The 72,089-nt window shown below is 34.8% G+C and overlaps 6 protein-coding genes across 6 annotated transcripts in view; 4 read left to right on the top strand and 2 right to left on the bottom strand.

Moving 5' to 3' along the window:
- Positions 1 to 20,186: 20,186 nt before the first annotated feature.
- On the top strand, positions 20,187 to 21,308 carry LOC133794258 (oxygen-evolving enhancer protein 3-2, chloroplastic-like). The gene is made up of 3 exons (XM_062231464.1): positions 20,187 to 20,612; positions 20,731 to 21,026; positions 21,140 to 21,308. Exons 1-3 carry the CDS (start codon positions 20,306 to 20,308, stop codon positions 21,236 to 21,238), a joined length of 702 nt encoding a protein of 233 aa, XP_062087448.1. The 5' UTR covers positions 20,187 to 20,305; the 3' UTR covers positions 21,239 to 21,308.
- A 17,366-nt stretch (positions 21,309 to 38,674) lies between these two features.
- Positions 38,675 to 39,854, bottom strand: LOC133793446 (protein DESIGUAL 2). Its single transcript, XM_062230805.1, has 3 exons — positions 39,602 to 39,854; positions 39,273 to 39,478; positions 38,675 to 39,188 (listed from the first exon to the last, which is right to left on the bottom strand). Exons 1-3 carry the CDS (start codon positions 39,698 to 39,700, stop codon positions 38,963 to 38,965), a joined length of 531 nt encoding a protein of 176 aa, XP_062086789.1. The 5' UTR covers positions 39,701 to 39,854; the 3' UTR covers positions 38,675 to 38,962.
- A 5,324-nt stretch (positions 39,855 to 45,178) lies between these two features.
- LOC133794257 (uncharacterized) lies at positions 45,179 to 50,641 on the top strand. The gene is made up of 8 exons (XM_062231463.1): positions 45,179 to 45,844; positions 46,708 to 47,547; positions 47,639 to 48,271; positions 48,744 to 48,881; positions 48,979 to 49,268; positions 49,363 to 49,486; positions 49,572 to 50,098; positions 50,195 to 50,641. The coding sequence occupies exons 1-8, from the start codon at positions 45,425 to 45,427 to the stop codon at positions 50,412 to 50,414; spliced, it is 3,192 nt and encodes a 1,063-aa protein (XP_062087447.1). The 5' UTR covers positions 45,179 to 45,424; the 3' UTR covers positions 50,415 to 50,641.
- Positions 50,642 to 51,614: 973 nt separating this feature from the next.
- On the bottom strand, positions 51,615 to 53,548 carry LOC133794906 (uncharacterized). The gene is made up of 2 exons (XM_062232349.1): positions 51,722 to 53,548; positions 51,615 to 51,641 (listed from the first exon to the last, which is right to left on the bottom strand). Exons 1-2 carry the CDS (start codon positions 53,546 to 53,548, stop codon positions 51,615 to 51,617), a joined length of 1,854 nt encoding a protein of 617 aa, XP_062088333.1.
- A 1,038-nt stretch (positions 53,549 to 54,586) lies between these two features.
- On the top strand, positions 54,587 to 57,458 carry LOC133794256 (protein HEAT-STRESS-ASSOCIATED 32). The gene is made up of 5 exons (XM_062231462.1): positions 54,587 to 54,901; positions 55,210 to 55,401; positions 55,495 to 55,705; positions 56,822 to 57,045; positions 57,141 to 57,458. Exons 1-5 carry the CDS (start codon positions 54,779 to 54,781, stop codon positions 57,249 to 57,251), a joined length of 861 nt encoding a protein of 286 aa, XP_062087446.1. The 5' UTR covers positions 54,587 to 54,778; the 3' UTR covers positions 57,252 to 57,458.
- Positions 57,459 to 71,219: 13,761 nt separating this feature from the next.
- Positions 71,220 to 72,089, top strand: part of LOC133794905 (uncharacterized) — a 1,499-nt gene continuing 629 nt past the window's right edge. The window contains exon 1 of the mRNA XM_062232348.1: positions 71,220 to 71,703. Within this exon, the coding sequence (XP_062088332.1) occupies positions 71,220 to 71,703 (484 nt within the window). The remainder of the gene's footprint in view (positions 71,704 to 72,089) is intronic.

The following is a 72,089-nucleotide window of genomic DNA, read 5'->3' as shown; positions in this document are numbered from 1 at the left end:
AATATTCATTATTGATATTCATGCATGACTGTCTGAGGTGGAGAATAATTCTTAACTGTCTTTAAAATCGTTGTTAATCTCTTCTTGCTATCAATTGTTTTCTTAATTCTTGCTTTTACTTTTACTTTTCAGAAACCCCTATTTCCAATTTAGTTTTGTTAAGCTTTTGTGAATAATAAACTGAATATAGTTCCCTTGGGTTCGACCTCTATTTGCCGTTATACTAAATAATTGGTTTTAGAGTAAATAAAATATTTGTTAAATTTGGTACGCAATACGACATGCATCAATCCCCGTCTATGCTAGGATTCTCCAAGAACTCAACTGGCACCAACCGTAGGGTTTCTGTCTCGCCCGAGGTGGCGAGCTTGGCGAGAGCATCTGCGTTGGCGTTCTGCTCCCGAGGTATCTGTTCGATTGACCCTCGAACAAACGCAGACAGTTCGGACTTTACTTTTGCCAAATAGGCGGCCATCTTGGGTCCCCGTGCCTGATATTCGCCTAGAACCTGGTTCACCACGAGCTGGGAATCGCTGAAGCATTGGACAGAGCTCGCCTTTAGCTCACTAGCTATCCTAAGTCCAGCCAACAAAGCCTCGTACTCTGCCTCGTTGTTAGACGCCTTGAACCCGAACCTTAGCGCCGAGTGGAATCTATGTCCCTCTGGGGATATCAGAATGATTCCGGCCCCGGAGCCGTTCTCGTTAGATGAGCCATCAACGAAGATCTTCCACGACGAATGAGGAGAGGCGACCTGAGGTGAGTCTTCTGATGGAATCTCCTGGAATCCCGTGCATTCCGCCACGAAGTCGGCCAAGGCCTGACTTTTTATGGTAGTTCGGGGAGTATAGAAAATCTCGAACTGACTGAGTTCGACCGCCCACTTTAGCAAGCGTCCCGATGCTTCAGGCTTTTGCAAAACCTGCCTTAAAGGCTGATCGGTCATGACGTGTATAGAGTGGGACTGGAAGTATGACCTGAGCTTTCGCGAGGCCGTGATTAGGCAGAACGCCATTTTCTCCATCATTGGATATCTTGATTCAGCTCCGAGGAGTCTCTTGCTGATGCAATAGACCGGTTTCTGAGCCTGGTCCTCTTCTCGCACCAGAACGGCACTAGCTGCGTCCTCAGTGACGGCCATGTAGAGGAAAAGAGGTTCTCCTACCTTGGGTTTTGATAGCACAGGCGGTTCAGGCAAATGCGCTTTCAGGTCGAGGAATGCGCTTTCGCACTCCACTGTCCATTCGAATTTCTTGTTTCCCCGGAGCAGGTTGTAGAAGGGTAGACACTTATCGGTCGACTTGGAGACGAACCGGTTCAGTGCTGCCACTCTTCCTATGAGGCCTTGGACGTCTTTCCGCGGCCTGGGGGAAGGAAGCTCGAGTAGTGACCTGATCTTGTCGGGGTTTGCCTTGATTCCTCGGGTATTGACTATGAAACCCAAGAATTTCCCCGATGCAACACCGAAAGTGCACTTCTGAGGATTGAGCCTCATGCCATATTCACGCAGTATGTTAAAACATTCTTCCAAGTCGGCAACGTGGTTGCTGGCAGTTTTTGACTTGACAAGCATATCATCGACGTACACTTCCATGTTTTTCCCGATCTGGTCCGCGAACATTCTGTTCACTAGCCTTTGGTAGGTAGCTCCGGCATTCTTCAGACCAAACGGCATGACCTTATAACAATAGACATTAGTTGGGGTCATGAAGCTGGTATGCTCCTGGTCTGCCGGATTCATCGCGATCTGATTGTAGCCTGAGTACGCGTCCATGAAGGACATGAGCTCGTACCCCGCCGTGGCATCCACCAATTGATCGATCCTTGGCAATGGAAAGCAATCCTTGGGGCAGGCTTTATTCAGGTCGGAGAAGTCAATACAGGTCCGCCACTTCCCGTTGGGCTTTGGAACTAGCACGGGATTGGCGACTCAAATTGGAAACTTGGCTTCACGAATAAAGCCACACTTTTTGAGCCGGGCCACCTCTTCTTCGAGGGCTTCGGCTCGGGTTGTTCCCAGACGCCTCTGTTTTTGAGACTTGGCAGGGACGCTTTTATCCAGGTGGAGCGTGTGCATGATGATGCTCGGGCTGATTCCTATCATGTCCTCATGCGACCATACGAATACGTCTAGGTTCTTCTGCAGAAACGTAGTCAGCTCCGCCTTTCTTTTATCGCAGAGGTTCTTTCCGAGCTTAACCATCCGTGATGGGTTTTTTTTATCGACGCTCACCTCCTCGAGCTCCTCAATAGCTTGTAGCTCGGACCTGTCCTCGCCTACACGGGGGTCAATATCCTCACTCAGGGCGGGCTTTTCGTCTTCGGAAATCTGAGGTTTTTCAATCTCAGGAGCCGCCTTGGGTCCCTGAGATTCCTCTTCATCCTGAACGACCATCGTCACTTGCCCGGGTTTAGATTTTCCCTTCATGGAAATGCTGTAGCATTCCCTGGCAGCGAGCTGATCGCCCTTGATAGTACAGACCCCTGTTGAAGTAGGGAACTTCATGGCGAGGTGCCGGATGGAAGTGATAGCCTCGAAGGCTATGAGCGTAGGTCGGCCCAAAATGGCATTGTAGGCAGCGGAGCAGTCAATGACCACGAATTCGAGTAGTTTGGACACTGTCCGGGACTCCTCTCCTAGGGTGATCACCAGCTCGATTGTCCCTATCGCTGCTGATCCTTCTCCTGAAAAACCATATAGCATCATCGAGGTTGCCTTAAGCTCGGCAACAGTCAGACCCATTTTTTCTAAGGTGGATCGGAACAGGAGGTTCACCGAGCTCCCATTGTCCACCAACACTCTCCTTACTTTCCGGTTGGCGAGCTGGACTGCTACGACCAAGGGATCGTTATGAGGGAATTGGACATGGCCTGCGTCTTCCTCCGTGAAAGTTATCGGTTGTTTCTCTAATCGTTGCTGTTTTGATTGACGCTGTTCCGGGATGAAATCCGCTCCGTTGTGGGCCTTTAATTCATTCACATACCTCTTCTGGGTGCCCCTACTCGTGCCGGCCATGTGTGGTCCTCCAGAGATGGTGGATATCTCTCCCTCGACCACGGGGGGAAGGACGTCCTGATCTGCCTGACGCCCGGTGTAGAGTCCAAGAACTTTACTTAGCTAAGATAGATAATAGTATGATAGTATTTATAGCATTATCTTTGTTACTTTGGATTTTTGGTTCAGACCGGGAGTTATTTGGACACTCATAATAGTACTTATAGATTTTCTAAGTTTAACCTATAGTTTAAGAATATTAAGTATAACCTAAGGTTTGATTAATGTGACTGATATTAAGGATTTTATTATTATATTATAAGGTTTAGACATCAACCAATAGGATTTTAAGCACATGTTTTGAATGGTAATTAAGGATTAAGATTTTTGAGGATTAAATATAATAAGGAGTAAAGTTTGAATGTTATAGGGTCAGTCAGCAGCTTTGAGTACGTTGAGGGCTTAGTCAAGGCTGTTTACTCCATTCAAACTTAGCTAAAAATGTGTAATTTCGTGTTTAAATATTCAGCGTGTGCCGATATATCGCAGCTATAGGGGGCGATATGTCGCAGCACGTAGATACGGAAAACACGAAACGATGCACGGTCGCCTCGGGCATACTGGCCCAGGCGATATATCGCCTACAGGGGGCGATATATCGCCTCCTTCAGCATGGATTCAAACTCTTTTGAATTCATTTCCTTTCAGCCATTCAAACTCCTTCAACAGTCCAGCATCTTGTGAACGAGTCTTCAGCCTCTGCTGAACGATTATTCAAATGATTTTCACCTAAAAAGCCATTATTTTTATTCAAGTAAAATCAAGATATTTTCATTCCCAAACTCTATAAATAGGACCTAGTACCCAGCCATTATTCACCATTTGCTCTAAGTTCAGAAGCTGCTAGTGTTAAGTGAGTATGAGAGTGTAAACACCTGGTTTGGGGAAAAACTATAAGCTTAAACATCATAAGCTTATCAAACACTTTGGGAAGTGAGTTCTATAGTATTTCGGTGAAGGTTAGATTGATCTTGCAATCTTTGAGGTAAACCCAAAACTCTAGTTCCTTTCTGTATTTTATGTTATTTCTTTTCTCAAAACCTTCTACTCAGTCCCCTAACCTTATTCTTATTTTGGTTAGGGAATCCAAGCTCTTAAGCATATAAGTTGGTAAGTATGTTTTTATGGTTTAGTCTTTCCATCTCTTTCATTTCATCTCCTTTCTTTAGACTCACTCTTTCTTATGGTTTTAGGAGTGTTCCAAAAGTCCCAACTCAGTCCATAATCCCGGTAACTTTGGTAAGGAAAATAGGCTAGAATATATATGTTTATGTTTATGTTATCTTTTGTGTTATGATATGATATGGGTATGTTATGAATATGTTGTGTATGTATGTATGTTTGTAGGCTTGGGCATATGACCCATATGGCTAACAAGACCCCAAATGGGTTATGGGCATATGACCTACTTAGCTAGTAGGACCCCACTAATTCCATGGGCATATGCTTGTTTAGTCTATGGGACCCCAAGTAATAATGGCCATTTTAATAAGTGAATTATGTGTTATGATATGTCTTTACGTTATTATGAAATTATGTTTATGTTTATGATAATGTGTTAGATTTTTCCTTGCTGGGCATTAGGCTCATTCCTTTCTGTTTATGTGCAGGAAATAAGCTTTAGAGGTGGAAAGATTCGTGACGCTTAGAGGATGTGTATCGATGGTGAATGGAGTCAAGGGGCCGAGCGTTATTCGATTCGAGGATGTAGTCTTATTTATGTTTTTATGGTTTTTAAATGTATTTTCCGCATTTTCTATGTAACTCTTTTTAGTTTTTAAGTTATTTTTGTTTTAAAGACAATGGGTACCCATATCCTACTTATTTTATGAAAGTAACCTTTGTTTTCACAAGTTTCAATAAAATTATGGTATTTCCGCAAAAATGTAAGTTTTATGTATAGATTCGTTAATGGTCCAAGTAGTCTAGATTAGTGGGTCGTTACACCCGGGCTGACTGGCTGGGACCTCCGGAACGGGTCGACTTACCGGGACCCGGTTCCGCGAGTACTGCGCCAATGGTCTTGCTGGGATGAGAGTCTCGATTTCATCTTTGAGGTGCCTGCAGTCGTCGGTATTATGCCCGACGTCGTTATGAAAACGACAGAACTTCGAAGCGTCTCTCCTTCCCTTAGGGTGCTTCAATGGCTCAGGCCTCTTCCAGGGGACCCGAGTAGCGTTGGCCAGGAAAATATTTTCCCTGGTCTGGGTGAGCTCGGCATAGGTTGTGAACACGGGCTTGAACTTATCCACATACTTATTCTTCTTCTGGCCGTGCTGGTTGTTTTCACCATGTCCTTTTCTTTTGCTACCACCGGGCTGGTTATTCTGCGCGACGTCGGGAGTCGCCACTACGATCTCCGTCTCCGTCCCAGCGGTCTCCTCGGGGACCTGGCTGGTCCCGGCGGCCGAAGCTTCAGCTTCTTCCAAGTTTATCCACTCTTGGGCTTTGTTAAGGAATTCGCTAACCGAGTTGACTCCCCTCCTTTGAATATCTTTCCACAGGTCTCCGCCGACTAGGATCCCGGTCCTCATGGCCATTAGTTTGGAGCTATCGTCAGCATCCCTTGCTCGAGCAGCGACATTTGCAAATCTGCTCAAGTAGGCTTTCAACGTCTCACCGGGCTTCTGCCTCACGTTAGCTAAAGAATCGGCCTGGACCCGGGCGGCCTGAGAGGCGCGGAATGCCCTCTTGAAGTCCGCCGAGAAGGTCTTCCAGGAGCTGATTGACTGCCTTTTACTCTGCTTGAACCACTGCCTGGCAGGTCCAATCAGGGTGGAGGGAAAGATCAAGCAACGCAGCTCCGGGCCGATGTTATGGGCCATCATTAGGGTGTTGAACATCCCTAAGTGGTCAGACGGGTCTCCATCCCCGTTGAACTTTGACAGGTGGGGCATACAAAAACCAGAAGGGTATGCCGTTGCTGCTATATTGGGGGCGAAGAGTTCCATCTCGTCCCCTGAATCATATTCGTCTTTTTCTTTTTCCGATAGGAGCTTCTTCATCAGCTCCTCCATCTGAGTTAGGCGCTCTAGGGTTTTGTCCTGAGATCCTAGGTTATTCCGGGGCTGTTCAACAGCTCCGGTCCCGTTGTACATATTAGGTGGGTTGTTGCCCCTCCTATCTTGAGATAGGTTATTTGGGACATTTCCACCGTTACGTACTTCGGATCGGACCCCCACCGAGCGGGCCTGGTTACCATCCCTAACTCGATCCTCTCTGTGAGAATTGAGGCGATCTCGAAGGTCGCCTCCCTGGGTAGTATGGTGACTTTGTGCTGAACTTAGTCGCTGGCGCAGGTCTCCTCCCGAGAGATCACTCCGTCCACTACCGGTCCAGTGACTCCTATTGGACAGGCTCGGGGTGCGTCTTTGGCGGCTATGACCTGATCCTTCCTCCGACATCCTGCCGCGCCAGGAGGGTCCAGCTGACGGCGGGCCTCTCCTGCTATTTCCGTAGGTCGGGATGTCTCGGACGGGCTGAGGAGACGGATATCTGATGGGAGAAGGAGGATGCCTAACTGGGGAGGCGATCCTAGTGCCATCCGGACGGACTAAATTTGGTGGGGGCCTCTCGGCCCTGCCAGCTTGCTGGTCCCGCGCTGGGCGAGCTGGACGAGGAACTGGACGTCCTTCGGGGACGGCCCGACGTCTCTGGCCTTCCTCGGCCCTTCTTCGGGAATTTCCTCGATCTCTTCTGGGCGTTCTCGAGGAAGGCTGAGAGCTAGGGGTCGACGTCCTAACCGAACGGCTGTACTGCTGCTGTCCGGTCCGAGGCATTTCCCTGAGGTTTGCCTCCTGATGGTGTGATGAAGGGGTGGAGTTGGCTGCAGGAAGTCTACCCGAACGGCTATGCCTGGACCGATTACTCCGGCGAGACTTAGGAGCCTCGCCTTGCCTCTCTCCAACGTTACCGTTGGTTGTGAGAGGGGGTAGTCGGCTCAGAATATCCTGGATTTGCTGACCAGCTGCTGCTAACTGGCTCCTCAGCTGAACATTCTCCATCTCCACCGCAGAATAATAACATGGATTCGGATTAGGCGGCCGGGGCGTTGAACTACCAGTGTCGTCTTGGCCCGCCGGCTGCTTTCCCGGCCTCTGCTGGACTTCAGGAGCTTGCTCATCAGGGATGGCAACCTGGTGGGCCTCCTGCCCATCATGCTGTTCTGTCTCCTTACCATGCCTGGATCGAGTGGTCACCATAGTTGGATGTCTGCGGTAGTACTAATCGAACTTGCTCTCAATGAAAGCACCAAACTGTTGACGCGGTTCTTCGGCAACAGGTAATTTAGAGAAGAAGAGAAAGAGATTAGCACTCAAGGTAGAACCGTCACAGATATGAAATCTTATATAATGAACTAGGTGACTCAAGACACGTTTTTAAGTGGTTCAAAGGTTAAAATCCTTCTACTCCACTAGTCAATATTATTCATCCTCTCTGGGTATTTGGTTTACAAAGTATATAGTCCTTTAAAGACTATTTTTTCCAACCCCTATCAACTCCCACGGTCTCCATATTTATAGGAGAAGGCACCTGGAAGTTGGTAGGGAGGTCATCCCGTGACCTTACCATTTGTCATATCCACTCTGTGGCATTCATGATTAATTCCTAAACCTGACACATAAGTGTGGTCTAATCAGCATGGAAGGATATAATGGGCCGCACGGCCCAACCCATCCGTGGGTGTCTGACACGCACGTTCCTACTGCGTGTCCGAGAAGTCAAGGGGATATCAGACACGTGATGTCAGATATATGCACGTTTATCTTGCGTGCGTTGATTTCATAAAGGCTCAGAGCTTCCTGGGCTCCTCGCGACACGAACAGCTCGTATTCCGAGCTATTCTCCTGGCGTGGCCTTCAGATGCCCCTCTCGAGCTGAGAAGATCCGCCCTGGAAATAGGATCTTCGTCCTGTGGGCACCTCGGACTAAACCTGATTAGTCCGAGGCTCGTCCTGCTAATCAGCCCGTGGGAAAATCAGGGCGTACAAATCATATAACAATTTTCTAATTCCTAATATCATTTTTACTATTACTTATTTTGAAAACCTAAAAATAAATACATTCTATCTAATATAATAATTTTAGATTTTTATTAAAATTAATATTATATTATTTATATAAAAAAACATAAATTATTCAAAAATTGAATTTTTTTTTATAAAAATACAGAAAAATTAAAAAAAACTTACCAATGCCTTCAATATCTTGCTAGGAATCTCTGTAGTCCAACAAAAACCGAATACCCAACCTTCAAACAAAAATTACAAAATATTATTATACAATTTCATAAATATATATAAAATGAATAAATAAACCATACCTTCAACAAATACACAGAAATTCCTTCACCCTTGGCAATTTTGGGGCTAAAAACCGAGCTTTTTGGGAGGAAAATGGCGATATTTGGCGGAGGGAGGCGGAGGGTTCGGAGAAAACCGAGAGAAACCAGAGAGGAAGGAGAAGGGGCTTCGCGGCTGAGGGAGATATTTATAAACCCTAACCGAGAACAAGTTCTCGGTATAGGTTCTCGGTATAGCAACTAAACATATTCAGAACCGCGAAAATGGCCCGCACATATGAAATGTCTATACCGAGGACATGTTGTCGGTATAATGTTCTCGGTATTGAACCTTTTTTTTTGTAGTGATTTCCAATAAAAAAAAAATTTGAGAAATTTACATATATTACCAATTCTATAAAAAGTAATATTAATTTTTTAGTGATTTTTTACAAAAAAAAATATATATTGTTTTGAGTTTTTTTAATTTATATTATTAGAGTTTTAATATATATAGGGCATATTTGGTATAGCTTTTACTTTTATTTTTAGACATATGGAAAAAGAGAAGTAAAGTTTAAATTTTCTCATTCCTGTTTGAATTTATATTTTGAAAGAGTTTTTTTCTTTGTTGAAGAGTTTTTCAGAGTGTTTGATATATACTGCATAAAAGCTCTTATAAAATAAATATCAAATTTAACTATAAATATATGTTTATAATAATAATAATAATAATATACGTTATGTCTGAACTCATTTGAATATGTAAATAGAAATTGAGAAGAGGATTACAAACTCAATACACTAATAATACAAGAAGAACAACAGAATGAAAAGATTAATGGAAAACATAAACCTCACTCAACCAAAGTGTAGAGTAGTGGGGATCACCAACTTGAACAAGGTTCAAAACTTTTATCCAAAAGCTTATTTCCCCCTATTCTCTAAGCACTAAGGGATATCTTTAGGAAATAGCTCTTTGGAATTATCAAGCCTCTATGGTGTATTTTCCAGCCAAGTGCTTTGTAGATGTAAAATGATGTGTCTTACAAGTGAGCATTAGGCTCATATTTATAGAGTTTGAGATACCCCTTTGAATTTCAAATTCCACCAACTCCCAATGGCTGTTACCAATGTTTAATTAGATGTTTTTTTAAATTAAAATGGAGATTTGAGAGTTATTTGAGATGTTAGAACCGTTTAATTTGGAAAAAACTGAAAAATCATATAGGTTGTCAGCCTCACTGGTCACGGCCACTGGCTTCTATCCCCCAGGCCGCGGCCACAGGCCATTTTCAGCACAAAAAATTCATTTTTCCAAAACGTTCCAAAACGTCCCAAATCATTTCTCACATGATTTTGTAACCTCCAAACACTTATTGGGAGATAAAAACATGTCTCCAACAGCCATATTTCATCATGGCTTTGTGAAATCCAATCTCAAATGTGTAACATATAATATACACATTACTGGGTAATATTTGGGAGTTACAAATTTGTAACTGATTTTGTAACTCCAAAATATGTCACATTTGGGCACACACATGTGTCTAATTTTGTGACTCTCAATAATATGTTACAAGGTGTGACAAATCACATTTTGTCACATTATTTAATCTAACATTATATTATATGAAATAATATAGCATTCCCCCACTAGATTAAATAATCATTTTTTGTAACACTTATTTAATCAATCAAACATTATATTGAAATATAATATTCCCCCACTTGATTAAATAATCACTCTCTATAGAAATCTTTGCATTGGTGCATAAATTAAAATGTCTTTCGACTTGAATTTTACCTTAGTGTAATTATCACAAAGTTTGTTGAAATTTTGGTTGCCGAAGCATTGAACCACTATCCATTGATAACAAACTGATGATAACACACACACCTTTGATGTGTTCACTTGAGACCTCAATGTCTCACTTTTGCACCATTAATAGCCATGTGCTGATTCCATTCATAGACTTTTCTTGAGAATGACTCCCAATTCTCATGATGGGCAGCACCACCCCTAGGTCTATATAGGTAGAACTCTTACAGTATTTTGTTACCCTAAAATACTTGTCTTTTCAAGACTGAGTTCTATTAAAAAAAACCTTTTGGTTTTAACCCTCATTTTGATAACACACTAGTACTCACATCTCAGATGGGACAAAATTTGAGTACTACTACTATTCACTTGATTGACTTGTTATTACCTATTGAACCTAATACTAGTTTGATTACTAGATTAAGATAGGTTACCATCAACCGTGAATCTCTTTAGGGAGTCTAAGCCCCATCCTTTGAGATGTAGAAATGATTCAATTTGAATCATTTCTTTTCTCATGTATGCATACTTAGACACTCTCATTATTTTATTCAAACTTTGTTACTGGTCATAGTCTGATTAAAATAGTTGCCTCTTTAAAATAGTGATTTTGACCATAATCAACACCCCTACTATTTTATAGTTTAATATCCAAGATAAACATTTGAATATTAATTCTAGAAACCTCTTTGTTTCTAAAATGTTCATTTATGTTTTAAATTGATTTCTCCTTGAATCAAAATATTACAAACAATGTCTTTAGACACCAAACATGTCTAGATTTGTCTGTTCTATACACATATAGCCAATGTCATTTAGAATGTGAAATTCCAAATCACATATTTGATATGATGACCAAATTAATCAATTATTGTCAACAAAATAAATTGATTAATTTTGGAGCATCACCCCCACATTTCTCACATAGTGATAATAAAATATCACTTTAAAATAGAAATCTCTTCATTTCTATTAAGTCATTTATCCTCCAAGATAAATATAGACCTATGATTCTCAAAGTTCATCATGAGTCCTCTATGTCACATGATAAACTCTCAAGATAAAACCTCAATGTTTATCTTGATTTATTTACTTGCTAAAGCAAGGCACACTCCTTTCAAAGAAACTTTTACTTAGTTTCTTTCTTTTATATATTTCACAAAATAAAATGTGAACACAAATGTAATGTGAGAATTTCTCAAACAAACAATCACAAATTTTCAATTTTAGTTGTATAAATAATCTCAAAATCACTTAAACAACTTTTGTGTATTTCTTAAGAGTCTCTTTGAGATTCTTTTGAAAACATCAATTTGACATCCATTGATTTTCTCATCAATATCAAAATGAAAATGTCAAAAAAAAAATTAAACACTTTAAATCAAAGAAAATAAACCCTCGTTGATTTATTTAAACACTTTGATTTCTTATGTTTTTGTTTAAAATTATCTCCTCATTGAGATTAATTTAAACATATCACCATCTTTAACCAAAATGAATAAAGTTCTCTTTTATTCACCATTGGTCTAAAGATTCAAAATTGCTTCACCAATTTTGAAATGTCTCATCATTGAATATTTAAGAATTATTGTCACTAAATAATTCTCAAATATATTTCATTAGACCACACTCTAGACTATAAGTCTATTGAGTCAATATGTCATCCCACAATTTTTTAATCCACTTTGATCCATTTTTCTTGCAATGGTAAGACAATTATCAAAAGATGTAACCCCCTTAGATTCGTCTTTTCTTATCTCATAATTGAGATGCTCAATACTTTAAATGAGAATTTTAATTTCCAAATAATACACTTTATTCACCAAATAAATGGTAACTTATTACATTCTAATGATATAGGATAAAACATATTATCATCTCACAAATATTTGAAATATAATCTCACATTGTTGTCAACATACATGACTAATATCATACTAATATGGCTCTTTATTAATATGAAAACTTGAATTACAAATATCATACACATATGATTTCACATTTCTATTGATTCACAAAATCAATATATAGGCATGTCATATAAAACTCATAAAATTGTCATTCTAATAATTTCTCATTAACACAAAATAAGACAATTCTATGACATGCTAGCATATTACCCAATAATTTACTAGATTATTTACACATTGATCACATATAACAAAAACTTAAGATATTAAATTATCTTCTAATCTAACCACTATATTTGAAAAACAAAGGAGATTAGAAAACAATGAACCTCATTTATAAACTTTTCTTCTTCTCATTTCTATCACTATATGAAAATCATTAGATATTCTAAGAAAACCAAAGAAGAACATTACCTTATCTTACCATCTTTTCAAAGTTGGATCCTCATATGATCTCCATGGTTTCTCCTTCCATTGAAGAGGAATTAAGCTTTTGATTGTTAGAGATTATATGTTATTGCTCAATGGAAAAGTGGAAAAACCAAAATACAACTCTATGCAAAAATACAATAGACAAGGTAATTGATTAAATAAATATTACAACTCAATTGCTCAAAATACAAGTAAATAGAAATAAGAGAAGGAAGAGAATAATAAGATCTAAAACCCTAAAACAAAAGATACCAATGAATATGTAAATAGAAATTGAGAAGAGGATTACAAACTCAATACACTAATAATACAATAAGAACAACAGAATGAAAAGATCAATGAAAAACACAAACTCTCACTCAACCAAAGTGTAAAGTAGTGGGGATCACCAACTTGAACAAGGTTCAAAACCTTTGTCCAAAAGTTTATTTCCCCCTATTCTCTAAGCACTAAGGGATCTCTCTAGGAAATAGCTCTCTGGAATTATCAAGCCTCTATGGTGTATTTTCCAGCCAAGTGCTTTGTGGATGGAAAATTGTGTGTCTTACAAGTGAGCATTAGTAGGGGTGTTGATAAGCGTACAAAATATACACTTATTTATAACCTTTTCAGATTGATTTGGTTGTTTTTCTCAAGAGAAAGTTTCTATTTAATCTGTTTGGTGAACTTGTGCAGTGTGTCGTTATAATTCTGATTTGTTCGAGAATTTGGATAAATATCTGTTTTAGTAGTCGAAATTGGTTAATATTTGGAGATGTGGTACAGGCGATATATCGCCTGTCTTGGGCGATATATCGCTACTTGAGGAATTTCAAATTTCGGCTTAGCAGAAACGACATCAGAAATTGCGTTTTTATCGAGAACATTCAGTAGGCGATATATCGCAACATTATAGGCGATATATCGGCACAAGGGCATTTTTGGAAATTTTTATGGAAATTCGTAGGTTTTTGGATTTTTGTAAAAAGAATAAAAAGAATATCGAAAGAGACAGAAAAGGGGAAGCGTTCTGACGGCAGAGGGAAAGAAACAGAGAAGAATCTACTTTTATTTTGTTTGTTTTTCTTTATGCTTTTGAATTCTAGATTGTGTGATGAAGTTTAATATTATGAACTAAATTCTTATTTAGAGTATTTTAATGTAATCACTGGATATTCTATTCGTCTTTAATGCAATTTCTATGACTCTTTGAATTTATGGTTATCTATTGTTCTTATGTTTAATGCTTGTAATTGATTGGCCATCTGTTGCATGATTATTGGTTTTAATTCAATATCTAAAAAGTGAGAATTGGAATAGCTTTAGACAATAGACATAGATTTCAATTTAGAACGAAAATATCAAATTGGTTTGTGTAGCAATTAGGTTTTTGTTCTTAATGCGGTTTATGTGTAGAATTTATCACAAACATATAGAGAATTCACAGGTAAACTGAGTATTTTATATCTTGAGAAAGAATAGAATTGTCATTAGTAAACTTGCTATAATCATAGATAAAGAAACATATTAGTTGTATTATTGATTGAATAGAATTGAAGGTTGATGAAATTAGAATGCTCTAATATTTCACTTATATTAAATTTCGTTAATTAAATCTTGCTTTCCTAGTTTATTGTTCATTGTTGATTGTCATTAAATTTTCATTAGTCAAATAGAAATAAAAGTTTGCTATTGGTAATTATTAGATCAATTCCCTGACGGAACGATACTGTATTTCCACTACTATTACTTGTTTATTCGATTGCGTATACTTACGCAGTAAAAAAATTCGCAACAGGTGTGCACGGTGTTGTTTGGGTGGTTTGAGCACTTTTTAATACACCACGCCACAAGTGCGGTGTAGTAGCTAGAATACACCATGCGGTGTGATTTGGTTGCACCAAACCGACCAAACCAAATCATTATTTGCGGTGTGGTTTGGGTGGTTTTCTACGGTGTAAGTATGTTAAAAAATATGTCATAACAAAATTTAAAATTAAAAAAAATACTAAATCCTTAGTTTAAAAAAAATCCTTAATAAGTTCTAAACAACATCACAAGTTATCAATTAAGTTCAAAAAAAAAAAAAAAATACAAGTCTCCCATGAACTTCTTTTCAAAACCCTCATGGAACTTAAGTTCAAAACATCACAAGTTATAATAAACTTCTTTTCACTCCACTAAACTACCATCATGGAAGAAACCCTCTTGCTTCGCTTCACCTAACCAAGGGATACAACTTCATATTTGTAAGTATATGGTGCGGTGTGGTGCAAACCAAAATTTCACACCACCAAACCGCGCACCGCACCACATTGCGCGATTTAGCTAAGATACAAACCATACTGAACCATTACACTTTTGATATCGTGGTTTGCGGTGTAGTGTGGTGCGGTGCGGTCGGTTGTCGCGGTTTGTTGGTTTAGATGCTCACCCCTAAGCATTAGGCTCCTATTTATAGAGTTTGAGATACTCATTTGAATTTCAAATTCCACCATCCCCCATGACTATTACCAATGTTTAATTGGATGTTTATGGAATTAAAATGGAGATTTGAGAGCTATTTGGGATGTTAGAACCGTTCAATTTGGAAAAAACTGAAAAATCATATAGGCTGCCAGCCTTACTAGCCGCGGCCAGTAGCTTCTGTCCCCCAGGCCACGACCACAGGCCATTTTCAGCACAAAAAATTCATTTTTCCAAAACGTTCCAAAACGTCACAAATCCTTTCACACATGATTTTGTAACCTCCAAACACCTATTGAGAGTTAAAAACATGTCTCCAACAGCCATATTTCATCATGGCTTTGTGAAATGCAATCTCAAATGCGTAACATATAATATACACATTATTGGGTAATATTTAGGAGTTACAAATTTCTAACTGATTTTGTAACTCCAAAATATGTCACATTTGGGCACACACATGTGTCTAATTTGTGACTCTCAATAATATGTTACAAGGTGTGATAAATCACATTTGTGTGACAAATCACATTTTGTCACATTATTTAATCTAACATTATATTATATGAAATAATATAGCATATATCGGCCTGTTATCGAGCACTATCGATCCCTATCGAGCTCAATCGATCCCTATCAAGCTCAATCGATCTATTCATGGAGCCTCTGTCGAACTTCCATCGAGCCACTATTAAACCTAATCTTTAGTATACCATCGATCTGATATCGAGCTAATGCCGAGCTTCCATCGAGCCTAACTATATCAAGCCTACTATCGAGCCTATCGAGAAAATCATATTCTGACTACATGAAGAACCATCGAGCACGCATTAAGCTACAATCGAGCCAATCGAGCAACATCATCTGTAAAACTATCGAGCTCATATCGAGCACCTATCGAACCCATTCCATTCACGCATCCTATTGAGCTCATATCGAGCACTTATCGAACCATTCATGCTGCCCCTATTGTTGGACCCAAAAGAGGGTGTTTTAATATTTAAACTCGCAAGTGCACGAATCGTTTCGGAATATAATGTTCATGTAAGTACGAGGTCGAACCCATGAGAGTTGACTAACATCAAAAGAAACTATTTCAAACAAAGCAAGAAGATTCTAACCTAGTTCCAAATATTTGATGAGATTTTGCTTTAGAAAAATAAAAGACAAGTAATAAAAAGATTAATGATTAAATAGAAAAATGGTTTTCAAATGAGATATGTAAAATAAGATTATTAAGATATTAGAATCCACAAAATTGAAGTTCAATAATATTTATAAGTATATTGATTCCACAGTTTAGATATAGTTGAAATAAATCACACTATATTTTTTTCAAAATACATTTTCTATTCAAGCACAAGTTACTTTTTAAAAAAGGTAGGATTTTTCTTCACTTATATAAGATATAATTTCTAAGCATTAGTTGTGTTACAAACTAATGAAACTACAAAAAATCAAAGAGATTATGTTTAGGCAAAATATGATACTTATGCTCTAAGAATTAAATGTGAACAATTTAATGAAAAACATTTAATAAAAGAATATCATATTTTTGCATAATGAAGAACTAAGTGTAATATGCTTTAACAATCAATAATAGATGAAAAATGCATATCTTTGATAGAAAAATCCATAAACAATGTTGCACAAATGGGAAATCAACATACCTAAAAAATACTATCTAGTTACATTTTGCTTCATCATCATCTTAATAATCTTGAAAAAGATTAGAAGCTCATACCTAGATTGAAATAAAAATTACAAAATAACATACTTGACATGCTCTTCAAAAGATGAAAATGGTAGAGAGAAAATAGTGAAAAGAAGAGTGAAAAATATGAAGTGTAGAAGAGCCCCCCAAATGGTCTTACCAGACTCTATTTATAGGCAAAATATAAAGATTAAATTAATCAAATTAAAATAAAATAAATAAATTGATTAATTTAATTGTGTTGGGAAGTGGTAGGATAAATAGAGTAAGTGTGAGAGTATTGGAAAGATGAAATGTTTGGTTGGGTAAAAGATTAGTGAAAAGCTAGGGTAAAAAAATGAATTAGGAATGTTTATTTAGGTAAGAAAAATAGGGAAGAGTGAATTGATATTTGAGTGAAAAATATTGGGAATAAAAACATGATTTTTAGGTCTTTTTGTGGCTATGTTGGCAGCTTGTGGCATATGGGGCGTTGTTGGTGCTGGGCGAATGGTTGATTGAAAGCGAAGGCCCGTGGGGCTGTGGTGGGCCTGGAAGATGGACACGGGCCCGTGGTGGGCTTGCTGGGAGCAGGCTGAAGCTGCTGAAGAGATGCTGGCTGGATGGAGTTGGGAGGCAGCTGATTGATGAACTTGTTGCTGCTGGGCGTTGGGGTGTGCTGAGTGTTGAGGAGAGCTGAGACAGGTGGCGTTGGTGAAGATAGGCTTCGGCTGGGTGTGAAGAGGCAGCTGGACGTGGCATTGGCTGAGATTGATTGGCAGCTGGCGGGAGGAGAAATTGGGATTGGGCTTGGCTGGGCCGAATGGCTATCTTGCTGTTGGGTCTTGGAGAAAATGCCACTTTTCTTTGTTTCTTTCTTAAAAATACCACATTTTACCTTTCTTTTTTCAGCCTTAAATCTTTTCTAACACCAATCAAACAACATACTCCCTACAAAATAAATCATAAACTAAATTAAAATTAAATATTTTCACTAATAAAATATATCATATAACTTCCATGAAAATATTAATTAAAATTTAATTTACATAATATTTAATTTCAATAAAATTATATTTTTAGCATTCAACTAACAACACTAATTTCAACTAATTAAATTATAACATAAAACAATAAAACATATAAAAATCTAGAAAATTACAATAAGACTAATAAATGCAAAATTACTTAAAAACTTAATAAATCAATTAAAAACTCAATATTTAAGCAATAATTAGCACATAAAAAGTGGTAAAATAACTCTATTTTGTAGAGTTATCACCTATCGAGCCTATTATCGAGCCACTATCGAACCTATCGAGCAACTTGTATGACCCAGAAAAAAATTGCACAGTGTCGATGAACCCATTCCTTTCTATAGATCACAAAGCCCAGATTCCTAAGAATGACTGGTTTTTCGATTAAATATGGAGTGAATATTCAAGATCTAACCTTTGATTTGATTGGAGTTTAGACTTCGTTTGTCGACCGTCGGGTTCCAAAGGATTGTGTGGCCGTGGGTCGCCTGAGATGCTCTCGACCGGGGTTGGGGCTCGACGGGGTATGGGGTTCGACAGGGTTTGGGGCTCGAAGAGGTTGGGCTCGACGGGGGTTGGGGCTCGACCAGAGTTGAGGCTCGGTGGGTTGGGGCTCTTCAGGATTTTTGGGTTTTTGTTATGTTTGAGAGAGACCGAGAGAGAGAGAGAAACTAGGAGTGTTGATTTTTTTTGGGTAGAAAAATGGGAGGGGTTTTTGTTATGTTTTTCGATTAAATATGGAGTGAATATTCGAGATCTAACCTTTGATTTGATTGGAGTTTAGACTTCGTTTGTCGACTGTCGGGTTCCAAAGGATTGTGTGGCCATGGGTCGCCTGAGATGCTCTCGACCGGGGTTGGGGCTCGACGGGGTTTGGGGATCGACGAGGTTGGGCTCAACGGGGGTTGGGGCTCGACCGGAGTTGAGGCTCGACGGGTTGGGGCTCTTCGGGATTTTTGGGTTTTTGTTATGTTTGAGAGAGACTGAGAGAGAGAGAGAAACTAGGAGTGTTGATTTTTTTTGGGTAGAAAAATGGGAGGGGTTTTTGTTATGTTTTTCGATTAAATATGGAGTGAATATTCGAGATCTAACCTTTGATTTGATTGGAGTTTAGACTTCGTTTGTCAATCGCCGGGTTCTAAAGGATTGTGTGGTCGTGGGTCGCCTGAGATGCTCTCGACCGGGGTTGGGGCTCAACGGGGTATGGGGCTCGACAGGGTTTGGGGATCGACGAGGTTAGGCTCAACGGGGGTTGGGGCTCGACCGGAGTTGAGGCTCGACGGGTTGGGGCTCTTCGGGATTTTGGGGTTTTTGTTATGTTTGAGAGAGACTGAGAGAGAGAGAGAGAGAAACTAGGAGTGTTGATTTTTTTTGGTAGAAAAATGGAAGGGGTATTTTGGGTAAATGATGTATGTTTAGCATCAAAATGAAATAAACAATAAGGGTGGTATTTTTTTTTTTGTAATAATACACACTATTATGCATGAATAGTGATATTTTCCTATCAAATCTAAAATGCCCCACAAAAAAAATGTCAACGACTTTATCCATCTTATTTTATCTATAGGAAATAGGTGTTATAGTTGCTGTTGAAATTAAAACGAAATTATTGAATTAATAATCTAGGTTTAGTCGCGAACTAGGTCGCTCTCTTTAAGATGTTCGTAACACTGCCCATAATTGTGCAAGTAGACTATCAGCCTCGTCATCCCCAGGATCAGACTATCAGCCTCGTCGTCCCTAGGATAAAACAGTCTCGTTGAACACTATATCTCCGGCCCGTCGTCCCCAAAATAAAATAGTCCAGTCGAATACTATATCAGGCCCCCATTGTACTAAAAATTGCTGCTTGAAATCTATAATTAGGAAACTAGCTCAACTTAGCTCAGGTCGGTCGGACGGTGCTGACGTGTGTGTGGTGTTTAGGTGAACTTTTGTGTAATTTCTCCCTCTTACAAATAAGTGTTCCAAAGTAATGTGAGACTCTTTCTCTAACGAGTCAACAAAACACATTTTTTATTTGTAACAATTCCTATCTATAAGTTGCACAGCATAATCTAATCAAATTCTATGTAATTTGTAAAATTTTGATAACCATTTGTCATTTGATTGCGTTGGATGATAAAATTTGGATTCTAATTACTTTAGATAGTTACCACTTACACTAATTGCTCCGTTTAATTTTTATAATGTTTCATCTTCATAGTTCAAGCCTGTATATCAAAGATGATTTAGATCGAGGAAATGTCGAGTTTTAAGATGATGATATTTGAAATGAAATGACAAAAACCAATTGGTATTATTGGATTGGAAGGGAAGGCAGCTAAAGAGACATTCCACGTGTCAAACAGGCATCATCCCAGTGTTGAAAACAATATCCAACTTGTCAACAGGAAAACTCATCGAATAACACGTGGCGACATACGGTTGGAAGATACCATATCCAGCTTATCCAATTGGGAAAAATGGCAGATAAGGTATGACTCTACATCACAAAAACAAAGAACTAAAACAGGAGAGCATCTCTGCCAGCCACTGGTACCGCCCAAAAATATATTTCCACATCACTCCATCGCCCTAATCACTTTAGATACCAATAACAGAGAGCTAAAGAAGCAAAGAAAGAAAATATGGCACACGCTATGGCTTCAATGGCGGGTTTACACGGCTCCTCCCAGGCTGTCTTGGAAGGCAGCCTTCAGCTAAGTGGCTCCACCCGCTTGAACATCGTCAGCAACAACCGGGTTTTGAACAACCGAACCGGGTTCGCAGTCAGGGCCCAGCAGCAGGGGTCAACCGACACCGAAACCAGCAGCCGTCGGGCTGTTTTGGGCCTTGTGGCCGCTGGTTTGGCTTCCGGGTCTTTCGTTCAGGCCGTGCTCGCTGAGGCGAAGTCCATCAAAGTTGGCCCACCTCCTCCTCCCTCCGGTGGATTGCGTAAGTCATCGATCTTTATAAAGAAAAATATATAATCAATATACATATATTTATATACGGAGTGTAGTATTTGGTATTTGGAGAATTTGCATAAGAAGAAGAAATTGTGTTGTGGCAGCTGGAACTCTGAACTCAGATGAGGCAAGAGACCTTGATTTGCCTCTTAAGAATAGGTTCTTCTTGCAGCCACTGGGCCCTACAGAGGCAGCTCAGAGAGCTAAGGAGTCAGCCAAGGAGATTCTTAATGTGAAGGGGTTGATAGACAAAAAGGCTTGGCCATATGTCCAGAACGATCTCCGACTCAGGGCTGAGTATCTTCGCTTTGATCTCAACACTATCATCTCTGCCAAGTCCAAGGAAGAGAAAAAGCCCCTTAAGGAACTCACCGGAAAGCTCTTCCAAGACATCAGCAATGTGAGTAGTTCATTCAAATCCTTATTTGTTTATTCTTCGAAGACTTGATAATAAAATAAGTACTTTGATTACAAAAAATTTAACTTTTTTGCCCCCTCTTTTGGCACAAACAGTTGGACCATGCAGCAAAGATCAAGAGCTCCCCCGAAGCAGAGAAATACTACGCCGAGACTGTATCTACCCTCAACTCTGTCCTTGCCAAGCTTGGTTAAGAGGAATTAGTGTATCTTAATGTAATCTATTTTTTTAATGACATTTTGTTTGTATGTTTCAAGTTGTGAATCTCTCTCTCTCTCTCTTTGATTTGATCTGCAATTATATGCATGCGAGTCTTTCCGCAATTCAGTAAACAAAAGAAGAGAATTCTGCACATAAAGAACAATATTTTATAACTAAGATTCATACACTTCACTTGGTACATGCATCATTGGACCATCTATAAGCTTACCAACTGTAGCTTTCAGAAGCTTTTCATAATAGCAGCAGTGGTAGTTTGGATTGCTATCTTGTATATAAGGACTTAAAGTTTTCAATTACAAAAGAAGAAAGCTCTGCCGATTCAGAAATTGTAAGTGACAAAAGTGACATCAAATTAGAAGCAAAGCAAAACAACAGCGACTTCACAAGAATATGGAATTGAGCCTCATCTGGATGCTGCAAAAGCTATCATTGAATTGATGCATAATAAACAAGATATCGACTACTTCCAAACTAGAACATTATATCTCATTATTCCTTTACTAAAGACACGTACATGAAAGAAAGAATCAATAATTTGCTTTGCTAGTAATTTCGTTCCATTCCAGTCCTTACCATTGTTCTGCTCTCATCTCATTCCTTCCAACTTTACAAGGCTTGGAAAATACTCAACTTCATCTTCCCTGGACTGCTCACCTCTTGGCAGTAGAATTTCATCAACTTTGTCAATACTTTTTGTTTTGACATCGTAATCAAACACTCCATTTTTAAAATGAAACCGCAGGACATCAGATTTAAACCCCCATGGAGTAACTTCATATCTTTCGCCTGAATAGGGTTCTGTGCTTAAAAACGACAGTGGAACAACCATTTTCTGCTCACTCCATCTCAAGTCACCACCGTCGTACATGTTCATTTTCAAGAGGTGAAGGTCTTCCTTGATTATCTCAGCAATAGCTAGACTATCATCACAGTCGATGAAATGGGCTATGAGGTAATCGAAGGAGATATGCCTAGGCAAATCATTATTAACCACGTACTTGTCATCCCACACGTTGATAGAATGAACACGCAAAATTGCATCAGCTATATTTTCTTTCATTAATACTTGAATAAAATGCAGTACCCCCATGTTTCTCACATGTATCTGACGAACTACTACTACATCCTCAGTCTCATGATAAGGGTCATTTAACAAACCTGTCTCTCCACAGATGGATCTCCAATTGGTATCTTTTCCAACTTCAAAAGTTTCCAAAGCATGTTCCTTGACACCTTCCTTGCTAGTGCGGCTATGTTCCAAGAGCAATTTGCACTCTTGAGTGCCACTCTTGAAAGCAATGAACCTCTTCAATCGAGCAGTAGCAGGAGCCTTGTAAGTCTGAGGAGAACGTAGGATAGCATGGTTTGGAGCCGGCAATTGAAGTATTTGGTGGGTGGCAGGGTTGTAGATATAGTGCTTAACAGGATCTCCACGGCTCACCCACGTTAATCCACAGAACGAGTCCAGTATGAAAGTACCATTAATGAGAAACGATGGCAAAATTTCACAAGGAGATCGGTCCAAATGGAGTTCTGAAACGAAATATTTATCTTCGATCAAAGATTTCCATAACTTGTTGACGCTCTTGCATCTGAGCAGAGAATGTACGGACAACCTACTCAATATATTGTTGATCACTTTCATGGGAAGCGCCTCAAAAGTAGTCTTGCCTTGTTGACAGGTTTCTTCAGATGGTCCCTCTGATTTGATCGAGTGCTCCATATTCTCTTGATCTTGGTCACTGTGGCAAGACTCATCTGGTTTCTTCATTTTTCTTTGAACTTAGCTGAAGGGAATGCAGTTTAAGGTTAAACAGATCAAAAGACAACAAGATAATTTTGTAAGATAATGATCTTGATATATAGATGTTTCAACATGCATGTTGATTAGAAAAAATACAAATAAACTTAATGATTCGATAAATAGTATGCTAATAATGATGGCCAAGAGCAAGAACAGAGAAGGCGCTTGAGTAAGATTTAAAATCATCAAGAATCTCCGAGCGATGTAGATGGAAAAAAAAAAAGCAAGATTTAGACTCAATCGATCAGATCAATAAGCAAAACACAGATGAACCAAGTAGAAAATCGAATAGAATATTGCAAGAAAACGCAGTTGAACAGAGTGTGTATATGTAATCTTTGCAGAAAAAAAAGAAATGTATATATATAAATATATATATGATATGAAGCAGTATTGCAATTCAACAAAAAAAAAAAAAGGAAAAAGAAGAGAAGAAGTTTATATTACCTTTAGTTCTTGGTCCCTGCTTTAAAACTTTACCAGTAACTACAAGGAATAAAAGCACAGTAATAGCGTAAGTAAAAATTGAATGTGTAATCAGAATAATTAGTAGAAACTGTGCTTGTTTATATTTATATCGGTAGCTAGAAACTGTTATATAGAAATCAGAAATATTATATGAATGTCTTGGTTCCTTAAATACTTGTAAATTGAAGACCAAGCCCAACCCAATTTTGTAATTTTTATTTTAAATGAACCAATTTTACATCTTTTTCACCAATTATTCAATGTTACTCTGTTCTTTTTAAAATCACTTTCAGCAAAATTTTATCGAGAATTAATCAATTTTATTATTTAGTTTTAGTATTTTGTAATAAAATTATTCTATCTCTTGAAAACACACACACACACACAAAATTTTATCGAGAATTAATCAATTTTATTATTTAGTTTTAGTATTTTGTAATAAAATTATCCTATAGCTATTTTTGTAATGCATTTCTCAATCATTTTATTTAATTGCTTACAATGTTTATTTGTCGTTCTATTTTTTTTATCTCTAATCTTTTTATACCTAATCATCTGTAAAATTAAAAAATTAAAAAAAAACACTCTTTTGTTTGTATTAAATATAAATTTATCTTTTAGTTAAAAAAATTAAATTAGAAAAATGTTTCTCCACAATTATACTTTTCTACATAAATAGATATATATATATATAGACAGAGAGTTTAGAATAAAAAATAAAAAGTCATTTAGAGCCATTTTCTTCGTCTTAATCATTAGTTAAGAAGAAGATTGAAGTAAATAAATGTTTATGCAAATTTAGGTTGTATATACAAAGTTCAATTTTATTCTTTTGTGAGATGTGCAGCTCTTTTTGATCAGCAAATAAGGCTTTATTTTTTTTACCATTAAATAATAGTTGGTTCCCTTTATAAAAAAAAAAGTAGATAATCATTTAGTATCTTATATTTTTGCAAAATATCATTTTGGTACTATTTATTTTCAATAATGCTCATATAGTACCCTGTATTTTAAAATCATACATATTTGGTACCCTAAACTCAAATTTAATTAATAAAATTTTATCAATTTAATCAAACTGCTGTCAATTATGTAAGTTCCAAATTTAAATTTAATTACTTAATTACATATAACTGATGACAGTTTGATCATATTGACAAAATTTTATCTATCAAATATGAGTCTAGGGTATCAAATATGTATAATTTTAAAATACAAGGTGTCATATATGTATTATTGAAAACAGAGAGTACTAAAATGATACTTTGCAAAAACATAGAGTAACAAATAAGTAAATTTCCTAAAAAATACCCCACTGAAACGAAATCATTTTGATCAAACATTTACCCTTCTCCTTCTTTCTTTGCTATCCCTTTTGGCAAAATTTTCCTTTTTCCAAACTCTTTCTTTGAGTGTGTTTAGTCAGAATCCTTTCTAAACAAATTCTAATCTAAAATAACATGTGATTATTATTATTCTAATTCTCATAATTAGTTATTTTAAAAAAATGGTATAAGCTCAATGGAAATTTATTTCCCTTAACAAAATAAGGATATAAATAAAAAAACAATTCAATGGTACACCTGTCCTTGCTTAAGATCAAGAGACTTATCTACCCTCAACTCTTTCTTGCCAATGGTTAACAGAAATTAGTGTACCTTAATGTAAGCTTCTTTTTTTTTTCTTTCCCTTTAATGACATTTTGTTTGTATGCAAACCTTTTGGCAATTCAGGAAACAAAATCTGAGAAGTCTCCTTATAAAGAAAAGTAGTGATAATAATACGTGCACTCAAATATTATACATAGTCATGTGATAATTTAATCTAATCAATTACATTTATTAAAATTGAGATTCGTTGTTTTAAAATTGAGTAATGATACGTGCACTCAAATATTATACATAGTCACGTGACAATTTAGTCTAAATCAATTATATTTATTAAAATTGAGATTTACTCTTTTTTTTTAACGTGTAATGTTTTGGTGAAAGTAGGATTACTCAAATTATTAAGCATGTAATGAAAGGCAGCATGCATGTATTATTAAATGTGGATAAGATATTATAGTTGTTTTCAATTAGAAAAGATGAAATCTCTACTGATTCAGCTAATGTGAAATGACAAAACAGGGGGATTTTATTTATTTTTTCTGAACAGATAAAAACGACAATAAACTGAAAATCCATAAAAACAAACACAGAAGCTATAATGAGTACATTTTTTTATCTCATTATTCCTTTACGATATATGTTCTGCTAAGAAATATGTTAATATATAGAAAAGTAGTAAACACCTCTCTAGTAAAGTAGTAAAAAAATATGGTCTATAAATATATATATATATATATAATCGTTATTCCAGTCGTTACCACCATTGATCGTTCCCTTGCTCGGCTCTCATTCCTTCCAACCTTACAAGGCTTGGAAAATAGTCCAACTGATTATCTACCACATGCCCCTCTCTATTCGGCAGTGGAAGCTCAAATTTGTTAATTCCCCTTGCTTGGACATCGTAAGAAAACGGTCTTCCCCCTCGAAACTGAAACCACAGGACAGTAGACCGAAACAACAACGGAGCAACTTCATCTCTTTCCTCCGAGTAGGGTTCTGCGCTTAAAAACGTCAGTGGAACAATCATTTTGTGCTCACTCCATCTCAAGTCACCACCGTCGTACCTTTCCATTTTCAAGAGGTGAAGCTCTTCTGCGATGATCTCAGCAATAGCTAGACAATCATCCCATTCGATAAAATGGGCTTTGAGAAAATTGAAGGAGATGCCTCTAGGCACATTACAAGTGCACACACGCATGTCATCCAATATGTCATCAGACAAAACAATCAGAACATTAGCTTCTATTACTCTGATTAAATGCAATACCCCGCTGTTTCTCACTGCAAATTGCCGAGTCACACCAGCAGGACCATTTAATAATCCCCACATCACATCAGCGGGAAGATGTGAATAGCCTGCTCTCCCTCTCTCAATGGATCTCCAGTTGATATCCTTACCTACTTCAAAAGTTTGGATCACGCTCGATGAATCATTAGCGCAGTGATATCGCAACTGCAATTTGCACTCGTGGGTGCTTCGGTTGAAAGCCATAACCCCACACAATCCAGTAGCAGAAGCAGAAGCGTTGTCAGCACTAGGAGATTGTAGCATAGGATGACTTGGCGCCGGCAAGTGAAGTACTTGACCGGTGGAGGGATTGTGAATAATGTGCTTAGAAGGATCTTTCTTGTTCATCTTCCACACCAGTCCACAGAACGAGTCCAGTGCGTAGTAATCATTGTTAAAGAATTGCAAAATGTGATGATTGGCTCGGTCAAAATGGAGCACTGAAACAAAATATTTATCTTCAATCAAAGATTTCCATAGCTTGTTGACGGCCTTGAAGTTAAGCAGAAAATTCACGGACAACCTACTCAATGTATCTTTGATCAGATCCTCGGTAAGCCCCTCAATACTACTGTGGCTAGACTCATCTTCTTTCTTCATTTTTCTTTGAGCTTAATTGATGAAAAGAAAACAAGAAAATGTTTTGACTCAGTCGATCATAGATGCAACCCTCTCTTAAGAAAGAACATATATATACCAGGCAGAGAACTCAGTACAATTTATGTATGCAAGAACAGAAAATGCTTGAGTTATAAGATGTAAAAACATGATCAAGAAACTCTGATCAAATGTAGATGGAAAGACAAACAAGATTTGGACTCATTAATCAAGAAGCAGAACTTAGACAAACCAAGTTGAGAATCGAGTAGGAGAATATTGCACGAAAATGCAGTCGAACAAAGTTTATATATATAAATGATGTATATTATATATGAAGCAGCTTCCAAATTCAACAAAAGAAGATTAAGGAGAAGGTTTTTACCTTGAATTCTTGGCAGCCTGCTTTGAAACTTTACCAAGTAACTCACGGAATGAAGAACAGTATTGTGTGAGCAAGAATATGAAAGTAGATGATCTTAATATGCAGCTTCGCACTAGTGTTGGCTCCCATGTGTTTTGATTAAATAATTTTACAACGCATTTCTCCTTCATTAAAAATTTGTACGTGGCAGTTTGAATACTAGGGTATGTATTAATATACTGTTAGTACGTATGATAACATTAATTAATATAGTATAATATACATATGCAAAAAGAATTGAAAAGAAGAAAAATAACAATGTGTGTCATAAATTAAACAAAAATAAATTACATTAATATAGGTTGTGTTTAGTAACACTTAAAAAAAATAGTTTTTTACTTTTGAATTTTTTAAAACACAAAAATGAAAATATTATTTTTATTTTTGTTTCTTTATTTTTAAAAAATAAAAATATATTTGATAACTATTTTTTGTTTTTTGTTTTTAAAAATAAAAAATAATTAATGCTTTTGATAACTTTTATTTTTATGTTTTGTTTAACAATATACAGAAATTAATGTATGTTAATGTAAGTTTTTTTTTTTCTTTAATGACATTTTGTTTGTATGCAAACCTTTTGGCAATTCAGGAAACAAAATCTGAGAAGTCTTCATATAAAGAATGGTAGTGATTAATGATACGTACACTCAAACATTATACACAGTAATATATACACTCAAACATTACACACATTAATGTGATAGTTGAGTCTATTCAATCACATTTATTAAAACTTAAAACGGAGACCCACTATTTTAAAATAAAAAACACATGTTACTGTGTGTAATATTTGGTTACATAATTACTCAAATTATTAACCATGTAATGAAAGGCAGCATGCATGTATGTATAAATATTATAGTTGTTTTCAATTAGAAAAGATGAAATCTCTACTGATTCAACTAACGTGAAATGACAAAACAGGGGAATTTTAGTTATTTTTTTCCTGAAGAGTTAAATAAGACAATAAACTGAAAATCCATAAAAACAAACACAGAAGCTATAATGAGTACATTTTTTAATCTCATTATTCCTTTACCATATACGTTCTGCTAAGAAATATGTTAATATAGAAAAGTAGTAAACACCTCTCTAGTAAAGTAGTAAAAAAAATATGTTAACAATCGTTCCAGTCGTTACCATTGCTCGTTCCCTTCCTGGGCTCTCATTCCTTCCAACCTTACAAGGCTCGGAAAATACTCCAACTGATAATTCACCACATGCCCCTCTCTTTTCGGCAGTGGAACTTCGAATTTGTTAATTCTCCTTGCTTGGACATCGTAAGACAACGGTCTTCCCCCTCTAAACTGAAACCACAGCACAGTAGACCGAAACAACAACGGAGCAACTTGATCTCTTTCCTCCGAGTAGGGTTCTGCGCTTAAAAATGTCAGTGGAACAATCATTTTGTGCTCACTCCATCTCCAGTCACCAACGTCGTACCTTTTCATCTTCAAGAGGTGAAGCTCTTCCCCGATGATCTCAGCAATAGCCAGACAATCATCCCATTCAATAAAATGGGCTTTGAGAAAATCGAAGGACATGCCTCTAGGCACATTACAAGTACACACACGCATGTCATCCCATATGTCATCAGACACAACAAGCTGAACATTACCTTCGACCATATACACTCTTGTTCTATGCAATACCCCGCTGTTTCTCACTGTGAATTGCCTTGACTCTGATAACTTTGTCCGAAGCACAGCAGCAGGAAGATTTACTAATCTCCACATCGCATCATCAGGAACATGTGAATGGCCTGCTCTCCCTCTCTCAATGGATCTCCAATTGATGTCCTTACCTACTTCAAAAGTTTGGATCTTCCTCGATGGATCATTAACGAGTTGACATCTCAACTGCAATTTGCACTCGTGAGTGCTTCTGTTGAAAGCAATAAGCCCACACAGTCCGGTAGTAGAACCCTTTTTAGGTTTGGGAGATTGTAGCGTAGGATGACTTGCCGCCGGCAAATGAAGTATTTGACCGGTGGAGGGATTGTGAATAATGTGCTTAAAAGGATCTTTCTTGCCCATCTTCCACACCAGTCCACAGAACGAGTCCAGTACGTAATAATCATTGTTATCGAATTGCAAGATGTGACGATTGGCTCGGTCAAAATGGAGCACTGAAACAAAATATTTATCTTCAATCAAAGATTTCCATTGCTTGTTGACGGCCTTGCATTTAAGCAGAGAGTTCACGGACAACCTACTCAATATATCTCTGATCAGATCCTCGGGAAGCCCCTCAATACTACTACTGATCGGTTTCGATTTGTTCTTCTCTTGGTCTTGGTTACTGTGGCTACTCTCATCTTCTTTCTTCATTTTTCTTTGAGCTTAATTGATGAAAAGAAAACAAGAAAATGTTTTGACTCAGTTGATCATAGATGCAACCCTCTCTTAAGAAAGAACATATATACCAGGCGGAGAACTCAGTACAATTATGTATGCAAGAACAGAAAATGCTTGAGTTTAAGATCTAAAAACATGATCAAGAAACTCTGATCAAATGTAGATGGAAAGAAAAACAAGATTTGGACTCATTAATCAAGAAGCAGAACTTAGACAAACCAAGTGGAGAATCGAGTTGAATAATATTGCACGAAAATGCAGTCGAACAAAGTTTATATATATAACAAAGTCAACAAAAGAAGATCAAGGAGAAGGTTTTTACCTTGAATTCTTGGCAGCCTGCTTTGAAACTTTACCAAGTAACTCACGGAATGAAGAACAGTAATAGTGTGTGAGCAAGAATATGAAAGTAGATAATCTTAATATGCAGCTTCACACTAGTGTTGGCTCCCCCCTGTGTTTTGATTAAATAATTTTATAATGCATTTCTCCTTGATTAAAAATTTGTACGTGGCAGTTTGAATACTAGGGTATTTATTATATATTGTTAGTACGTATGATAACATTAATTAATATAATTAATATAGTATAATATACATATGCAAAAAGAGTTGAAAAGAAGAAAAATAACAATAAGTGTCAAAAATTAAACAAAAATAATATTACATTAATATAATATAATAAAATTAAATTTAAATTTAAATTTTATAAAATATCATTATTATAATAATTATGTTAATATAAATTTAAATATTATAAAATATTATTATGACAATAATATATAATACTTAATCTTAATTTTTATTAAAAAAATCATCAAGGTTATCATATTATATAGTTTAATTTTATATATAATATTATTTATTTATTTGACAATGATATAAATTTAATAAAAATAAGTAATAAATTCTATAATAAAATTAAACAAACATACATGATGCTTGTAGTATATATAATAAGAATTGAAAAGTAGAAAAACAATTAGCCTATGATATTATAATTATGGAAATTTTTTTGGTAGGTCCTTCAAAAAGAGCCCTACCGTAGGGCTCTTTTTGTGTTCTCAACATTTAAACAGTTTTTCGGTGCGATTTTTTTATGACCATGTATATTGTAGTTATTTAGAGTATCCTGCAAATTTTCAGAAAATTCTGAATAATTTATAGTGCCGAAAACTAAGTTCAAACATGTTATTTTCTACGCGCATAAAAACTTTAGTCACGCGTGCAATAATCTGTTTTCGGCACTGTAAATTATTCGAAATTTTCTGAAAATTTGCAGGATGCTCTAAATAACTACAATATACATGGTCATAAAAAAAAATCGCGCTGAAAACTATTCACGGGTTGAGGACACAAAAGAGTCATACGGTATGACTCTTTTTGAAGGCCCCTATAATTATATATACAGTTATAGTCTATATCATAATTAAAGAGAAGCACATAAATTTATATATAAATGTAGTTACGTTTTGTTAACATTGTGAATAACTATTGATAATATCATACTATTTGATTATAATATAGACCCAATAAATACTATAATTTTAATTGTTTTGCTAATTAAATGACCCAATAATTGGAAAGCCACAATGAAATTGGAATTGAATGTAATTTAGAGTAATTAATCAAATTGACGTGTTTGTCCGACTATGTAATTATACGATAATTATATAATTAGAAGTAATTGAGAAGTCTCAATTACACTCTCTAATTCAGTATAATTACATTGTATAATTACTAAAATTTATCAATTTAAATAATATTTACTATATAATATTTTTTTTCTATGTAATTACTAATTATTTTGGCAAATATGACAATAAAATTTTATAAAACATTACCATTTAACATCTAAATACATTTTATATTTTAAATAATAATATAATTACTACTTGCGCAACTTAGTAATTACAAAATTACTTCCAAACGAGCTCTTATTTGTTATTTGTTCGGTCAAATCATTCATAAAAATGAAAAAAAAGGATTTGAGTGGAATTATATGTATAGGTTAGACGAATTTCTAAAGGGATCCATATATCGGCTCTTAATATAATGTAAGGATATATTATCTTGTACATTTACCGTTACCGTTAACGTTACCTTATTTATTTTTTAATTACTTTTTATTCAAAAAAAATAATAATAAACAATCTTCCTAAATACCATGGTCTAAAAAATAAATAAAAGAAAGAAAAATTGGCAGAATACAGATGCTATTAAAAATGAATATAAAAAACAAGGAGTACTATTTAACTTATGTTAGAAAATATGCATGTAAGAATAAACATAAACATATATACACGAAAAAAAATTTATGGGAGCTTCACTTTAACTCCTATTAGTGGAGTTCTCAGTATTCTTGACTCGTGACCAGTATTCGGCGTGCGATTTTTTTTATGACCGTGTATATTGTAGCTATTTAGTGCATCCTGCAAATTTTCAGAAAATTCCGAATAGTTTACAGTACTGAAAACTAGGTTCAAACATGTTACTTTCCACACGTATAAAATAAATTTGTCACGCGTGCAACATGTTTGAACTTAGTTTTTAGTACTGTAAATTATTCAGAATCTTCTGAAAATTTGCAAGATGCGCTAAATAGCTACAATATATATGGTCATAAAAAAAATCGTGCCAAAAACTATTCACGAGTCAAGAATATTTAGAACCTAACTAGTAGAGCTTAAAGTGAAATCCCTATAAAAAATTCCCCTGTATATTGTGATGATAAGTGAAGATAAAGAAAGAATACAATTATAGAAAATTTGTTTGCAGTCAACAAAACCTGAAAGATTTCTTGCTAGATTATCACACAGATGAGAAATGAAAAAATATTCTAGAGAACATTCTATTTTTTATTTTGCCAATTTTAAGTATTTACTCATAACCATTTTGAGCATATTAATATTTAATCTTTATACACTCACGTAAGATAACATAAATTTCTAAAGACATCTCACTAATAACAACTCAAAATAGTGCCTTAAAATGTCACTTTAATTAAAATAGTGTTATTCCAACAATTTATTTATTTGGAGACTAACGTTTTAGCAAAAATAACTTTTGGAAGACTATTAATTAAGTCAGAATTCTAGGATAATTTTTCTTGCTTACATCTGGAATTTATGCTAGTTTAATTATCAGTCTAATTCTCATTCTTTTATTATAAGTACCTTAAGCAATGGAATATTAAGAACACTGTATTTGGCCAATAGAATATGCTATGTTATTAATCGAAATTATTATTATTATTATTATGCATGACTTTTTCATTGTTATATAAATTAATATTGATATTGTTCTTTTTTTATTTTATTTTATTTTGTTTTGATTTCATGCGGTAATTAATTAGAGTAATGTCGTTTTCTTCATTTTATTTCGTTTTTGTGTTTATGGTCGTTTTAACATTTTATTGTCGTGTTTTGAGTTTTTTTTTTTTCTCTTTTCGTCCTCTGTTATGCATATAGCACGAAAATGCAGCTGAACAAAGTTTTTATATATAAATATCAATAATATTAATGCATATTAATCACATAACACAAACACAAAATATATTGATCGAAAGTCTCAACTTTTTATCTTAGAAAGTACCAGTAAGAAAAGCACAAAACTTAGTTCAAAGTTGTAAACTTATCACACTGAACGTACTGTGACGAAGCTATAAGAAAACAGAGAAAAGAAAAGCTATGTTGATGAAACTACGTAATCTTCTAGACAACTTTTACATTTCCCCGAACGTTTGAAGACTCGGTCGATATTCATGGCTAGAGATATTCCCAAGTTGATATTCCGTAACACTGCCAGCTTCCATATCGTAACAGAACTTATATTTTTTATTACCATTACAGTGAAACCAAAGGTTACCATGTATAACTTCGACAGGAACAAGGTCCATGGCAATCAAATGTCGATTAAAGAATGCCGAGCAGACTTGTTGTATCTCTTCACTCCATTTGTACTCATCCTCAGTCTCATAATCCTCCTCTTGTATCTCTTCACTCCCATTATTCTCATCCTTGTCTTTTTTCTCCAGTACCAGCACTTGAAGGCCTTTTTCCTTGCTCAGTTCACCAACTGCAAGACCACGGTTCCACTGGAACGGAATGAGCTTGGTTAAATCAGAGAACACACCACGAGGGAAGTTTTTGATGATGACATAACGCTCTGTCCTTAGGTCGAAACAAGTAACCTCTAAATCCAAGCCTGCTGGTGCAGTCTGAACAAGGTAAATGAAGAGCATTTTCTTTCTATCCCTCGACAACATCATGCACTGGCCTTCTCTGTAATTGGGCTCCACAGGTCTCCACTTGTCGCCACCAACTGTAAAGAGTTCGTAGCCTTGTTTGGATATTAAGATCAATTTATGAGCCTCACCCAACTTATCGTAATGAAACACCAGTCTAAGAACGTGCTCGGCGTGAGGAAGAGGCAGATCATATGTTAGTCGGGTCACCGGGTTCCTGATACGGCAGTATTCACCGTGCCTATACTGCAATACCAAGTCTCCACAGAGGGCTGATGTGATAAAATCTTGGTTGCGCAAATCATCAGAATCATCAGGATCATCATCTTCATCATCATCTTGGACAAGGTTCATACACTTTTCTTTGAAGACTTTGTCGTGTTTAATAACAAAAAACCACTTCCTGCATACGCCTCGGCATCTCAGCAGTGACTTTTCTGGCAACCTAATCAATATCTGCCATGTGATCAGGTCGAAGGGAAGCCCTCCTGTCTCGATAATTTTGTTTATTACAATGTTTTCGCTACGGTTGCCATGTTCTTTCTCCATGGTGTTAAGTTAACTACTCTCCTTCAAGACAGAAAGAATGATAAAGAAAGAAAAAGATTCAGACATGGATAAAGAAAGAAACAATTAAGCTAATCAATATTCTACTACTTTGTAGATGAAAGAAAACAGAGAAAATAAAACTTACAGACAGAGAGAGAGAGAAAACCATTTCTAAAATCAGATTATGTTTCAATAACTTGGATATTCTTGACTCGCAAAGCCGAACCTTAAACTGGAACTACTGCAGAAATTTGCAAAGTCGGTAAGGAACAAATTCGAAAACTAAATAAAAGTTCCATTATGGAGCTTTAAGGATATTGTGATTAAAAATGACAAAGTAATAGAATGTCGAAAACTTACATTGAGCTTTAAATAATTCAGAAAGTTACCACCATAGAAGAAAGCTTTGTAAACTCCAATCTCTGTTATATTGAGATTTTTATCAAACTAGTAGTGTTTATTTATAGAATAAAAACCACCTGTACCATTATTTCCTATCACTTTCCTCTTCCTCCAATAAAAAATTGCCACGTCACTTTGTTTTAAAACCCCAACGGAAGGAACTTAACGCAAAGTTACGGGAATGACTAAAATCTGACTTTATTCAGATAAGTATTGTTTGAGATATGCAAAAAAAGTTAATTAATAATTTATTTTAAAAAATAGATATCTTTCCGTTTACTTTCTTCCATTTGATTTTAAAACGATAATGAATATGGCAATTGTTTATTGGAAGAATAGGAAAGTGATAGGAAAAAATGTGATTGGCAATTTTTATTCCTATTTATAATGTCGGCACATTAAAACCATAAACCACAAAGTTCCAATAAGAAAATCCTCAAAACGTAATCATGTGTTGTTCTAATTTTTTTTTGTTAAGAAATATTGATATCTATAAATGTGAATCTTCATAAGTGTTAACAAATAATGAATTCGATAAATATTAATGTTCATAATTACTACAGATATGAGGATGGATCTTTTTTATCTAAGTAAATATATTCTCTAGTCTAAGAATATACTTAGTCAATCCATAAGCCGTAATATTAAAATTACGACTAACATGAGAAAGAGAAGCTCCCGCAAAGTTAGACAATAAAGCTTTTATATCCGAAAAAATGACTCTGATCTTATTGTGATACACAATAGTATTATCCAAAGCTTGAACCAAAGATATTGAATTAATGAAGAAGCTTTAATAGGTAGAAAAATTCCTCGAACACATATTAGTCCCACCAATAGAGCTAGTGTTTCTGTCTGAAACGCCGATAATAGACTTGTATCATAAAACCACTACATATAAGAATTTTTTTATTAGACTATTGTGTCTCACATAGAATAAGTGTAAGAATATTAAACCATTAATAAGAACATGTGTAACTCCACTAATTACCAATTGATTTTTAGATGGAGCCTCATGATTCTTGTCATGGTATCAAGAGTCAATTCCCTAGTGGGTATTCGATCCACACCGATCCAAAAGAGTGAGCCAAGCTGAATAAGATTTGCATAATGCAAAAAGACACTTGAGATCTGCATAGTGCGAAAAGACACTTGAAATCTAAAAAAAATAAGCGACCTGAAAAAAAAATGGGCTACTTGTGATCAGGTGATTCAAAATTGATAAGCAAAAAATCGTCACCATCTTGAGGGAGAATATTAAACTATTTTGTCCCACATGGAATAAGTGTATGAATATTAAACCATTAATAATAACATGTGTAACTCCACTAATTACCAATTAGTTTTTAGATGGAGCCTCATAATTCTTGTCACTTTTTAATTAACTATTCATGTAAGAAATTATTTATTTTGAAAGTTTCTAACCAAAGGGACCTAAAGGGTGTTCCTTTGTTTATGTACTAATAATGTATTTTCTACCTTGTAGCGATTTTGCAAATGATGCTATAATATTCTTATCTGTTGATAAAACCACCACTCCAAAGCCAACCATATTAGTGGATGTCGAAATAGTCACATCCACAAAAAGAGTGAGATTATGTATTTCTATTTCTTCCCTCCTTTGATTTAAAGATATCTTTCTTATGGGTTCTGATCATTTTGAAGTAGTGTATTTCTTATAAAGTCATAATAAGATGATAGTCAAATCACTTGTTGATCATGGGTTCTCTTATTTCTTTCAAACCAAACTATCCATGCCACAATTAGCATATTTTCAAATGAATTTTTTTCTAAAATTTCACAAGCATCAATTGCTACGGGAAGATGTATTTCGACTATAAAGTTCCCTAAGTGTAGATAAAGTCCACTAAGTATGCCGTTCTATTTCTATTTCTACTTTTATTTTTTAGTATCACCTTTTTTATAAAAAAATATTATAATATTGAAACTTCTTTTTATACAGCAACTAAAAAGGTTTTTCATTTATAAGAAAAAAAAAATTAATTGCAATTTTTTTGTTATCTTAAACACAAAATAAAAACAAACTAAACATTTTATCATAAAAGAAAAACTAAGTAATATTAATATTTTAAAAATATTTTATCAAAAAAAATATAAATGAAATCATAATATTCAAATTTCTTATTAACTCTTAGGATTTATAATTATATGCTAGTGATATACAAAATATATTGAGGAGAAATAGTGAAAGAGAAAAATACGATAATAATTATTGTCCTATAAAACTTCATAAAATATTATTTAAAAAATTCAAGCCAGCTTTTTTTAAGGTAGAGAACAATCAACAAAAAAAAAAAGAGTTAATTCATCATCTTGATGTTATATAATTATATATATCCTCAAATATAAATTACTATTATAAAAAAAATTATACCGCATGAAATAATATATTAAAATATGAAACGTACACGGTTAGAAAAACTAATCATAAAACATAAATTTTTTAGAAATTACTTATCTTGAAATAAAAACAATTTGAACATTTTTTTATTATAAATGTAAATCATTTATAAAAAAAAATGTATCATAAAATATATTGTCAATCATTATAGGAGAAAATAGTCATTAAGATAAAACCTTACAAAAGTATGGTTAGGTGAAGTTGAAACCTAATATATATATATATATGTGACATATAATTATTAATTATCATAAAAAAATGAGGGGAACCATATTTACCTTGACAAGGCCGGCCAACTTAGTAGGTGTTATATAAAATATGTTATTTTAAAAAAATTATATATAAAGTGATACTTTTTAAATTTTTGAAGCCTTTGTGTATGTATGTAAAATAGCATTTTTCAAAATTTTGGAGCCTATTGTGTTGAGGCCCTAATCACAGGCCTGACACTTCTGTGTCTAGCAAGCATGCAATTTGAATGTGCATTAGCTTTTATAGTTATTCTATTTACAAATATTTTTATAATCACGAGGTCATATAATTAGTTGGGAAAAATAAATAAAATAGAATGGCCTTCTGGGTTTCAACTTTTAGCTATTCTATTCACCAATATTGGTATGATTTTTCTATCATTATGATCACTAAAAAAAATCTTATTTTTAGTCCCAACAAATTTTGTGACTAAAAGTGAAAAATTTGTGGCCAAACCTATTATTTATTCCCTTGCTTTTATTACTTTCAGCCGAACATGATCACGTACGTTAGTCTTCCCTAGCTGATTACAAACGTTAAATTGGAACATCTCAATGGCGTTTGAGAGTTTTGATCCAAATCTACGTATATGATGCTGTTGCTTGCTACATGTCAATATAAATCAACTTAATTCTTGGGAGAATTAATTTAGGATGTGATAATAATTTTCTCCAAGTCTCAATTTTTTTTTTTTGGTCCACAAGAAGTCATTGTATTTAATCACAATAACTATCCAACAAAGAGAAAGATGACAGCTTTAGATCAAAGCTTGTTTTAACTTCACATGTTTATATTCTCTACTTTCTTTTCTTTGAAAGCTCTTTTTACACTCATTCTTTTCCATTTTCAATTAAAGATTCTATTTCATGGGGAAAGCAAGGAACGATGAGCATCACACACGCAGGTCCCAGTTGCCATCTCTCTTCTCCTTTTCTACTACCAAATCGTTGCATTACAATTCATACATTAATATATAGAGAATTGTTAAGGTACGTACAACACCACAAGAAGATGACGTATTGCTATTAGTGTAATTTAATATCGAATCTTACATATTTCAATGCAAGGTGTGTTGGGCACATGCGAACCAGCAAAACTCTAATATATAACATCATATACTAATAGTAGCCTACTATATATATAAGCGCGCATGGTACAAAAATATTTATATGTTTGATCGTGCATTGTGGAGATAGAAGAATCATCGCAATAATTGGAATAAACAGAGAAAAAAAAAAGAAAGAATAAATTAGTAAAAAGAAGCACAAATACAAATAGTTAAGCAGGGCCTCCGGGCTGGTGGTGTCCTTGTCGATTTTTATTTTCTTCTGTGTCTGCAACTTTGGCCGAAAGACAATATGCAATGATGAAGATCCCATGAATGAAACATACAATCCCACCTATGGATAAGAATCGATGATGTGCTATTCCACACGATTTTCTTGATCTTGAGTTTGCTAATGTCCCTATCATCAGCAACGAAAACCCAGTAGCTAATACGATCCTGCTCGAATGGTACCACACATTTTTCAGAATACAAAGTTTACATGTATAACCTTTTTATATATACACACACATGCGTACGTACCACGAAAGAATGAGACAGCTAACAGCCAATTGCTTGTTTGAGTTTGCTTTCTCAAAATCTGCCCTCGACCAGATGCAAATGCAACCTCCAAACAAGTTAGCAATAACATGAGCCAGCGTCAAAAGCAACACTGCAGCTATTCCTAGTTTGTAAGCTTCATAGCTCGGATCTCTACACTCAAAAATCCACATCCTCAAGTGTTTCACCTGTAATAATAATAAAATGAAAGACAAAGAAGAAGAATAAGGGTCATGTTTATTGTTTAAGTACTTAATAAGAAAGTATACGTAGTAGTGTTTAAATGGTTCTTACAAGATGATTAAGGATACCTTGTTTTGGGCAATTTCAGCCTCAATCCCAAGTATGCCAGCAACGACATCCATGGCCATGACCAAGATACAGATAAGAGGGGCGAGGTTTCTTGCCATTTTTGCAGCCTCCTGCTAAAGAAAACTTTGGAACAGTTAATGAACAAAGGTGGAGAACAAAAGTAAATAAATTTATAGGCGTATCTCTTGGCCTAGCTTGATGGAAAAGTTAGATGGGTTATATGGTATAGGGGAATAGGAATAAAGGGAAGGGAAGCCAGGCCTGGCCAGGCCAGGTATACACAGAACTAAGAATAACATTTACATGGGAAATGATCTGAAGCTTATAGCAAAAGTTCATTTATGTCATTGGTTTAGCTTCTTTCCTTTCCATGGGCGTCTCCTTTTTGGATTCATAAATTCTTTTCACGAGGAGCAAGGAAAGTAGAATACAAGTATTAGGGAAAAGGAATAAGTTATATACTTAGAGAATCTTTAATGCAATAGCCAAGAGTGGGTATTGAATATAGGATTAATGTCGACCTCGCTATTAAAGACTTTATATATTGTGAGAAATATTGGCAATGTTGTCACTGCCAATTAACGTTGCCTCATAATTTTTTTTTTTCTTTTGTTTTCGTATGTAATAGTTGTAATCCCAACTTTTTTATATGAAAATATATATATTGTGGTTATTTAAAATATTTCTCAAATTAAAAAAAAAATCCTAAATAATTTATTATATTAGAGTTTAAACTGATTGTTGCATATGTGTCTTTTTTTGTGTTATGTATATAAAATTTGACCGTTTGAATCTTATTTTCGACACTATGAATTATTTAAAATTTATTTAAATATGTGAGATATTCTAAATAATTACAATATATAAAAAAAATTATAATTATAATTATAAACATGTGAAAACACAAGCATATATACTTAATGTATAAATATGCATGTGTTTGTCTAATAAAATAAAAATTACTCATATTCTAAAAGTATGAAGTTTTAGTATTTCTTATTCGAATTTGTTTCCTAATTCCTACTCAGAAATACAACAAAAGAGTGTGTTTTAATAATAAAATTTAAAATAGGTATATGGTCGTCGAATGCTATAAATTAAACAAAAAAGATGTGAGTATTTTTGAGAAACAAAGTAAGAGACATAAAAAAACAAAGCAGGCGAAATTTTGTGGATGACTTGAAATAAACAATAAAGAGATCTAGGTTTGAATTTGATACCTCTCTTTTTTATTCCACCACCACTCTTTTATTGAGCTAGCCTTAATCACTTTTTAAAGTCTTTTCTTTATTACCAATGCATTACAAATTAATATTTAATGTTTAACATAAATATCCAAAATAATAATAATAATAATAATAATAATAATGTAATATAAATAAAAACACTAATGATAAGAAGCAAGGTTTGAAAGTGTAACCTGAGCTAGGTGGCATATGGACTCATACCCAATCATTATAGCTTTCAATCCAAATAATCAAATCATAAAGAACAAACAAGGTTGATTGTATATATACATAGATAGGGGAATTATCTTATACGTGATTAACTTTACGTTCTACTGGTAGGGCTCTCAGTGTTTTTGATCTTTGAACAGTTTTCGCTACGATTATTTTTTTATGATCGTATATATTGTAGCTATTTAGAACATCATCGCGATTTTTAGAAAATTTTGAATAGTTTACAGTACCGAAAACTTGGTTCAAACATGTTGTTGCACGTATGACTAATTTTTTTTTTGCGCGCGTAGAAAGCAATATGTTTGAATCTAGTTTTCGGTACTGTAAACTATTTGGAATTTTCTGAAAATTTGCAAGATGCTCTAAATAGCTACAATATACACGGTCATAAAAAAAAATCGCGCTGAAAACTGTTCATAATTCGAGAAACACTGAGAGCCCTACCGATAGGCTTAAAGTGAAGCACCTATAAAAAAATTGTCCTACATATATATATATATAAATTTTACCGTGATGAATAGTTGTACTAATTTTTTTTAAAGAATATTGTTACGAGGTTGTACGCCCTAATTTTCCAACGGGCTATTAGCGAGCTGAGATATGACCTAATTATATCTCAGCTACGTGGATCCCCTATGACTGGAGTTGCTGTCGTCAGGTCCTACTTCGTTAGCTCGAGGTATCAAGAGGTTCGCCAAGATTACTCAAGGACCGAGTCAGGAATATGAAGGCCGCAGGTCGAGGAGGTATCCAGCTCGTGGTATTAGCTGGAGTTGGAAGTTATGACCTCTTATAAAGTCAACCACGCAAGGTAAACGTGCATATACCAGACATCACGTGTCTGATATATCCCTGACTTCTCGAACACGCAGCATGAACATGCGTATTCAAGCACCCACGACTGGGTTGGGTCGTGCGGTCCAGTATCCCCCTTTACCTATTGATTATACCACACTTCATGTGTCAGGTTTTAGGAATTAATCATGAATGTCACAGAAGTGACATGATAGGTGAGAAGGTCACGGGATGACCCCCCTTACCAACCCCCAGGTGCCCTCTCCTATAAATATGGAGACCCTGCGAGTTGCAAAGGGTTAGATGCTATTGTATAAGGAAATACCCTGTAAAGAATATTAGGCATATAACAATAATATTGGCTGGTGGAGTAGAATGATTTTAACCTTTGAACCACCTAAAAAAACATAATTGTGTCATCAGTCAATTTAAAGATCATTCCTCTGTTTCGGTTCATTATTAAGCACTAATCCCTTCTTCTTATTTTCTTAATTACCTGTTGGCGAAGAACCGTGTCAACAGAGGCATACCACATAATTGTTGTATACATATTCATTAATGTAATTTAATATTAGATCTCATTTATTTTATATAAAATATATCGGGAATTTTTCAAAAATATGGCTTTTATACCATTAATGTGCAAAAATATGGGAGTTATACTTTTCTTAATTTGTATGAGAAATTTATTAAAGAAAAAGTTAAAGTATGAGAAACACAATTGGTAGCTAACTAAAATATGGAAATATCACATTTTTTTTATCATAGTTATGTTTTCTTTGATTTTGAAGGTAATTTTATTTTTATTTTTTTCCATCATTTTTTTATTATTTTTTCTTTTTTTCTCCCTACTTATTTTTTCTTCCATTTTTTCCTTTTTCTTTTTTTTTTCTACCAATTTTTCCTTCATCTTTTTTTCTTTCTATTTTTTCATTATTATTCTTTTTTTTTTCTTTTTTTTCATTTTCTATTTTTTTTCTTTCATTTGTATTTTTTTTTTCATATTTTTTCAGTTTTTTTTTTCATTTTTTTATTTATTATTTTCTCCTTCCATTTTTTTTTTCTTTTTTCACATATATGAGCTTTTTTTTCTTTTTTTTTCTTCTTCCATTTTTTTTTTCATTTTTTCTTACCAATTTTTTTTTATTCATTTTTTTCTTTTTATTTTTCCATTATTTTTCTTCTTCTTCTTTTCATTCTTATTTATTCATCTATTTTTTTTCATTCATCAATTCTTGTGTTTTTTTTTTCATTTTTGTACTTATTCTTTTCTCATTCTATTTTTTTTTCACACATATATTTTAACATTACATAATTATTCTACTATTTTTATTTATTTATTATCTTTTATTATTGTAATTTTTTTTATAGTTTTTTCCGGTATATGTAAAAATATTCAAATCAATTATTTCGGCATTTTCTTTTTACTGTAACACTTATAAGAATACCAAAATTTGGAAAGAAAACTAATAAAATATGAAAACGTGAATGGGTAACTGGTTACCTTCACATTCTTTGTGTGTATATTTCTGAGGGTAACTAGTTACTTTCACGTTCTGGTGTGTGTATATTTATGGTTTCTTTATGGTAACTAGTTACTTATTGTTGATGCCGTTTTTCGTCAACAGTGAATATAGAGCACGTAAATAATAAATAGTTATGGCCAGAAAAATGCAATAGCACAAATATGATTTTTTACGTAGTTCAGCAGTTAACTCTGCCTAGTCCACGAGTCTTTGTTATTAGAACTTAAGATGATTTCTGGAAATTCTTCAAGAACGAATTCTCCAGAGTTTCTCTCAGGATCATAAAATTTTCTTCCCCCCTTTTCAAAGCTACAGAACCTCTCTATTTATAGAGGAAGTCAGAATACTATCCCACACATCTCTGGGAAGTTATCATTTACATCAATAAATTAAATGGCTTTAAAAGCTTGTAACTCCTATATACAAGGAAACGTCCCCTGAAGACCAGGGGGCGGATAACTGAATAATAAATATCCCTTTATTTTAGGGAAGTTACAACAATAAATGTAGACTGCGTCTCTCCAAGTGACTCATTAAGATGTTCGAAGTCAGCAATCTACATCATCAGTGTCGTGCCAGCCCAAGTCTCTTAGTGACTTTTCGAGTTGTAATATTTTCCCCGAGATCATGTGGTTTCGAGCTCATACTTGTGTTAAGCTTGGAACTCCTGATCTGAGGCCGCCCGAGAATAGACGTACTCCGATGCCTATCTTTCGAGCTTGTGAAGATTTCGAGGCAACTATTTTTCGAGATCACGTATTCAAGGCAACCTGCTTTGTAGGTTCGGTGCCTAGGTTGCGGACACGTATTCTAGACATTGCGAGCTCACACCTGACGAATCCAGCTTTCAAGATCACAATTCTCAAGGCTCGAAATCTAGGTGTAACACTTATGTTACTAAAATCATAGTTACTTCTTCTTCCTTTTTTAATGAAGTGTTCTTCCATTTTTTCCTTCAAATTTGATATTTATTTTCATATTTAATATGACTAACTCGTCACCCCTATTAGGTAACTGGTTACCCCTCTTATGGCCAAAAGTTACTCATCTCAGGATAACTGGTTACCCCTCCTGGTGCATGTTATTTAACCTAGCTCTAAGATTTTTTTTAAGATCAATCAAGTAACTAGTTACCCTACCCAGGATGTAAAATAAAAACGTACAATCTTAAAAAAAAACATGTTTATAATGAATAAATAATAATTTAAAAAACAATTCATATTACAAAAAAAATTTGCAAAACAACCAAAGAAAAATATAATATAAAATTAGTAATATAAAAACAATATAAACAAAAATAACCTAAAAAAATAATAATCAAATTACAAACACACCTTTCCAAATTTGATTAAGAGTAAAACTATGGCATAAACCAACTTTTATAAAAAAATATGAGAAAATAAACCTATAAAAGTGAAAATTCTTTAACTTTTTTTGAAAAAAAGCCATATTTTTGCACACTCTATTAAAAATCCCAGATAAAATGTAATTTTCTCAAATATATAATATGTGAGCAGGGTCTGACTATAGGTAAGCTAGGCCCAAACCTAAGACCCCATCCCAAAAAAGTTCTCTATTCTGAAAAATATCAATTATTGATCCAAAAGCCTCTAAATTTTAGAAAAGTATCATTTTATATATTTTTGGGCCTCATCAATCTCAGGCTCAAACATACACGTGACACCGATTTAAGGTCTCATATAACAATATTCAAAGTTTATAGATGTGCACCTATTGCAAATGTTTAAGAAAAATAATTGTATTTTGTCCAATTATTTTTTGAGAAAATTACATAATACACCGTATAAAGCAAAAAAATTTGAAATATACGGTTGCCTACTTTTATACGGTTTTTTATTTCAAATATACGGTTTTTTATAAAGTCTTTTTTTCAAATTTCAAACCCCGAAGTTTTTTTGTATTCTCTTTCTCTTTCATCTGTTTCATTCTCCGTTTCTCATTTTTTCTTTGGCCGAGTCCGAAAACCTAACTGAGTTTCTTCATTTTTTTTCAAAATCGTTTGGCATTGACTGGTTAAACAATGGTTGTCACTCGTGCGGGGTCTGCATCTCCTGCTCGGTCGGGTGCTGCGTTCTCTGGCCCAGCATCCTCGAAGCATTCCGACGATCAAGAGTCTTCCGAAACGAAGGGGAAACTTCTGAAGAGTAATCTTTCTCCTTTGTCTAAAGGGAAAGCTGTTTTGAAGTATTCATTGGATTCTCCCCTTCCTAATGTGATCGAGGATGATGTTGGTGGTTCAAATGAGTTGAAGGAGGGCGACATGCATGCGAGTGTTGACTTAATTGGGAAAAAGTTGAAGCGAAAACATGTTGCATTGTCAAAGAGCAAAGTCAGTGCGAAGAAATCTAAGAAACTATCTATTGAAGGTTCTAGTCGAGTAAAGTGCAAGGCTAACAGAAAAATTGCGAAGAAGAATGTTGGTTTACTGGATAAACCGAAGGTATTTATGTTTGTGTCGTTTAAATTCGTTTTGTTCTTTTTTTTCTGTTTTTTATGGGTCTATTTGTCTTGTTGCTGTTAACAATTGTTATTTTTTTGTATCAAAGTGTTACAGGTTTGTTAATGGTATTTCTGATGTTTGTAACCTTGTTTTCCATTTTTGTAAACATATGTTACAAGTCATAATTTGGTAGTTTTGTAACGAAGTGTTACAAGTTTGTTAATGTTCTTTCCGACGTTTGTAAATATGTTTTTCTTTTCTTTAAACTTATGTTACAGGTTCTAATTTGGTAGTTTGTGTATTTTATATATTAGGTTTTATATTCTTGAAATATGTTTTCTATGTTGTTCATGCTCTGATCTGATTTATGTTTTTAATTTTGTTAATTTTTGTTAGGTTTTTGTACCTATATGTTACATGTTTGTTAATGGTATTACTGAAACCATGTTTTTGTTTTTTTGTAAACATATGTTACAGGTCCTATATTGTTAGTTTTGTAACCAAGTGTTACAAGGTTGTTAATGTTCTTTCTGATGTTGTAAATATGTTTTTCTTTTTTTGTAAACATATGTTACAAGTTCCTATTGTTAGTTTTTGTAACCAAGTGTTACAAGGTTGTTAATGTTCTTTCTGATGTTGTAAATATGTTTTTCTTTTTCTGTAAACATATGTTACAAGTTCCAATTTGTTAGTTTTTGTATTTAAAGATAATAGGTTTTATATTATTGAAATATGTTTTCATTTTTTCAAGTTTTGATTGTATCTGTTTTAATTTCATTTCATCAATTTGTGTTTTTCTTGTCATCTAATCATTTGATTTGTCTTGTTTTAAAATTTTGTTGGTTGTCTATTATTCTATGCAGCATATGGAATGTTTTATCAAACATGAGGATCATTATAGAGCAAGAGTCAATTTTCACTGTGGTTTTGAGAAGATCAATGTGATCTCAGAAAAATTGACTGACTCTCAAAAGGTTTTGTTTAGTAAGACTTGCTTTGGTCATTTTCTAAACCTTAAATCTTATGCTAATCAAGCTAAATTGGTTCACCATGTTTTGTTGAGAGAAGTTAACCAACCAAACTTAAATGAAATGTGGTTTAAAGTTTGTGGAAAGCTGATTAGGTTTTCTTTGGGTGAATTTGGGTTATTGTCTGGGTTAAATGTGTTTGGTGATATTGATAGAGGTGGAATTAAGAATAGTAATCCTATTGGATTGTATTCGAAATTTTTTGGTGACCATACAAGGGGCATTTCAAGAATTATTGTTGAAGAAAGGTTTAAGGCTGCCAATTTTGATAATGATGATGAGGCTGTTAGGATGGCTGTACTTTACCTGATCACTAACTTTTTGTATGCTTGGCAAAAAGAGAAGAACATTGAAAAAACTGACTTGTATCTTTGTGATAGTGGTGGTTTTAATCATTTTCCATGGGGAAAGGATATTTTTAATGTGACTCTCTCATCTTTGAGAGATGCTTTAAGGGAAAATGAAGTTGTTATTACTCGGCAAGGTTCTTACCCAACCTATAAGTTGAATGGTTTGCCATTTGTTTTCCAAGTTTTCATTTACGAATCAATTCCTAGTTTAGAGGGAACTTATTGTGAGAAGGTTAGTTGTGGTCTGCCTAGGATTATAAATTGGTCATCTGTTGCAATCCCATCTCATAAGGAGCTTGAGAGGAATGTGTTTTCATTACATAAGGTAATTTTTATTCTTTTTGCTTTTCTTTATATATGAATTTATTTGATTTTTTTAATATTGTAAACTGATTTTTCTGTGTTGTTATTTGCAGACCAAAATTGTTAAAGTTTTGCCCACTGATGAAGAGAACAATGCCTTCAAGCTTGAAGGTTTTTTCCAGTGCAACAAGGATATGAATGTTGCTGATTTTGAGGATGATGATTTTGTTGCTCCTCCAAAGAAACCAACCAGTGAGGCTCCTTCCTCATCATATGTTCCTTGTGTGACATTTGGTTTTTCTGATATGAAAATTATTGTGGATGAATGTCAGAAGAAGTGTAACATTATGTCTAAGGAAATTGCATTTTTAAAGTCTGCTAGTGAATCTAGACATAGGGCATTGATGGAGATGTTGGTTAATCTGAAAAACGATCAAGATTTAAAACACAAGGCAGTTATGGAAATGTTAGGTGAGTTGAGGCCAAAATCATGTGGTATTAATGATGATATTGATCATGTTGATGTTGGTTTTGTGGGAGCTGATGTTGGTGATACTTCTGGTGGTGGTGGTGTTTCAAAGGAAAATGATAAGTTTTTTGAGAATGAAAGTTTTACCCAAGTTTTTGATGAATGCATTCAAGCAATGCAAGAAGATGCTGCTGGAGATATGGTAATTGCAGATGATAAGAATGATACAGTAAATGAGAATGAGAAGACTACTGGGAATGATGTTGAAGAAACAATGGTATGTATTCTTATCTAAATATTAATTTTATTGCTTGGTTGGTTTGTTATTTTTTATTTTATATTTTATAGATGTTTATATTTCTGTTAATATATATAATTAATATTTTCTTTTATTAATTTTTGTTTTCCCTTTTTGATAGGAATCTGATTTTGTTTCCATTGGAATATGAGAAGTGGAAGAGAAAGTTTAGAATTCTTGTTTTGTAAACCTCTTGTTATTAATTTGTAAACTTTTTTTTTCTTAGTTAGTTTTGTACAAGACTTTTCCAGAGCATGTATAAACTCTGTTATGTTTTTGTAAACTTATGAATTTTGGAATTTTTTGTTTGGCAATTATTATTTTTTATTATATATACAACTTTTTTTTCCAGAGCTATGACCAGGTTATTTTGGTTTCATGATTTGTATTTTTTTAAGGTAATGTATTCATGTATTTCTGTATTAATTTATAAAATTTTGTTTTTCCATAGAATATTGTCAAACCTCATGATGATGTAGCTGATGTTGTTAAAGATCTAGAAGAAGAGGCTCATATTTTTAACAACATGAATGTGGAGATTTTTGATAAAGTTGTTCATGCAGCTGTTGGTGATTTGGCAAAGAAAAAGGTAACTAAACAAGGCAGATATTGTATTTTGTTTTCTCTTTTTGCAATATGTTCCAATAGTTGTATTATTGAGTTTTTCATATTATTTTTGTTTCTAGGAAGTTATTATGGCAACACCCATTGCTGGTTCTTTGATGAATCCAGTAGTTGTGTCTACTCCTGTTGTTGGCAAAAGGAATCCAAAGCCTGCTACAGTTTTGCAATCTCCTTTTGTTAACCAATTTGGATCATCTTCTTCTAAGGATATGAAACATTTGGAGGTTGTGAAGTCTAAAAGGAAGGTTGTGGGACGATATGCTTTTGGAGACAATCTTTTTGATCTGCCTAATCAAATTGACCAAGACTCTTTTAACAAGTGGTTTTCTCTGGGGCTGAGAAAAAATAATAAGTATGCTTCTATTTTTTAATTGTTTTTTTATTTATTTTGTATTTCAGTTTCTGTTTCACCATAATTCACTTTTAAATGTTTATAATTGTTATAGGTATAAGAAATTTGATGATAATAATAGTATCATTAAGGAGCCATTTCAGTTTTGTGTAACTGAGATTGAGAGAAAAATTTGGTTTTATGATTTAGTTAAAGATGGGAGGGATTTGGACAATGAGGTATTTTTTTCCCTTATTATTATTAAGTTGTTTTAGTTTTACTGTTTTCATTATTCTCATTATGGTTTGCTTCTTGTTTTTTCAGCATATTAATGTGGCATTTTATTACCTTAGAAAAAAAGCCAAGTATTGTGAGTTGATAAATGTTAGAGTTACTACTACAGATAACTCTTTTGATCAAGTTATCACTTCTCTGTATGATGTGTATCTGTCAAGTGACTGTGATCGATCTGTTATATCGCATAACAGTGTTATTTTTGAGTATATTTGTGGTTATAAAATGCTTTGTAACACCCCTTGGTCGCTAGTAGATTTCATTTTATTCCCTATTAATATGACTGTTGTTGGCTGTAATCATTGGATTCTTGGGGAGTTCAACGTGAAGCAGAGATTTTTTAAAGTCTACAACTCAATGAGGAATAGAGTTATGGATAAGAAAGTGTTGAAAGTTGTTGAAGCATATTCTACTTTGTTGCCCTTGTTTCTTTCTTTAAATAATTTTTATGAGTCAAGGGAAGATATTGATCTAAATGCACAAGCATTCAAGGGCATTGATATGTGTCACCCGTTGGACATTGTGTTTGATGATGAGGTTCCACAACAGAGTAACAAGTAAGTGGTTTTTTTTTAGTTATTGTTATTTTTTGGTTGCATTATTTTGTTTATATGCATTTATGTGTTACTGATTTTGTTGTTTTTTTTTTGTAGCGATTGTGGGATTTTTATCATAAAGTTTGCTGAATTTCTTATGCATGGACTTATTGAAAATATCCCCAATCCTCTGAATGTTAGTTTCCAGAGAAACAAAATTGCAGTCGAGCTATATGTCCATGCTAAAAGAAAGAAAGATGAAGGCTATCTATCTGATGGGGAGTTCAGAGGAAGAATGAGCAAGAAGATGTTGAATGTTAATGCAATGGAAGTATGAGAGCATCAAAGTAGTTAACATTTTGGCTTTTATCTTGTAAAGAAGATACATACTTATGGCAAGATAACTTTTGTGTCTTTGTTTTGCAAACTTTCAAGCAAGTATCATGTTTGAATATTTTGAATACTGTGGCATATCATTGAATTTTGATATTAGCCCTTTTTTATGAGGAATGTTGTACAGAGGTGTCTCAAGTTTGTAACTTGAGTTCACAACTTTATTTTTATATTTCATGTTTTAGGTAACATCTGTTAAAAGTTTGTAACCTAAGTTCATGCAAAATTGCGTAGCATTACTTAACGTCTATTAATAGTCACGATAACTTCAGTTTCAAATATGTATCAAATCGTTTCAAACTTTTGAAGTTAATCCTTTTAAATGGACTGGAAATTTACAAATGAAAATCAAATATTTTTGTTTCAAAACTGTAACATAAGCTGATAAAAGAACTTATTTCACATTTATTTGATGTTGGAAGTGTCTGTGAGAAACTAGTAACATATCTGTAACAATTATGTAACAAAATGTTACATTAATATTCATTTCAGATATATTTGTATCAAATATGTAACAAAAATTTACAGATAACGCCCTGAACATTAATTCTGATATATTGATGCAAATTTTTTCCTAAGTTTTTATAATATTCCATATATTCAATAAAATTTCATAATTCTTTATCACAAGTAATAGTGATAAGTAATGTTCCAATCACCGTACTGAAACATACAAAGTTTCAAAATTCAAATAAAAAGTATTTTTAATCTATAAGCTTTGAGTGCTTTTTTGTTTTTTTGTTCTCAATAGAGGCTGGTTTGTGCAGGTTTTTCGGTTGTGCCCAAGCTCTCCACACCTTCCACATTTAAGCTGATAAGACCCTTCTCTTGCTGAGACAAACCTTTTTTTCCTTGGCCTTCCACTTTTTCTGTTTCCCTTTGGAGGTAGTACTTCTATTTCCTCAACATCAGGCGGAACTCTCCATGTTTTTGGATCTCCCAATGGATGTATTGATGCATTATAGGTGTTCAACATGGCTTGTTTTGTGAAATAATATGAGCAATATTTTTTATACTGAAGGTTCATCTTTCTAATGACTGCCATGGCATGTTCACAAGGTAATTCATCCAAATCAAACTTGTTACAAGAGCAAGATTTCTTTGCAATGTCAACAATGTTTGTTGTTAAACCATTGTGTACACTTTAAATGAGTGTGCTAGCTGGTTCTACCTGCAATGAAATTATAATAATGAACAAGGAAGTATATTAATACAGAGGTATTTATAAATAAAGGAAATAGTTGTACTTACAGTCATTCTTAATGACTTGACAAAGTTCTTTCTTAAGTATTCCTCTTGTTTCTTTGGCAATTCTGTAAATGTTGCTTCTGCTTCTTTTTTGTTGTTGTAGCTCCATTTTTGAATCAGGTTTCTAAGGCACTCGAGTAATGTTGTTACTGGAAGCTCTCTCATTTCTTTTAGTGCTGCATTAATGGATTCAGCTATGTTTGAAGTCATAGCTGCATATCTACGACTTTTGGAGTGGATTCTTGCCCACTTTTCATATTTAACCTCATTGGCCAGAAAAGGACGGATTCCTTCATGTAAACTGTCCAAGTCCTTCATGTATTTTTCAAAATCTTCCATGTTATAAGCTTTTGCAGCAGCATGAAATGCAATACTGGTTGCCTCTGCGTCTGTTTTAAACTTGGTCTTTATGTTGCAGAAAAGATGGTAGGAGCACACTCCATGAGTTACATTTGGAAAGACATTTTTTATAGCATTCTCTATGCTTTCGTGTCTATCTGAAACTATACACAACTCTTCTCTTTCTCCATAACATTCTTTTATTTTTCTGAAGAACCACTCCCATGAATCATTGTTTTCCGAATCTGTTATAGCAAAAGCCAATGGGAAGATGTGTCTATTTGCATCTTGTGTTGAAGCTGTGAGAAGTGTACCGCCAAATGCAGCTTTTAGGAATGTTCCATCAACAACAATTACTGGAATGCAATGTTTCCAACCTAGAATTGATTGTCCCATAGCCATATAAAGATATTTAAATCTGTTTATACTATCAATTTGCAAATCTGTTACAGTACCTGGATTTTTGTGCTTCAAAATGTGCAGATATCGTGGAATGTCTCGGTAGGAATCTTGACTTGAACCATGTACATAATTAACTGCTTTTTCCTTAGATCGCCATGCTTTTTGGTAACTCATGGAAACTCCATATCTGTCCAACATGTCTTTAGCTATATCTTTAGGTCTATAATTTGTTTTTGGATCTGTGAACTTGGTCTTCACAACATTCCCAACCATACTACTTGAAGCCTGTCGGTGATCTCCAAGAATAATGTCCAAGGAACATGTGTGGGCACGATTGAACTTCCTAAGTTGGAACATATCTGTCTTTCCATATCTTGCAGCACGAAATGACCACGTACATTCTGAATCAAGGCACTTCAACTGATATTCTTTTTTGCAAGATTTGTGGACCTTGAACTGAAAATTGTTTTTTATGGCATAGAGACCAATTGTTGTTGTAAGAACCTCTTTGTTTTTGTATACCTGTTTTTCTCTTATTCCATTAGAAATTGCATGAGTTATAATTGTAGTTTCTGTTCCAATATGTTCAGGAATTGATTCATGTCGTTCCTTCTCCAAAATCAAATCTGTAATTTGATCTGCCAACTGAATAAAATTTGGTAGTCCTTGAGGTTCATCTATAGAGAATGTCGATGTGTCCGAAATATCATTCTCTATATTATTACTACTTGAAGCAACAGTAGAACTCATCTTTTGAAGTGCTCCACAGGTAATTGTTTGGTTGTTCTCTGTTACAGAAACTATCAAAGGGTATTTTGTGAGTGTTTTGTCATTTCTTTTGCACTCCAAGTAGAATTGTATAGAGCTATCACTTTTGATCTTCAATGGAGGCAATGTTTCTGCAATCTGGTACTCAATTGTTGCATTTTCTGTTGACAGAATGGTAGACAACTCTGTAGACAAGATATTCATTAGTGTTGTAAATGAGCAATCTAATGGTATTAACACTCCCAGCATTTTGAAATCCTCATACACATTATTTTCATTCCAATGACCATCATAATATACCAAAGATGTTATTGGATTCATGGCTGCAGATGAATAAAAAGAAAAATTAGATTGATATGTAGAAATTTTATATTTTCATTATAAAACAAAATAGGATATAAACTACCTTATGGGTTAAAAACTACCCAATCCAGCACAAGCTATTCAATAACACATCCCCCAACAAAATGAGAATTTAGCATATAAACTCGTCCCTTTATTGGTTTTTAAATGACCAAATTCTGCACAAGGAAGAGCAAATAACTTAAAGATGAGACAATCTAAGAAACATCTTTATAATATTGTAACAGTTTCTTTTTTTTATAAAAGGTTTTCAGGATTTTCAAATGTTTCTATGGTAAAATTTGTTTATGATTCTGTGGAGATATGTGTTAAAATATATGTTTTTGCTATAATTATCTTAATGATTTCCGAAAGCTATAAATTATGTTCCAAGAACAAAATAGAAGACCCATCGATTCAAGGAAACTTACCACAAAACAGATATCGTGTAATTTGTTTTGTAGACCCATCGATTCAAAAAATTTGCAGTAGATTGCAGAAGAAAATTTCTCATTTTTTCCCAGTTTTCTCGGTTTTGTTAGCTGAAATCCATGGAAATGTTGAGTACAGCATGTTACAAAAACTTTGGCCGAGTTGTGATGGTTGGGTTGGGTCTTCGGTATATAATGGTGGGAAATGTTGGGTCTTCCGTATTGGGTTGGGTCTTCCGTGAATTGTGGGCTTCACTTTTACCGTAATATTGTAAAAAGTATGGATTACCGTATTTTTCGAATTCTTTTGGTGAAATGCCGTATATATAAAATTTTCCCTTATTTTTTTCATTAACTATGTTTAGGAAGAAAAGCTTATTAATAATGACAAGTAATTTTATCAGCTAAACGACAAAACGCTTGCTCAAAGAATACCATGTCGTTTCAGTTAATAAATCATAGCACTCTTAAACGACAATACGGACACGTCATTCTTCCAATAAAACAAAAAAACATAATGTCGTTTTATTACTAAATCGAGAGAGAGCGAGACAAATGTAGTAGTTTCTGGAAATTGAAAAAAAAAAAAAAAATTTAAAAAAGAATAGAAAAGAAAAGACTGAACAAGACCAGGTGGAGGTGGTGTTCGTGAAACGAGAAGATGATGATCGATCAATGAAAATTTCTTGAAGCAGCTCCACTCTTCCATCGAATTTAACTTACGAAGACTCCATTTCTTCTTCTTCTTCTCCGGTCGATTCCTGCCTGGGTACCTAAAATGTCGGCCTACAGGTGGAAGAACTTTCACGAGGATGAAGACCGACCCGAGAAGCCTCGGAGGTTCGGAGTCACGGAGATGAAAGGTCCCAATTATACCCTTCTTTCCCAAAACCTTCTTCAGGTATAATGTTCTTGCTTTAACAAACTTAAGTTTTGCTCTTCTAGAGTCGTTTACTTCGTTGTTAATTGGTTCACTAATATGATTTGGACTGATAAGCTACACAATTCTGCATTCTAGCTTGAACAGTGCTGATTTGTGATTTTTGAATTATTAGACTATTTGATGAAATGAAAATGGCCAACAATTTTAAGCTTGGATTCCGGAAATCAATGTCATTGGGTGGTGGGGAAGTAATTAGTACTGGTGAATAATGATATGTGGGGATTATTAAGTCTTGTTGCTGTGAATGAAAATGATTGGTCTTTCAGGATATTTTTGAGTCCATGGGACAGTTTGTGGATGGTTTGAAGTTCACTGGAGGTTCCCATAGCTTAATGCCAAAGTCTTTCGTTAAAGAAGTGATTGATATGGCCCATCAACATGACATATATGTCAGTACCGGTGACTGGGCTGAACATTTGCTTAGGAAAGGTCCATCAGCTTTCAATATATATCTTGAGGTGAGGCTTTGTTAAGAATGATCGTGTGGATTGCTACAAACTGTTCGCAGCTGAGTTCTGTTTTCATGACTAGGAATTTGTGGTGTTTTTCAGGAGTGCAAGCAAATGGGTTTTGACACAGTTGAGCTGAATGTAGGGTCGCTTGATGTCCCTGAAGAGAGCCTTTTGAGTTTTGTGCGGCTAATTAAGAGTGGCGGTTTGAAAGTGAAGCCTCAGTTTGCTGTGATGTTTAATAAGTCTGATGTTCCAGTTGGTGGTGACAGAGCTTTTGGAGCTTACATTGTTCCAACCCCTCGCTCTTCTGGTAATGTTGCACTAGTTTATCAAAATGTCTTTTGAATTTATCATGGTGGCTTTTGTTTCTCTCTTCATTTAACTGCATTATGTGCTCCTTAAAGAGAAAGAAGATTTCATGCTTTATTCTTGTCGAATTAGAATCTTTGATTTCCCTGGACTCTAGTATGCAGATGAATTGTGAGCTAATATAGGCGAGGCAGGATTTACATTTGATGTAATAACCTACATTCTAGCCATATGCTTTTGGTGGGGAAGGGGATTTTAGGTGCACGATGCCTAGTTTTGGTAGCCATTTTAAATTAGTAACTCAACTAAGCTCCTTTATGTAAAATACCATAAATCCCTTTTTCTACATCCTCTGTTGCTAGCCCTTTTTGGAAAGAATTGAGCAAGCTACTGGTTCCAAAGGGTAGCAAATGGGCAGTAGTAGTGACACTTTTATCAGCAGTTGAGATCTAAAAAGGTTTCAACAATTTATACTGCATTGTATGTCAGAATGACAAAAAACTTCTTTCATCATCATTGCAATTGCGTAAAACAGAGAACCATAGTGTGCTTAAAGACCTACTTACATTCCTGCCTCAAATTTAAGCGGTTTATATTAGATTGTTTCATTTCACTATTTGGCTTCCAAAATAGACCCAACATTCTGACAGTAAGATTTTCTTAGTAATGATTGTTACATTTTATGAATAAGAATTTTTTTTCTGTTTGAATGTCATTAAAGCACCTATATGTTCATGCTGATTACCTCTCCATGGCAGATGGATTCCTCCTGATTTTTCAATAACGAATTTAAATAGGAATTTCTTACCACTTTGATTTTTTTTATAGTTATGTCTTTGAAGTACTTTAAGATCTTCTAAAACTGTTGTTTTTAAAGTTACCCTTTTTTTATAGTTTGTTTCTGAAATTGCCTGAGCTTTTATAGGTTATGCTCCGTGAAAATACAGGGTTGATAATTACTAGGGAATGAGACATATTCCTAGTAGAGATTTATAATTGGGATGGGAACCATCTATCTCTGAGATTGTAAATAGATCATGAGAACAATTGCAAACTCTTAGCCACTAAAAAAGCAAAGTTATAACTAGGTTATCACCTTTGTCTATGTTTGCCACAGAATTTGTGGAAGATGTTGATCTCTTGATCAGAAGAGCTGAGAGATGCTTAGAAGCAGGCGCGGACATGATAATGATTGATGCAGATGATGTATGTAAACATGTCGATACTGTACGAGCAGACATAATTGCAAAGATCATTGGTCGCCTTGGACTAGAGAGGACCATGTTTGAAGCTTCAAATCCCAGAACCTCTGAATGGTTCGTCAAACAGTATGGTCCGAGGGTATGCTGCTCACACTCATTCTTTCTGTATTGTTTTTTCATTAGAAATATTCACTTTCATGTCTTAAACTACCTGTTCTTCACCCGTTTGTGTAGGTGAATCTCTTTGTAAACCACTCTGATGTGATGGATTTGGAGTGCCTCCGGGGACGCAACTTGGGAAAGAATCACTCCTCCGTCCTTGGTTCGTCATATTTTCTCTTCTGAACTTCCTGTAACTTTTGTTCCAACAAAACGAACATGGAAAATGGTGTGTACATTTTTTTTATATATATGTAATCTGTGATCTGGTTGGTTTTGTTGTTAAACTTTGTGTTGAAATGTACCAAACTCATGCAAGTTCCCTTGGTCATTTTGATAAATTTGTATGGAAGGTTATTTTTCAGAATAAATAATATCTCTACAAGGACTTAAGATGCTCAGAATTCCAAATTCGAATGTTTAGTAGGTAAGTTGTGTCATTCTAAATAATTTTAAAACGTTTAAATTAAAGGGAATATAATCTTTAAATAATTAGTATTAATTTATTTACTCTCCAAATTGGAAATTTTGACCAAAGGTGGTGATAGGTGATAACTTCTTTCCTATGACCAAATGTGGTGATAAGTGATAACTTATACATAGTATGTTGGTGGCTGCCCCAATAAGAAGAAAATTTGAGGGTGTGATTGGTTTGCAATTCGAAAACTGTATTTTTGAAAAGTGGGATTCTGAAATGAAAATCTGAATTTAGTGACTAAAAATATATTTATGAAAATGTGATTGGTTCAATGTCAGTAAACTGTTTTTGAGTTTTAAAAAACTGAATCTGTGATTGGTATTAAATTTGAAAATATAACAGAAATTGAATACGTGATTGGTAAATTTAATAATAGTGTATTAATTAAATTCATAACAATATTGCATCCTCGTTAACTTTGAATTTTTTTTATAAATTAAAGTTATATTTTTTAGATTGGTTCTGACATGCTAAGGGCTTGATTGGTTCGCAATTTGAAAATTGTGTTTTTAAAAGTATGATTCTGAAATGAAAATTTAAATTTATTGTCTGAAAACATACTTTTAAAAATGTGATTGGCTATACTATTTGCTAAATGAGTTTTAAAAAAAAATGAATATGTGATTAATAGAAATTTTTTAAATATAAAACTAAATATGTAATTAATACGAAAACTATTTTAATTTGCTTGATTATATTTTTTTATACTTTTAGTATAATAATTGAAGTGTAATAATATTATTTTTATTATTTATTAATAGTAATTATTTTTTTGTTGTAATCTTTATTTGATAAACTATTTTTTTCTTCAATGAATTTCTTTAACAAATATATTATAAATTAGAATAAAGTTATATGATTAATTATTTTAGTAAATATATAGTTATAGAAATGACTAGAAATCTTAAATAAAAGTCTATACCCTGAAAAAAAAATTTGCCTAACATTACAGTGGGAAAAAGGAGAAAAAAGAAAAGAAAATAAATGTGAAGGAGTACAGGTAGGAAAGAGAAAAAGTAGTAAGAAAAAAGAAAAAGAAAGTAGAAATAGGCTGAACATAAAAATCTTGTTTTCTAAATCCTTCAATAAGTTGGAGTTTGTTTTTGGAATGAATTTTAAAAAATGATGAACCAATCAAGTTTTGTATATAAGTTTCACAGTTTTTAAATTTTAAAAATATAAAATCTTATTTGAATCTAATACCAATCATACCCTAAACTATTTGCCTAAACAAGAAGATACATATGGAAATTAGGAGGATGTTTTGCTCCTTAAGTTTTTTGTTTTTAAAACTTGAAATTTCATGGGGTGTTTGGTATTGGTTAATCAATTTTTAAAAACAAAATTACAAAAAAATAGAAAATTTTTGAGAACAAAAAATTTGTTTTTAGTTGTTATTAAATTTTCTTTTGTCAATTTTTTTTATGTAAGCTTTTTAATAATTATTATTATCTCACATTAATTTATCTATCCTTACTTTCTCCAACATCACTTTCTTTTTTATCAGTTATTATTTCATTATTTTCTATCTCATCACTTTCTATATCCTTATTTTCTTTCTCCTCATTTTTTCTATCTGGCCATTTTATCTCTCATTTTTTTTTACAGCAATTTCTCTCTTCTCAATTTTTCTTCCTCAAAATTTCTGAACTTACTTTCTCTCTCCTTATTTTTCATCATTTTTTCTTTCACATTACTTTATCTCATTATTTATTACATACTCTTAAAAAAATTCTCTTGTAAATATATTTATTATTTTTTTATTAAAGGTTTTTTAAAAAAATAAAACTAAAAAATTATTTTTAGAAAACATTAACCAAACACCTATTGCTTTTTGAAAACTATAAAATTTATTTTCTGTACTCATTTCTAAGAACACAATTTTGAAAACATAAAATAAAAAACAATACCAATAAAGTCCCAGATTTCCCCTATTTTATTTTAAGTGTATGACCGTTTCAAGTTCACAGGAAAGGTGCATGCCAATTAAGATAAAAAATTTATCATCTAACTAAATAGAGATGGAAAGCTTTTTTATCAACGAGGTTGAGGCCATAAGTATTTTTTGGTTTCAATTACTTTATGTGGTTTTTTTTTTTTTTGAAAAAAAAAACTCTTGATTCTATTTTATATTAGGACAAATAATATTTTTCTTCCTTGAACTATAACCTTTATAAAATTTGCCGCTAACGCCCTTAAATTATGACAATCATTGCAAACATGTCTCTTTAGTTACATTTCGTTCATTTATTTTAAGGCAGTTTGCCATCTGGTTATATGTCATATGCATGGATATAGTAAGAGAATGCATAGGCATATTTTCAAAATATCATTATATCATTATTTATGTACTTATATGTCTGTATTGTTAAAAAAATAAACAAAACGTAACTAAAATGTCACATTTACATTAGTTGTTACAATTTAAGAAGAATTTTTGCTATGAAAAAAAAATTAAGGAACAAAATTTTACAAAGGCCAATTCAGCTTAAAATTTCCTATTTACCCTTTATTTCTCCTATATATATATATATATATATGCTTATACTTATCGTTTTACTATTTCTATTTCTTGTGGCATTATTTTATTTCGTCCTCAGTTATACATAGTCTTCCCCATCTATTGTCCTTTCAGATTAATTTAAGAGGATTTCGTGTATAAAATATTTCTCAGCTCAATTCAATGGTGAGCTAGAGACTTGCTTTTATAGATGTGAGAAGTTTGTTACAAAACAGAGATGAGCAACGGCTCTATTACAGACCAAATCCCAAGGATGATTACAGAAAAGAATATTCTAACAGAATTGGAAATTTGCTAATGATTACACCCTAAAGGTTGGACCACAATTACACCTATGACACATGTCCAATTATAAACAAAACAATCATATGCAGCCATGTGTTACTCATTGCCATGGACCTGCAACAGAATGGGAAATCTCTATTTCTCAACACCTCCCCTCAAACGAAAGGGTGAGGGTCTCACTTCGAGTTTGTCCACAAGAAAAGAGAACCTTGAATTTGCCAGTCCTTTGGTGAACAGATCAGCCACCTGATCATGCGAAGGGATGTATCTCACCTCCAGTTGTTTTTGTAAGACCTTGTCTTGCACATAATGAACATCAATTTCAATATGTTTCGTTCTAGCATGGAACACCGGGTTGGATGCTACAGCATTGACACTTATATTGTCACACCATGTGATAGAAGGCAGTAAAAGAGGGAACTTAAGTTCTTTAAGCAGTGATTCTATCCAAGAGATTTCAGCTGCAACATGGGCCAATGCCCTGTATTCAGATTATGTGCTTGATCTAGATACAACAACCTGCTTCTTAGATGACCAGGCTACCAATGTCTCACCCAAATAGACACAGTAGCCAGCAACTGATCGCCTATCATCAGGACAAGAAGCCCAATCAGCATCGGAAAAACCAGTCACGCTCAATTTGTTGCTGCAGCTGATATGTAATCTCAGAGTTTTTGTTCCCTTTAGATACCTCAATACTCTCTTCACAGCACTCCAATGGACAAATGTTGGACTTTGAAAAAATTGACTTAGCTTATTTACTGAGTAAGCTATGGCTGGTCTTGTATGGCATAGGTATTGAAGAGATCCAATAACACTTCTGTAAACTGAGGGATCCTGCATTGGTTCACCATCACTGATAGATAGTGGTTTGCCTGCAGTGATGGGTGTGGGACACGGCTTGAGGTTTTCCATGTTGACTTTCTTTAATATATCCTCAATATATCTTGTTTGTGTCAAGTAGAGACCTATGACATCTCTGAATACTTCAATTCCCAAGAAATAATGCAGATGCCCGAGATCCTTCAATGTAAACAGTTTGTTAAGTTTGCAAATAAATTATGTTACCCACTTTGAATCACTGCTTGTTACAACTATGTCATCGACATAGATAAGGACTAGAATAACTACCTTCTCAGTTTTGTAGAAAAACAAGGAAGTATCAGCCTTGGAATTTTGGAATTTCCAGTCAATGAGAGTGTTCTTAAGCTTGTCAAACCAAGCTCTAGGAGCTTGTTTTAGACCATAGAGAGACTTGTTTAACTTGCAGACCCAATTCTCTTTTCCTTTTTCCTCAAAACCTTGTGGTTGTTGTAGGAACTTGGAATTTAAATCTAGATGCATGCTTCCTATTATTTTTCCAAACACATAATAGAAACATAGAATAACATGACATACATATGCACATTAGATTCGTAAATTAACATAAACACAATGATGTAGAAACTTACGAATACGTAGCGGAACTGGAACAACTCCATCCTTCAATCTCTCTAACCCTTGATTCCTTTCTGTAGCAGAGTATTATCAAGAGATTGAACAAGATCAGCAGCATAGTCTTCCTCACCAAGCCTTTGATCAACCTAGAACTAGTGTGGGCTGATTCTCAACACATGAGATAGAGATCTTGAAGAGAAGAAGAAGAGAGAGTGGCTAAGAAAGGATTATAGTGTCTATGTTTTCACTTACCCAAATCAACTGAGACTGACTTACATTTTTTGAAAACCCTAGATATTATATTCCTTATATAAGCAACTTAATGGGATTTATTTAAATTTAAATTAATTAAAAATAATAAACAAAAATAAAAGCCTTGGGCTACCATAAATGGACTTGGGTCCAATCTCTTTGTTTTGAATTTAAATCCCAACTAGGCCTAAATTCAAAACCTTTTATTTATTTATTTTTAATTAATTAATTAAATCCTTATTCAAATTAACTAATTATAATTTGAAATTTGATTTAATATTATTTATTTATATTGATACCAATTTATCAATATTAATAAATTTACCCAAAGATTCTCTTTTATTCTCTAAATTTCATATCTCTGTAAATTTTCCAAAATTGACCTAGTCAACTTTAAAAATCCTAATTGATAATTAAATCAATTAATTGAGACATTCTAGATGATTTACTCAAAGGTGATGTGGGGACCATGGATCCATGAAATCAAGCTCCAACAAGTTACCGTGAATTTATTTACGAATAATTTCACTACCTTATTAATTCATCGTGACTCCACTATAAACTCAGAATTGAACTCTTGAATTCATAGAACGTATTTTCAAAACCATAAATGCGTTATCCATTGTTATAACCATTACAATCAGTCAATCCTCTATCGATGACTTACTAATGAGCTGGGTGCAAATTACCGTTTTACCCCTCATCAGTATTTTATCCTTAACTCCCACTAAGTTCCTTATAAATGATATTTCTGTGAACTTAATCACAGAAATGAGATCTCAATCATTTAACCTTTTGAACAAAGCAATTAAGGAAATCATCTTTTCACTTCTCATACAGAAGTTATAGATTTCGTATCTATGAATAATACTCCCACTCAATTACACTAATAAATCTCCAAGATGTAAGTATGGGCTAGACCGTAGGGTAAGCTGGTAACGAACAAGTCAAAAGATTTAAATAATATAATTAGCAGAATATTATCACTCAGAATTAAGATCGACTTAATATATGGTCAACGTTGTGACATTGATTAGATTTGATAACAACGATACTTATTTATTAATCAATAATCAATATCGGTCCTAGTCCGATGTAACTAAATACATCCGATCTTATCTACTTGGTCGATGCCTTGGACAAGACATCACACCCTGAATATGTAAGTAGATCATATCGTAGATTGCCTAATCAGTGAAAATCCAATGCACTGATCTAATCTTAGGACTCGTTCTTTTAAACATATAATTACAACTATAATCCACTGTGACCTAGTCACTATAATTGTAACTATCCATATGTTCGGGATTTTATAAATATTTGTATTATTTCAATAATCATGTAATAAAACAAGTAAGCAACACGGCTTTCAAACTAAATGATTTCTACTACTTTTATTGATAATATGAAATCGTGCTACATGTCTGACATGGTTTTACAAGGGCATAAAACCCAACAGTTGTACCATGTAAACTTCCTCTTCCAAAGTGCCATTTAAAAAAGCATTATTAATATCCAGTTGTCTTATGTCCCATCCTCTTGATACAGCTATGGTAAGAACAATTCTCACAGTTGAGGCTTTAATTACAGGACTGAAAGTCTCACCATAATCAATTCCTGGTCTCTGATGAAACCCTTTTACAACTAGCCTTGCTTTCAATCTTTCAATGGGGCCATCTGCTCTCAATTTAATTCTAAAAATCCACTTGTTACCAATTAAATTTTGATTGGCAGCAGGAGGAACTAGAGACCAAGTACAATTTTTCTTTAGAGCAATTACCTCAGTATCCATTGCGCCTTTCCAACCTGGATGTTGAAGAGCTTGCTCAACAGATTCAGGTTCAACAAAATTTGATGAGGCCCTGGAAGCACTGAGATAAGTTTTAGGTTTGAAGATACCAGCTTTACCACGAGTGACCATTGAATGTGTGGGCTGTAAGGCAGTTGCTAAAACTGGTTGTGGCTCAAAATCTGGTTCAGGAATTGATGTAGCAGGAGCTGGTTCAGGATCATTGTAATGCCCCAGAATCCCTAATATGTTTTAATGGCTGGATTAGTAGGTCGGGAGGGCCATAACTGTTTGATTATGCCATTAAATGTGTTTATGCATGTTTATGAGAATTATATTATAATATGATGTTAAATGCATGGGTCCACATTGTGAGGCCACATTATAATGTGGATTGGTTTGAGTATCTCGGCATGAGACGATCTTTAAATATGATTTGTCGGTTTGGTCATAACAAGTTTGAGCTTGGGGCTCGGGGTGAGTCTCGGGGTGTTTTAATGATTAGAGCGTTACCGGGAATTATAGGGTAACGGGATATGAATTATTGGAGTTTGAGAATTTTGAGATTAGCGGGAATTGGGAAGCGTTAATTATGATTAACGGGATAGGTGGAAAGTACCAATTTTGTCCTCGGGAAGGTTTTAGAAACTTTTAATGACTTAGGGGCATTTTAGTCATTTGGGTTTGGATTTATATGACCTTTATATGGCTGTAGAAAAAAACAGAACAAAACAGGGTTTTTCCTTCTCCTTCCCGTGCATCATTCTCCACCATTTCTCCTTTGGAGTTTTTGAGCTCAAAGTGAGGTTTCAAGCTAGGAAATCAAGGGGCTGGGTTTGCAGACTTGGTTCAGCCATTAAAGGAGGTTCAAACTCGAATTTGAGGTGAGTTCAGCCATAAGTTTCTGGTTTATACTCTGTTTTAGTTTAAGATTTCAGTTTGTGATTTCTTGGTGGTTAGTTGGAATTAATGGAAGTTTGATTGAAGTTTAACTTGGGTTTTGATGAGGGTTTGGTATAGATGTTGTTTAGGGGTTAAATTGGGTGTTTGGAGGAGGTTTGGAACTTGTTTGAAGGTTTGGTTCCGAGGGAAAACACAGGGAAAAGCAAGCTGGTGCTTGCTGGTTTTGGTAAAGGGCCGCGACATGGCTATGGTGAGCCGCGGCCTACGTGCGTTTTTGTGAAGGAAAATGGGCCTGTCAGATGGGTGAGTCGCGGCCCATCAGGGCATTTTTGGCCATAATTGTGTTTTTAGCTTGGGGATTCAAGCCTTAGGCCTCGGGGTCGAACCTATTACCCGGTTGAGTAGTGTTTGATGTCTCGGAGGCTAGGTTTTGGTTTGGGAGCCCTTTGTTATCATTTTCATTGATGAATCCTATATTTTGGTTATGACCAGGTGACCGTCAAGGAATTAAAGGATTGATCGTTCTCAGAGGTCGTTCTTATAATAATTTTCACTCGAACCAAAGGTAAGAAAACAGTGTATGAATACAATTGCACCCTGTATATGTATATGACATGCTTGATTTCTTGTTAAGGCACGTTGGTTGGTAAATGTGGACATGGATTGCATCTTAAATGCTAGTGAATGTTGATTACTTGTTTATGGCACTGACTAGTCAGGGACACTGGCCTAAAGGTCAGAAACGGCATAAACATTCTAAACGCCGGGCCAAATGAAGATTAGATCTAATCGATATCAGCATTGAATGGCTCTATGGCATTAATGCTGGACCGACCCTAAAGTCGATGAACTTATAAGCGCTTGGCTAGTCTAAGACTAGTACTCAGAGCCAGGGCATATGGCCCCGGTGACTGTTGTCACATGGCTAGGGAACGATGTTCCAAGGTTATGACTCTATGGTCATGAGGAGGATTATGTTGGTGACCATTCACCATACACCTATCCTAATCAAACTTATGAAAGGATAATTTATCAGTTAAGCCCTGGTGACCCTATCGTCACATGGCTTAAGGGAGCTGTACCCACTTTTGTGACTTTTGCTACTGTCACCTATCTGTTTTGGACTGATAGTCCTGAATGATTATTATGATCATTGTTGATATTATATCATGCTTTATTGTGTTTTCTTGCTGGGCCTTGGCTCATGGGTGTTATGTGGTGCAGGTAAAGGGAAAGAGAAGCTCACCCAACCTTGAGTGGAGAGCTTAGGTGGTGTTGTGTACATATGCGGCCGCTTGACCACCACGACCAATGAGTTCTCAGAGGAACTAGAGGGCTTACCCTATTTTTGCCGCTTAGGTGGGCGGGGACTGTAAATTTGAAACAGTAGTGACCATTTTGTATTATAAACAACTTGTAAACGTTTTTAATGGCTCATGAGCAGCTTATATACTTAATGAGATGTATCCTTTCTTTTTTACTAGTTTTACACCTTAACCTGATAATAACACTTAGGTCACGTTTTTAACCAAAGGACTCGGGTAGCGAGTCAAATTTCCGGTTCACTGTTCACCGTAACTATTCTGGGGTAGCCAGGGCATTACAATCATGCTCAACAATGTTTGGTTCAACAAAAAAATCATCAAATTGACCATATTCCTCCCCTGCATGATCTGAAACAGGACTGTGATCAGCTGAATAAGAGCCAACTAAGGGAGAGTGTACCTGAGGGGAACTTGGTGATGCTTCAGAGGAGGCTGTTGCTGCAGGATTAACAGACCGTGGTGTGGGAAAATCAGCTAAATCTAGTTAAGGGATAGGAAGACTGGACCATGATGAGCTATGAATTATAACAGGTTGAGGAGTTTGATAATTGTTGAGGAAGCCCTTTTTGAAAGGGAACTCGAGCTCATTGAATACAATATTCCTAGAGATGTAAACACGACCAGTGGGGGTGAGACATTTGTATCCTTTATGGGAGTTGCTGTACCCCAAATTTACACATTTCAGTGAGTGGAACTGAAATTTGTGAGATTGATATGGACGTATACAAGGAAAGCATGCAGCACCAAAGGTCTTGAGAAAAGCATAATCTGGTTTTTGATTGTAGAGGACTTCATAAGGTGAGCTGTGACTTAGAACAGGGGTAGGAAGTCTATTAATAAGATAGACAGCAGTGTCAAATGCATCACTCCAGTACGTGAGTGGCATTTGAGCTTGAGCAAGCAAAGTAAGGCCCATTTCCACAATGTGCCTGTGCTTGCGCTCAGCTCGACCATTTTGAGCAGAGTCATGAGGGCATGAGTGTTGAAACTCAATGCCATGGTGGTGAACCAAGGCTGTAAAGGGTTGGTATTCACCACCCCAATCAGTTCTAAGGCTTTTAATTCTCTTTTCAAACTTGTTTTCAACCAGATTCTTGAATTGTAGGAAGGCATCAAGTGCTTCAGATTTGAATTTGAGTGGATATAGCCATGCAAATCTGCTATGATCATCAAGAAAGTGTATGTAGTACTTGTGGTTTATATTGGATGCAATAGGGGCTGGCCCCCATAGATCAGTGTGAACAAGTTCAAGCACAGATTTGGCACGTTTTGAAGACAACTTATGAGGAAGAGCATGTGATTTGCCATACTGACAGGCATCACAGAAAGTTTGTATTTTAGTTTTGGATCTTCTTACATTACTTGACTCTAAAACAAGATTTAAAATCCTAGGTGATGGATGGCCTAGACGCCTGTGCCATACATCTAATTTAGACACTGAATTTTCATCAGCTTCAAGCTGGTTTACATTGGAATTGGCAGAAAAACAAGCAGGAAAACAAGTAGACTTTGGCTGGTATTTATTTGTGAACTGTGGATGAGCTAAACTTGTAACTGATGGCTGGTGTAGAGGTGATTCCAGTCTGTATAATCCATCTTTAAGCACTCCTCGAAGCACCACCTTATGAGTTTCCTTGCCCTTCACCAAACAAACATTGGAATGAAACTCAATTAGCACATTATTATCATTAGTGAGTTTAGAGACACTAATTAAGTTTTTAGCAATTTAAGGAACAAGTGACATTTCTTTTAGCAACAGATGCTTCCCATTATTTGTGTCTAAAATACCACTACCAATGTGAGATATGCTAAGTTTGGTTCCATTACCCACTGTAACAGTTTCCTTACCACCATAGGGCTGTTTCTGGTTTAGTGTTGCAACATCAGAGGTGATATGGTTGCTAACTCCACTGTCAGCAAACCACACATCACTCTCAAGAACTTCTGGACTGGCAATGAATGCATTATGATTGGTTTGAGAAGGTTTGTTTCCTCCATTTGTGTGGTTTGGATCTGACCCCATGAAGTTTTCATCAAACCTATTGTAACACACTACAGCAGAGTGAACATACTTGCCGCAGACTTGGCAGGTTGGTCTAGATGTGTTGGTGCGACCTCTTCCACGAAATCTTCCAGGACTGCCACGAGTTCCTGAAAAAATACTTCCACTGCCTGAGTACTGATTTTGATTGCTTGACCCACGACCACGTCTTGCTGAGTTGAATCCAGAGTTGTTTTTAGCAGCAATGTGAGCTTGAGGATTTGTAGGAGTGGCTGGTTTGCTGCTGATGGTAAGAGTTTGCAGCCTCTCGATTTTGCTATCGAAACTCAGAAGGATGTCTTGTAGTTCTTGCCAAGTTGTACTCGGTCTTGCTTCAATTTGAACCACGATTGATAGGTACTCTACATCCAAGTCAGATAGAACATTGGCAACAAGGTGTGCCTCTGGATAAGGGTCACCTGCAAGAGCAAGAATGTCAGACCAATTTTTCTTTTGTCGTAGATATTCCCCCATTGGTGTTGTGCCTTTGCGAACAGTCTGAATAAGGGTCCTTGTGTCATCCATCTTGGATTTAGAGTAGGCTCCATAAAGGCTTTCCAACGCTCTCCAGAGACCTGCTGCAAAAGTGGATCCCATGACTTCAATGGCAATTCCTTCAGTCATAGAGCTATAAAGCCAACCCATGAGTAGTTGATCATTAATGATTCAGTGTTCACACTCTGGGTTAGTTTCCAGCTCACCTTCATATTTGGCTTCACCGGTAACTGGAATAAATTCTGGTGGGCACAATTTGGTGCCATTGAGATATCCATGCAGCCTATGACCACGAACAATGGTGGATACCATAGTCTTCCATAAGGTGAAATTGTTTCTGTCCAATTTTAAGGAAAAGGGTTGGTTTAGAGTTGTAGATTGCTGAGGGTAAGTGTTTGGGAGCTGAGATGGGGATGCACCATTCTTGTTGGTGCTAGCAACAACAGAGGGGGTCTGAGATTCACCTTCGGCCGGTTGTTGTTCTTGAGGAGTAACCATTAACAGAGGAGCAACCTGGCTCTGATACCAAGATTAATTTCAAAGGATTTCGTGTATAAAATATTTCTTAGCTCAATTCAATGGTGAGCTAGAGACTTGCTTTTATAGATGTGAGAAGTTTGTTACAAAACAGAGATGAGCAACAGCTCTATTACAGACCAAATCCCAAGGATGATTACAGAAAAGAATATTCTAACAGAATTGGAAATTTGCTAATGATTTCACCTAAAGGTTGGACCACAATTACACCTATGACACCTGTCCAATTACAGACAAAACAATCATATGCAGCCCCGTGTTACTCATTGCCATGGACCTGCAGCAGAATAGGAAATCTCTATTTCTCAACACTTTCTTATTTTTTCGTTCGTTTTTTGCGTTGGTTGACTTTTTTGTATTCATTGTCGTTTTTACCTTCATTGTCATTTTATTTTAATGCAGCTTGCATTTAAATATATGTAGCAACCATGCGAACTAAAGTATTGTTTTCAGAAGTAACGTGATAATTACTAGGGAATGAGGCATAATGATCCTATTCGAGCCTAGTAAAGATTTATAACTGGGCTGACAACTATCTATTTCTAAGATTGTAAAAATGGATCGTGAGAATCATTGCAAACTCTGTATAGGCCACTAAAATAACAAAGTTATAGCTACATATCATCACCTTGTCTTTGTTTGGCGCAGAATTTGTGGAAGATGTTGATCTCTTGATCTCTTTAGAAGCAGGGCTATACATGATAATGGTTGATTCAAATGACATCTGTAACCATGTCGATTCTGTACTAGCAGACATAATTGCAAAGATCATTGGTCGTCTTGTACAAGAAGAGTGGACCATGCTATTTGAAGCGTCAAATCCCACAACTTCTGAATATATGGTTCGACAAACAGTATGGCCCGACTCCGAGGGTATGCTAGCTGCACACATTCATCACTCCTCCTCCTCCTCCTCCGTCCAATTGGTTCGTTATATTTTCTATTAGACTATTGTGTCCCACATGGAATAAGTGTAAGAATATTGAACCATTAATAAGAACATGTGTAACTCTACTAATTACCAATTGGTTTTTAGATGGAGCCTCATGATTCTTGTCATGGTATCAAGAGCCAATTCCCTAGCGGACATTCGATCTACACCGATCCAAAAGAGTGAGTCAAGCCGCAAGAGATCCACATAGTGCAAAAAGACACTTGAGATCTAAGATCCGCATAGTGCAAAAAGACACTTGAGATCCAAAATAATAAGCGAGCTGAAAAAAAATGGGCCACTTGTGATCAGGTGATTCAAGATTGGTGAGCGAAAAATCGCCACCATCTTGAGGGGGGATATTAGACTATTGTGTCCCACATGGAATAAGTGTAAGAATATTGAACCATTAATAAGAATATGTGTAACTCCACTAATTACCAATTAGTTTTTAGATGAAGCCTCATGATTCTTGTCATTTTCTCTTCTGAACTTCTTGTAACTTTTGTTCCAACAAAACAAACATGGAAAATGTTGTGACCCGTGATATGGTTGGGTTTGTTGTTGTTTTTTTTAAGGCCTTAAGGAATTGTTAAAACTTTGTTTTGTGTTGAAATGTACCTGTCTCATCTCATGCAAGTTCCCTTAGTCATTTTGATAAATTTGTATGGAAGTTTATTTTCCATAACAAATAATATCTAAAACGACTTGATATGATATATATGCTCATAATTCCAAATTCAAATATTTAGTTGGTGAGTTCTGTCATTCTAACTTTCATGCCATAATTTTAAAACGTACGTAAAAAGGGAATAGAATCTTTACATAATTAGTATCATCAATTTATTTACTCTACAAATTTGGAAGTTTTGACCAAAGGTGGTGTTGATGAGTGATAACTTTCTTTCCTACATCCTGGACCTGGTATTGAATAACGTAGACTTATATATACACTGTATGTTGGTGGCTGCAACAAGAAGAAAACCTATAAATTATTTGCCTGAACAAGAAGATAAACGAGATTTCCCCTATTTTATTTTAAACGTATGGCCGTTTCAAGTCCACAGGATAGGTACTTACCAAATCGGAACAGAATTATTGTGTATAAAAAAGAAAATCATAGGAAGGGAGATTAGCAGAAAAAAAAGAGAAGAAGAAAAATGCCTGGAACTTGGTTAAACGCAATCAGAAAAGCACTGCCCTGCAAATCTCAGCCATCGGATGTATCCGACCCAGAGAGATCATCTTCTGTGGGATGTCTTTCAAATCTCAGAGGATGCAAAAGGCACAAGGAAAAGGAATCAAACTGCAGTTCAAAGGTACAAGGAATAATTATTAGTACCCAGCACTATCCCAAAACCAACATTACTGGCAATGAAACAGTCCTTCATCATAACTTGAGAATGAGATCTTCAAGGGAACCAGGGAAAGCTAGTAATGGTGGCATGGCTAAGAGGGTTGGTAGAGCCGAAGGCATGGATATGGTGTCGCGTTTTAAGCTGGAAAACCCAGTATTTGAGCAATCAAGGGAATACTATGGTGGTAATTATTCTACTGTGGTTTGTCAAATGTGTGGTCAGCAACATCACAAATCTTCCGTTAATGCCATTGACTACTCACATCGTTTGTCCAAGCGCTATACAGGTATCTACGTACCACTCTACATATTCACCCAAAATCCCCTAAAGTACTAGTGTGTTATCATCCAACGAGATAGAGACGAAAAGTTTTTTTTTTAATTATTTAATGTCATCTGCAAGAGTGGTTATCGTTAGATATTATTAGTCACGTTCTTATCGTTTTTTTTTAGGGTTTTATGTTTTTTTTACCTGTATTTTGTATTGTTTTATTGTATTTTAATAAATTATATTTTATACTTTATGTTTTATGAAATAGTTTAAATAGAATTCTAAATTTAATTTTGGTTAAAGTTTTCTCAGCTGAAATTACAAATAATTTAACAAAATAATAATTTAAAACAAAAATAAAAACATTCAGCTTAAAAAGTGTGTTGTTATATTAATTTTTTT

The sequence above is a fragment of the Humulus lupulus genome, chromosome 8, assembly GCF_963169125.1.
Source record: "Humulus lupulus chromosome 8, drHumLupu1.1, whole genome shotgun sequence".
NCBI classification, from domain to species: domain Eukaryota; kingdom Viridiplantae; phylum Streptophyta; class Magnoliopsida; order Rosales; family Cannabaceae; genus Humulus; species Humulus lupulus.
The sequence above is the reverse complement of the archived record's forward strand: the minus strand, read 5'-3'. Positions and strand labels throughout refer to the sequence as shown.

Bases quoted from the DNA above. Each gene is read 5' to 3' on its own strand.
- LOC133794258 (XM_062231464.1), top strand. From the start codon at position 20,306: ATGGCACACGCTATGGCTTCAATGGCGGGTTTACACGGCTCCTCCCAG. The intron at 20,613-20,730 runs GTAAGTCATCGA...GTGTTGTGGCAG, and splicing joins TCCTCCCTCCGGTGGATTGC to CTGGAACTCTGAACTCAGAT. The intron at 21,027-21,139 runs GTGAGTAGTTCA...TGGCACAAACAG, and splicing joins TCTTCCAAGACATCAGCAAT to TTGGACCATGCAGCAAAGAT.
- LOC133793446 (XM_062230805.1), bottom strand. From the start codon at position 39,700: ATGGCAAGAAACCTCGCCCCTCTTATCTGTATCTTGGTCATGGCCATG. The intron at 39,479-39,601 runs GTATCCTTAATC...TTATTATTACAG, and splicing joins CTGAAATTGCCCAAAACAAG to GTGAAACACTTGAGGATGTG. The intron at 39,189-39,272 runs GTACGTACGCAT...CCATTCGAGCAG, and splicing joins AGCTGTCTCATTCTTTCGTG to GATCGTATTAGCTACTGGGT.
- LOC133794257 (XM_062231463.1), top strand. From the start codon at position 45,425: ATGGTTGTCACTCGTGCGGGGTCTGCATCTCCTGCTCGGTCGGGTGCT. The intron at 48,272-48,743 runs GTATGTATTCTT...GTTTTTCCATAG, and splicing joins ATGATGTTGAAGAAACAATG to AATATTGTCAAACCTCATGA. The intron at 48,882-48,978 runs GTAACTAAACAA...TTTTGTTTCTAG, and splicing joins GTGATTTGGCAAAGAAAAAG to GAAGTTATTATGGCAACACC.
- LOC133794906 (XM_062232349.1), bottom strand. From the start codon at position 53,548: ATGAATCCAATAACATCTTTGGTATATTATGATGGTCATTGGAATGAA. The intron at 51,642-51,721 runs GTAAGTACAACT...ATTTCATTGCAG, and splicing joins TCAAGTCATTAAGAATGACT to GTAGAACCAGCTAGCACACT.
- LOC133794256 (XM_062231462.1), top strand. From the start codon at position 54,779: ATGTCGGCCTACAGGTGGAAGAACTTTCACGAGGATGAAGACCGACCC. The intron at 55,402-55,494 runs GTGAGGCTTTGT...GGTGTTTTTCAG, and splicing joins CTTTCAATATATATCTTGAG to GAGTGCAAGCAAATGGGTTT. The intron at 55,706-56,821 runs GTAATGTTGCAC...TGTTTGCCACAG, and splicing joins TCCAACCCCTCGCTCTTCTG to AATTTGTGGAAGATGTTGAT.